Source organism: Cygnus olor, chromosome 4, assembly GCF_009769625.2.
Source record: "Cygnus olor isolate bCygOlo1 chromosome 4, bCygOlo1.pri.v2, whole genome shotgun sequence".
NCBI classification, from domain to species: Eukaryota; Metazoa; Chordata; class Aves; order Anseriformes; family Anatidae; genus Cygnus; species Cygnus olor.
The window spans coordinates 70,503,280-70,561,425 of NC_049172.1; the positions used below are offsets into that span (position 1 = coordinate 70,503,280).

A 58,146-nucleotide genomic window follows, 5' to 3' on the forward strand; every position below is an offset into this window, starting at 1 on the left:
CTATGCATTTCTGCAAAGCAGGGAGAAGTGAGGTTGCCATTCTTAAAAGTTCTCCTTGCCCTTCTCCTGCTATGATGCTGTGCAGAGTCAACCAAAGGAAAAATGGATGCTGCTCCATTTGGATTTCAGCGATGCTGCTCCCCGGGGCACATTTGAGTTGATGATGCTTCTGCTCTTGCATCAACAGGAAGGAAGAAATCAGTTAGTGCTTAACTGATAGCCAATTACTCCAGTTACTGATGCAAGCTCCCATCATCTGTCTCCATCTAAGAAGAAAAACAAAGCAGGAGTCACCTGTATCTGCCACTTCAGAAAATGAAGAGGGAAACAAGACACTTCCAGCAGCAAGCACAAGAAAATCTGCTCTCCGCCAAACTGACAGCTCTGCAGTGTTCCAGATCTACCAGTTCAGAAGCATCAATAATGTATGCTTATTGAAAAGGGGACCTTTGAAGACATACCTTATTGGAGGTATTTACAGATTCAGAGTAGCAGATACATACAATCTGTTTATATTTTTGTAATCTTTAAGTAAAATTGTGGTCTCTCCAGTATTTGTTGTAGCTTCCTTTAAAGCACTCAGTGATACATCAAAACCTCATATCTAGCATCTCCCACAAAATCATTTTAACAGAAGATCTCCAGGACATTAGGGAACCTTGTAGGAAGTGACAGAATTGACAGGAACGTAGACTTCGGTGTATGGTTCATGAAGGGTTTAAATCAAAAATAGATATTTGACTGAGGTGTTCTTATTTATAATTTATCTTGCAGAACAGTAAAAGACACATGGCAGTTGTATTCTTTTTGAGACCCTTATAAAGATTTTTTTTTTTATGTTTAAATACAAAGCAACTTTCTTATTTTATATAATCAAGGAATGGAAAACAATTTTTATTAACATGTTTTACATTTACAATCTTTTATTAGCTAATCAACATCAACATGCAAAAATAAGCGCTAAATACAAACCTCTACAATATGGTTTTGTTTAAACTACAATGGTTTAATTCTTTTCAAAAGTCATAAGGATGTGTTCCGTAGTCAGTAAAATTGAACTATTAGTTTCAGTAATGAATACTATTTAGACCCTAAAATTATGTAATCATCCTGCAAGGCATCTTCAGAAAACTTCGCCCAACACGTAAGAATACCAGCTCATTTTCATGTGAGTACATTCTCAAAGCAAGAAATAAGGCAGTAGCACTAATGATTTCATATTGAACCCTATGCACATAACTAATAACTTTAGAAGGACTTTAACACTATGGTAGACTGGAAAAAGAACATTTAAACAAGCATTGGATTTTGCCTGAAATGTTCTCGGTTCCTCTTGATACTTATGCAACCTCCTTAAAATATTTGGGTTTGGAAAAAGACTTCATACTCCTTCAAACCAGTCCCTAGTTGATCCTCCAGAGAAGCCAGTCTTGTGTCAATGACATCAATATCTTCCCATGGAAATAAGTTACATGATTCATGTTCATGATTATTCATGTTCATGATTACTTCACGAGAGGATCATAAAGAAGGCAAAGAGGAGCTTAAAGGAGAACATATTTGTGGTACTGAAATCTTTCATAACAAAAGGGTCTTGGACAATTGTGAAGAAGAGGGAAGAAAAATGGATTTAGTTTCAAATCTGTTGCAACTTTTCCCCCAGTGCAAGTGTCCATCTTTAAAGAAAGTTATCCTTTAGAAGATGAAAGTACTTTTGAGAAGAGTCCAATTTTTGACCTTATGTTACAAAACCTTAACAATCAAAATTTGTTTTTGTTTTTATTCAAGTACAAACTTAAGTCATAATTCCTCTCTCTTTTTTTTTTTAAACGAGTGTTTATTGTTGCTCATTGATCTTTGGTCGCAAGAAACAATTAATGCCACCGACAGGTCTGATCGCCAAGGTGGCAGGTTTTGCTTCTTTGCCACACATTAAGGCCCCCCCCTTTACAGGGTATGCCAATATACACTGTGTCAAAATTCCAGCGGCACTTCAACGTGTGTTTTACGGACCTACATGATGTAGACTTTCTCAGCTTGTGAGAAGTTGAAGACTTCTTTGGTTCTTGGGCAAATTACTTTGTCATCTTGACGAATAGAAAGCAGAGACTAGAAAAGAGTGAAATCAAAAGATAACATTCACAACAGAAAGCCAAAACATCAGTAATTCAAAACATTACTTAACTGTTTAGTAAGTAACATTTTTTAAAAAAAAAGTTATACCCTGAGGTCAAAATATTTGTCCACAAAAGTTACTTACTCTGTATTAACACACTCCAGAAGAGAAAATTTCCATTGCCATTTGATATCATGCTATCAACTCCTGCATTCAATCATACATTAGTTTCTTTAAAAAACAATTTTATCACATATAGTCCCTTAAAAATTACTGTTAAAAGTTACGTATCTTCTGCTAATAGAGATGATGCTTCTGTCTGCCAAACAAAGTTTAAAAGCTTATTTTTATTAGGAAGTTCCTGTGACCACTTCAGAAAGTCATGGATTTCAACACTTACATTGTATCCATAGACATATCCATTTGGTAACATCATAGGAGGATTATTTTCATTCATTACATCCCCCGAAATCTTGCAGACTAGTCGGGAGTTGGCACAATGTGCCATAGGCAGAGGCTGAGCCAGCTTGTTCAGGGATTTGCTACACACAGGGCAGTCTGGGTTTTTTGAACTCCCGTCCTCTTTATAACACTGTCTATTTAACGGCAAGTTAAGGCACAACCAAAGAATGCAACATGAATTAGTTTAATTAAATACATTAGAAAGGCAGTAAATTGTGCAATATAACACAGGTTATAGAATGTACTTAACTATTCAAGTTTCATATATACATATAAAAATCAAGTGCTTGGTTTCAAAAAAACAAGAGAGCAAAAAAGTACAGCCACACTCCACAGGTCGACCTTCCACTCTAAAGCATGTCAGTAGCATCAGTATTTCTCTAATACACCAGAGTGTGTAGGAAACCTCAGTTTCCAAGGATGCAGAATATATTTGAATATTCATATTGAAACCAAACAGGATAAATTTGTAAGTATTTTTAAAAAATCACAGTTCTGATCCAGCTCACCAACTTTTGCAAGTATATTATCTTAGGACAGATGGAAAGATGGCCTAGTATGAAAACAGCATAGATTGCACTTAATTTTTTTTCCACCTCCACTACCCCCTTTCTTTAACCTGTAATACCATTTATTACCATCTGCCCTTAATTTAATAGAGGCCAATTCATACTTCACTTAAACTCATGAATAAAAATATTTAAATGCCAGATTTCCCCTTTGAGTTCTCTGAAAAGCATTCGTAGAAGAAAAACCATTTCTGTGCTCGCCGGCAGTATGTGCATTAAAGGATACGGTGTTTTTATAGCTGAAAGGCCTGCCTGGAGTGTTATAGTAAAAACAGAATTGTTTCCCAGCTGATGTAGTCTGTAGTTATCATATCTAAACTGCTGGATCAGCATTCTCCATCGAGCAGGGTCCAAGAGATCCTGTTAAAAAAAACACCACAGCTGTAAGTTGTTTTTAATCTAGTTGTCCTGGAAGGGGTAAATTGTACAGAACTCACCAGACTGAATCCATTACGAACTAAAAGTATACACGTTAATGCACAGCATGAGGGTACTTGTTTAGAAAGGACCTTTTAACACTAACTTTTAGAAATTTAAATCGATTATTACATAAAATAGATGACTGATATTCTACCTCCAAACTTACTTTTCATATTTGTGCACATGAGCTTCTAATGCCATCAGATCTTAGCTCAAAGAAAATGCTTTAGCTTTTACAGCAAACACAACTATGTTTAAATTAAATGATTCTGCGATAAGCGTTCTGTACCTATGCTCTTTGCTCTATGAAAAGCGATCTAATTGCAGATTTAAGTGTTGTATCCACCCTCCCCCACTTCCCCATCTATCCAGTGCTCTAATTAAGGTACGTAAATCCCAGTAAGGCTTTTCTTTTTTCCTTTCTAGAATGCCAGTCTACTTATGAAGCAACATTAGCATGTGGATGTTTGTTCTACAGCCTCTGCACCAACATCATAGTGGGCAAACGTCTGTTGAATAATTAGAAGCTTTTTATTTTTTACCTCAACTTGGGCTAATTCTACTGATACCTCTTTGTGATGTACTATATATATATATATGTATGTATGTATTTACAGAACTTCATATCACTTCTGAGGGGAAGAAGGGTTTTAAATCGAAGAGCTGGCACAACTCCAGGTTAAAGGATGCTATGCATTTAAGGACAGAATTAATACATATTGTAATGCTGAGAATTACCCTAAAGAACGGGGAACAGTAGTTAATGTAGCTTATAAAAAAAAAAAAAAAAAAAAAAAAAAAAACTAAGCCCACAGAGTCATGTAGGAAGTGAAGACTGAAGATATACTTGTGATATTTCCTATATACAGGTAAAGACCTTTTCCTTTCCTCCTTCGTATCCATAACCTGCAGTTTTTGTTATGAGAAATGGCAGTGCTGACCACTCTTAGAAATAAGCTTAATATTATCAACTGCACATTCTACACTCGGAGACAGCTAGAAGAAACAGTATTTTTAGTGTATTAAGCATGTTTTTAAAGAAAGTTATTTAAAGACTTAATGTCAGACAACACACAGAGAGAGCAGCAGCGAATTCAAAACACATTATACCAAAAGTAACTAGGCAGTGACATCACTGTGATGCAGACATCAGTCTTCATGCTTCACTCTGTACCACCTCCGCCCTCTCTACCTCTCCTTACTTTGCTGCTCATGCAAGAAAATAGACTGAAGAAGGATGGACTCCAGCACCACCTTCTCTTGTAACCTGTACTCTTGAATTCCCCCACCCTAGAAAGATCAGACTGGCATGAGATTATACATATATATATATATAATACATATATATAAAGGTGTGTGTGTATATATATATATATATATATATATATATATATATATATAAGGGTATTTTATGAATAAGTCTTTCATCGTTATTTTAAAGTTACATGTTAAAAGAACTACATTTGAAAGAAACTTAGGAAATATGTTGCAGAACTGAAAAAGGCCAGCTTTTAGGGAAGTGCTAGAGTGGATTTGGAATGACCTAAGTGCAGAAATTTCTCCATCCCTTCTGTAACTAACAACAGAGCTACCTGAATAGTGTGGAGAACTGGTTTACATATAACTTTTAAGTGTTAATACAGAATGAAATTGTGTCTCCATGAACAGAGGCAAAATGACTATTGGACTGGAGACAGGATCTGCAAAGTTGACATTTTCGGGGTTTTATTTTTATCTAAAGATGTTCCCAGTTTAAAAAAAGGTAGAGAACAGATGCAGCTCAAACCAGTCCTGGTTTGTTTTTCTGACGAGCATTTGGAGAGTGGAACTACACCGAAGATGCAAAACCACCAGGAATACTAGATAAGAGATAAAAGGAAAATGTCTCAGAAACAGTTGGACCAACTGTGGGTCTACAGTGAAAAAAAGAAAAACAGCACAAAGGAAGAGGTGACATGACACGAGGAAGCAGCAGAAGAACATTTAGATGTAAATGCATGGGGAAGGAAAGAATCCTGTAGAATCTGTAAGGAAACACTTGCTTGGCTCTAAATGCTGCAAATCTACAAGGAAAACTGAGGCTGAGAACTCATACGGATGTAGGCAAGAGTTAAGGCAAGAAATGTGTATGCACTTACTAAAGCAAAAAGCATTATTTCTGCCACCAGACTGCATAACTGTTTGCTCTATCAAATGCCCCATCTAGGACCGGAATGTTCCCAGAGTTCTAGCTTTTGTTCTGACCTTAAGGCAATTTCTGAGAAGAGTCTAAATTAGATCCCTAATTACGAGCAAAAGTACCACAAATGATCAAGAAAATCCTATGACTGAGAGCCTAGGTGATCGGACACAAAAGCAGTCACTAAATGCCCAGATGGAATAATTCTAGCCAGAGCTACACAAGCGTGTTCACAAAATATCAAAAGAAACTAGCTTGTTTTTCCACAACACTAAAATGTCCATCTTTCTACAAGTTTTCCTCAAGTACTAAAAGACAGGACAACAAGCTGGAGAAAGTTCATTTAATTGGTTGTAAAGAACCTTCTTCCCCCGGGTTAACAAAAATCAATTCGTTAGAGATGTCTTTTCATTGATTTAAAAGTAATTCTACTTAAAGCTATTTTAAGGAGCCATTTACGCACACAACTCGCAGTCAACATGCTAAAAGTATCTCCAAACAAGCTTAGACTGATTCTGTTTTATCTAAGTAATTATTAGAGGACCAAAACCATAACTTGCATAAACTAGAATTTTTACATCAGATTCATAAAGAATAGTAGGAAATTTGTTCCAAAAGGATGGCTGTATGTGAAACAATACTAGCTTTTTTCCTTGCTCTCTCTCACTGAAACATTCCATCTAAAATCCTCTATTCTGCTTCAAGTGCTGGTTATTTCCTGCCTATTTCTTTAACTAGCAAAGCAATAAAAGCTGCCTTACATCCAGTCTTTTACATCATCTATGTTCTTTTATCAGGACGAAGGGGAATGGGCTAAAGTTGCGCCACAGGAGGTTTAGGTTGGATATTAGGAAAAACTTCTTTACCGAAAGGGTTGTTAGGCATTGGAATGGGCTGCCCAGGGAAGTGGTTGAGTCACCATCCCTGGAGGTCTTTAAAAGATGTTTAGATGTAGAGCTTGGTGATATGGTTTAGTGGAGGACTTGTTAGTGTTAGGTCAGAGGTTGGACTAAGTGATCGTGGAGGTCTCTTTCAACCTAGATGATTCTGTGATCATACGTAGAATACAAAATACCAGGATCCTTCTGGGACTCCAGGATTAGCAAAGAAATTGATATTAATTCTGTTTGGTTTTAAACCATTGATTTCAGCATCAATTGTTTAAAAAACATGTTTATATTGACATCGCCACATATTGGCATGGCATTTCACAGGATTCTTGTCTTGCTTTGCCAGCTCTACTCTTGCCTACCTTCTGCCTCCAATACAACATTAAAAGAAATTGAAGAGAATTAGCACATGATCACAGAATAAACTTGCTATCTGTAAGAACAGTAACTGCCTATGAATTTTATTTAATTCAAATTCAGATGTAGTTATTACCACTAATACCTATATTAATTTGTATAACTCAAATAAATGAACCCCTTTAAGCATTAGAAATACTCTTTTCAGATCATCCAAATGATCCTTCTTCATCACAACCACAAGAACATTAATTTGAGTTCAATAAAGAACTACTGCTAGTGTATTAAGGCTACAGCCTAATATCTTTTTTCTTTTTTCCTTTTACTTCCCCATCTTCTGTCTCTTGCTGTATATTTGCATGTCATGTTTCCGGTCCCCAATCTTCAGTGCTGAGATTGTGTTATTATTAAGATCCAACTGCAACTATACAAGTACTATCTGCATTAATATAAAGGCAAGCATTGGTATTAAAATTAAGGACTATAAAGACAGATTTTAAAAAGAAGAACTAAAAAACCTATTTTATCTACAGATTATCACTACATTCTCCTGTGAGGAAAGAATTACAAGTATGTTTTATTATTCCACTCTATCAGTGAATTTCAAGCATAATATTACCTTATAGGGGGAGATATGAGTGTCTGAAGGAAAGGCCAACATTCCCATCACTTGTCGAACCTCATCCAGCTGGCTTCCCTCAGCCTGACTGAAATGCTTCCTTGCATGTCTGAAATACAGAATTTAGACCTTTTAGATACGTTTGCTTCTAAATCAAGTAAATGAATATAGTTATGTTAGAGTTCAGAGAAAAACTCTAGATTCTACTCCCAATACACAAAATCAAAAACGTGGTGCACTTAAGGGCTTTAAAAGTGTCCTACAAATGGGAATGCAAGAATGACTTTAAACATTTGCAATTTTATACTGTAATTTTTTTAGAAACCAGAACTTTCTACTGTAGCACGAAGTCTAACCTCACCTACACCCAGAATGACATGTCCGTGACCATTAGAAGAAATGTCTCCATTTATGCAAGCTCAATGCATCACACTCCTTTTGCAAACACTTGCAAAAAGGAATGTGGTCTGATAACCAGGTATTACAAACCAGTAAAAATTTTAAACACTTCTGATTTTATCTTGTTTATACTGACATTTGGGAGAATGCTTGCTTTTGAGTAAGTGATTTTTTGGTACAGGCTAGAAGGCAGTGTCACTTTCTGTACAGACCACTAGAAATTGTAGGGTAATGCAACAAAATAAGCTTCTTAGTAGCAGCTTCTTACTTTTTGCCTGGGAAATACAAGCGTAACCTATAATCAGTGTGAACTTGTTCTTAAGAGATGCACGAGACTGAAAACTTGGATATTTGCGGGAAGTGACAGAATTACTATCAATATCTTTCAAGCAAAAAGAAATTCACATATTCCACAACACTAATACCAAGAAACTAGAGAATTATCAGATAAGGCTGACTACTTTAAAATGCTGTATGGTAACTTCCCTATGCAGTCTTTTTAACATCGTCAACTTTCAAGTTGGAGATTAAGTCTGCGGGAGAACCCTCCAGCCTTTAAACTGGATGATTAGTTCAGCTTTTCTGCCAAAAGCCTGTTTTCAGTGCTGCGCAGACGTTGCATAGTAGCCTGAGTACAGAATCAGCTCTGTATTGAATTTCTGGCATTGCCTAAGTGCAGAAAAGTCTTCCCTGTGCTGTATTTCTCCCTAGTTTGTATTACAGGGAAGCCACAAAGTCATCTCTGAAGCACTCTGGTGAGTGTTTGTTCTTTTTAAACTTGTTAAAAAATCTTTTAAGATCTTTTAGAAAAGTACAAATTGTTTTAGAAGCATATGGTGTTCCTTAATTGTCCAATTCATGGGCTGAATTCAAAAAAAGAAAGATCTAGATAGAACTTAAAGAGCTGTCTTCCACTCGCGGTGACTGGGTCACCAATACCACGAGAACAGGCTCTTTAGCAGTGTTTCAGAGCTCCTACTTCCTCTCCCACCCAAGGCAGGAAGCAGGGGAAGTTATGCAGGACAGACTGTTTCCACTCAGTTTCCTATTCTGGGTGAGCAATTCAGGAATGTAAATATTGCTCCCCAGGTGATTACTGGTATGAGAGCAGAAGTACAAAATCCGTGGCTTGAGAGCAGAGCCGAGGCAGGGTGAACACGCTGGAAGAGAGCTAAAGCGTTTGTGCAGCCCTGCAGATGAAAGCAAGAGCCATTTAAAGAAAGCTCAGGGAAAGCAAAAATTCAGACCTACCAGCTGAACTAAATGTCTGTGTGCACACTCATGAGGGAGAAGAAAAGTCATCTTAAAATGATCACTGTGCACTTGTGTTCCGTGATGTTAAACAGAAGCGGTACTTTGGCTTTGCACCATCCTTGCTAGCACTGCGGTCCTTCTCCCTGTCAGGCCTTGACAATTTGCTCTCACATCCCCCTTCCAGGAGGGCTCTGAGCTGCAACACGCAAATACTGGCCACACAACGCACGTGTTCAAGAAGGGCTAGAATAAATATTTTGCTGTGTGTATAAAAAACCCCACTACATGGGTGCTAGCCTTTCAAGTGAGAAGCGCTCAGCAACCCAATACTTCAATCGTTTGAAAAATCCTGAACAAATTGCGGTGTGGAGGCCTTCTGGGGTTCAGCCAGAAGGAATTAGGTTTTCTAAAGTGACCTTCTGTTAGTTTTCACCTCCTGACTTTCCCTGCTGTCTCCGCCCCTTAATAAAACAAGGAAGTCTTCCCATAAGGCTTGAGATGCTGATGTCTGGACTGACTTTATCCCCTGACTGCCAGCAAACAGAAGTAAAAGTGAAGTAAGATAGCCTTTAGGAAGAGAAGCAAGTTTGTTAATTCACAACACTTTTTTTTTTTTTTTAAACATTGGGAAGCAAGAAGCAGTACTATGAGTACTTGTGACTGCAGAATGTTTAAATAACGCCTTATTTGCTCTCGTGTCATTCTTTACCCCTTCCCTTTTCATTCTGCTGTTCTTCTTTTCTCTATCCTTATCCAAACGTTATGCTCTTGGAGGTGTATATGAACCTCAGAATACTTATTTACAATGATTTTAGCACCACTAGCACATATTAGTCAGTATAGCTACAGCAGTGGGCTACATTTTTTTTAATGATTATCAGTGGACCATCGTTGAAACCACTAACTGAATTCTTGTGACAGATCAAAGTAATAGGCAGGAAGTTTTTTCCTTTCCTCAAATCCCAGAGCGATTTCTGTAAACTCTACAGAGACTAAGTCATCTTCTGTTTGTTTGAAATTGCGACGCCTCCTTGGGCTGGAGGAACAGCTAGCAGTGTACTTGACAAACCCAAAAAGGAAAGGGTATTTATGAAGACTAAGACTTATAGTCTGTCTTGTAAGTGTACAGTGATTTTTAAAAAGCTTTTAAGCTATGGAATATGTGAGCATCTCTAGATGCCTGAATACTTGAAGTATTTATCAGGAAGAATCAATAACTGAACACAAACATAGGGTGTTTTCAAGGAAGGACTTGTTCTTTCTGCTCAGTCTTTTTGACCCATGCCTGAATGCCCGTATCTCAGAGACCACCGTGACTACTAGCAAAATTTATAATCAAAGCACTCAAAAGTATTTTTTAATTGGTAATTATTTTTATGCAACTGTTCAAACCCCATCCCCTCTCCCTTCAAGGAGATGGAGATGAAGGAACAAACTGTATATATACACTCTTGCATGAGGTAAGTACACTGAAATTTAATAGACTGTGGCCATTTTCTCCTTCTCTGTACAACACCAGCTTTTTTTTTCTTCTTCTTTTACTACTTTTCTCCTTTATGTCCTAAGAAAAAGTGTGCAGAATGTTTTGTTAAGCCTTGGCTAAGAATGTGCATCTCTAGCCTCCCATGAAAGCAAAGTAGCAGAATGCTCTCAGATTTTCCCGACTGAGGTTAGTGACAGCCCTGAAAGCGTGCAATTAGCACCATCGGCCATCCGCTGCTACCGCAATAGATATGAGCTTTCCAAAAACCTGGAGAGACTGTAGGAGTTAAAGGCTGATCATACGAGGCTACAAAAAACTTTGTGATGTACTTAAGCAGAAGTGATTTACTCTTTGTATTAAAGTAGTAGTTTTTGTACATTCTCAAAACAAACTCTCTCAAGACCACTCTGCTAAGCTACCTTAGAGCAAGGTCGGTTTGTACATATATTCTAAAAAGCTACAGCAATTCAAACACTTATTATATAAAACATATATTTTTAAGGCTCACATCCATTTTATCCTAAAAGCAGGATGCCACTTTAGAGGTTCTCAGCAGGCAGTAAGCAAAGCTTTCAAACTTATTTAAACACCAGCTGCGTTTCAACAAAATGTCAGCTCTCCCGAGTTCCACTCATACAGGAAACTACTTGGTAAACAGCCTCTTTCTCTGCTTTCTAATGGATGCCTGACCTATTTATTGCACCTCGGACACAATACTGAAAGAATCCCGCTGCAGGCACTTAACAGAAGCAGGCTAATAAAAACACCAGTTGCAACAGTTTGCTATAAGCAACAAGATTTATGCTACCCCTTTCTAAAATATATATTGCCTTACTCGTTAGACATTTATTTTGAAACAAAGTAGAATGTAATGGCAAAAGCTAACATTTTTTAGCCATATTCTTTAAAAGGACAGCATTGAGAAGCTGAACTCAAAGTACAAAATTATCAAAACTTATCCTGTTAAAGAGTGAACTGAGAAGGCCTTCAGCAGCTCCTTTTACATTTATGAGAAGTTAAAAAGTTAAAGCAGCATTATTACCACTGGTAAGTTATAACTGCCAAGTATAAAATATACGGTGACCCTGAATTTCAATAGACGTGTGGAATATATGTGCCTTATCCCTACTGACACAATATTTGGAAATTTATTTGCAATGTAGGTAGGACCTGTAGGTTTTAAATCTCAGAGGACCTAGATATGTTTTAATAGACATTCGGAAAGAAAGCCCCAAAGGTAAAAAGGAGGAGCCATAAAACAATAAAAGCCTATGTTAGTACAAATTATCCCATGTCAAGAGCACTGGGTCCTAAAATGCTGAGGGTGACAGCTAGCAAATTTTTACTATTTCTATAAGGAAAAAGAAACAGAAGGAAACAAATTTTGAGTAAAAATATAATACAGAATGACCTTAATTCTTTGTCCTAATTCTCAGCCCATCTCCTTATTTCAGCTCTGGTTTCCAAGCTACATAAGGAAGTTGCAGCTCAAAGAAAACAGTTTTTAGAGCATGGACTATTTATTGTTAAGATGCATGACTGCACATTTGGCAAAGAGGCAAAAAGAGAGTAAAGCTAAAGGCACAGAGGCACAGTATTCATTGGATAAAGAGCACAATGGGCTTCAGAAAACAGACCAAGCAGTTGAGTCTCTCACCCTTTTCATCTGTACCTGACTTAATTCCTTAGGATTGAGAGCTCTACCAAAGGGTATGCGCACACCTCTAAGTGACAGCACGTAGGTCCTCCCCTCCAAATTATTAACATGCTAAAATTAGCTGCAGTTTTATCAGATTGCACATTTGGGTGCGGCCAAAACAATGATCGTTTAGGTGCAAGTAGGGCAAAGTAGTAATGATGTGAGGTAGCTCAAAGCAAACACGAGGTATGAACAAAATTAGAAGTAACAATCCGTAATAACCCCTTAAAAACAAAAGGCAAGCCATTTTGGTGTAGGTGTTAGCATTAGACTGACCTCTCAAAGTTGTACTGCATTTTCCTGTTTTCATTTTTAAACTAAGACTCTCTCACCCATTTTATTAAAACGAAGTCATCTGGTTCACCGTGCAGAGGAATTTCTCCATCTACAGCAGACAACTGAGCTAGAACGCTTTTCAGTCTATGGTTATGTTATGATATTCGATATGTTTCCTATAGCTCTGCACTCCTCTGATCAAAAAGGAGCTTTTCCACAAAATACAAGCCTCCAGCCGGTTTCCATTTCTAGCACAGCTTTAAAGGCAGTATGACTTGCAAATCCCTTAACATCAAACTTCATGGAAATGTTCAGGTACAACAGTGTTATCATCCTGATGCATTAAAGAAGCATCAAGTCTGGCCATTAAAACTTGTCATCTCACCCTAGGTTTAAAAGTTCTTACAAACCAGAACCTGCTGTGACTTCCTTTCTCCCCTTTGTCCGTGTCTAAGCTCCAGTAGCTCTGCCACCTGCATCATATTTTATGGTGCTGCCAAGATCACTGCTTTTAAGAATTATCAACACATTTTATAGCCCCACTACCAAACTTTCACTCATTTCAGCAGAACTGGTTTCCTGCGTTATCCTGGGGTGTTAGTGGTCCTGATTTTTAGTGTTTAGCAATAACTTAAAAGCATAAATTGCCTTATGTGCTGAAATTGCCAGGAAGATCATCTTAATGGTTGAAGTCAGATTGTGATTACGTCTAACTAGTTCTCTGACTCATTCGCATCACCTTGGGCAGTGTTGTTGTCTTGTTCTCAAAGTCCTAACACTGAATAAGTTCAAAAGAGGTAAAAAAGGATATTGAGTTTGTTCCTTTATTCAGGACGAAGGGAAGGGAGTGGGAGAGGATAACATAGCTTGTTATCCTCACATAACAATAGAGTTGTATGAAACATTAAGTATGAGATAGGCATTTCATTAACCTTTTAGTATTTTTATGATAAAATTTTATGATAAAATTTTAGTATTTTTATGATAAAATTGCAATGAATTCCTATAAGGAGCTAGCTGTACCTCTTGAAAATGAGTTTGAGGTAAATATGTTCATTACACATCACCAGAATACACAGTTGTTTTATAAACAGATAGCTTCCTAGCCCTTGATTGAGGAGTAAAAAAGATGCAGAGTTTAAGTGACAACACTAAGTTGTTAAAAAGGTACGGTGTCGTTCCACCTTCAAAGAATTCAACCCCAGCTTAAATGCAAAACCTGATCACAACAGTGCTAGCAAGATCCTTTGCAGCAGTGGCGCTTCTGGGTATTGCAGTAATAATCACATGTTACTAATGAAATATTATACCATCTTATACCATCTTATTAAGAAATTTGTTTGGTAAGCATCCTAATTTCATACCTCACAGCATCCAGTCTCTTGTTCTGTCGAATGAGTTCAATGAACTCCTGAATCCTTAGGCTGAACTCCAGACAACTCTGAGATTAAAGACAAGACAGGGTCTTAGACGGTGCCACAACTGCACTGCACAGTATGTTAAATACTATGTGTGCACAACAAAAAGTGTTAATAACATGCAACCTTGTTTCCTTGCTTTTAGGCATTCATGAAATCGTTGAAATGCTGATTTGTGGACAAGACATCAGCACAGAATTCCCTAAAAGCAAACAAAACTCCTCCTGCCTCCTTCAAAATTTCAGTACTTAGCAGGGATAAACTTCTTCCTAATGATTGAAACCATCATTATGTGGGATGCAAGTGAGAATAATAGGCGGCTAGCTTCTTAGTACTATCTTACAGTTTAAAGTAGCAGATTGAGCAGAAGTCTGGGGCTATGTGATAATTTAAACAAGAGAGGTCTGCCCAGAAGACTGCAATGAAGAAACAAGTCTTTGAACCCCTTCTACTAATAAAAAGCAGCACGGAGTTTAGCTTACTGTGATCATCTCTCCCCCTCCCTTTCTTCAAACTTCTATCCTGCTGCTGCTGTCAAACATCTAAAAGCCATGCTGAAGACAAATTTCAAACAAGAAAACCAAGTGCCATTTACCTGTTTTGGGACAAGGGTAAAATTTGAAGCCTAATGAAGTTGACCGTGTCCCTTTAAATCAAATTCCATCACCAGTTCACAAAATCTATAAAAAACTTTGAATATATGGAATTAAACAGATTCTCCCCACCCGCCCCCCTTAAAAGAACAAGTCACTATGCTTCTTTATAGGGACACAGCCAACTGTTTTATTACCTTAAGAACACAACCAAAACCTAAAGTCCTTTGAATCTTGAAAAGTAACTTTATTCCTTGAGTTACCCTGCCCCATTTGCCAAGTGTATTTTCTCTTCCCCCATGCTTGTAATGAATAGTTGCCTTCTGTTTATTGTCCGTCAGCACAATAATATCAAAATTCCTCAGTGACTTCACGAGGAATTTGAGCAACTCCAAATTTGTATCAGCTAACTGCCTGGGGTGACTAATGCACATATTTCAGTGATTTGTTTTAAGATCAGAAATGTAGCCATTTGAATGTAAGTGATGCATTCTGTTACTCGTTAAAATATAGTTGAAGGAACAGAAGAATTATTTTCCATTTACACATTTTTCTCTACTTGTATGTACATTTAGCAAAGAATAAAAATTTCTTCTCTACTTTACTCGGAATTTTCAAACAGAATTACGTTAAAATTCCCTTTTGTTGAGATCCACACAAAAGCCTCATTTAGAATTTTAGTTAAGTTTGTTTCTATTAATAAAATTAATCAAACTTTCAAATGGTTTTAATACCAAATCCTAAGGCTTGGTATTTCCTTTGATTATCTCAGCAGCAAAAAACCCACAGCCCAAGAAACAATCTTCAGTCTTTTTTTGTTTTTAATAAATCTTCAAGTAAGCCACAAGTCAATGGCTCTATAAGTTCTGTAGACAAGTGTAACTGAAAGAAAAAAGTCCTGAACAGTCAGATAATGCACGTATTTCAGCTTTTCATACCTTCAAACAATTCCACAGAAGCTATTCACAAGAGTTTAGATGGCTCACATCTGTAAAGACTACAGAACTACATGCTTTCCCAGGCCAACATCGTTTGATTTTTTGATTTTGCTCACTTTTAGATGGTGGCTTGGGTTTTAGAACATTAACACTGATGAGTAGCTAAGCAACCAGAAACAGAAGAAATGTCTGTGTTTCAGAAAGAAGCATAGGGACTTCTTTTCTTCCAACTCTGATCTCTCACAGCCTTACATTTTTAAATAACTAAGAATAGGGCTTGCAGAAATATATATTATTTTTTTTTCCAAGAAGAGGGATGGGGAAGATTTTTCCTTCCTTGTTTGTTGAAGATTGGTGATGAAAAAATAGGACATTCAGATTTTTATTTCTTATATTGCTTAGCATATTAAGATTATAATTTATTTTTTTTTCCCCAGCAGCATAATTATGCAATTATTCTGGTTTTCCTTTAATGGTTTCCATAAGGAGATCATCACTTTCTTTAGAGTAATCACTGGCCGTTTTCATTTCGTGTCCCATCTTCAGTTCATTCTCATTTTGGCAACCCTGAGTGACACAGAACGTCACTCTTTGCTTACCTTTAACTGCACTTAAACATTTTTGGTTAAAGAAAGTGCTTAGTTTTAAAAAAAGACATCTCTGAAGGAGGCAGGGGTTTTGGTTAGTATAGTTATAAAACAGATTTCTGCAAGCCCCATAAACGATTACAGGATATTGTAAAATGCAGAATTTAAGGGATAAGGAAATTTAAACCTACTGCAGGGATGAATATACAGCATGTTCAGGTTACAGTATTCAACGGCAGACAACATAGTGCACTTATTCCTTGATTAGACTTCTATTTTTCAAGAAACTTCAATTTCTTACAGGTTATTTCTTTACTCAAGGTGTTGCGTGTGTGTTTTTTTTTTTTTTTTAATGTATACACTTCAAAAATATTAAGACAAATCTGTATTAGATTTCTTTCAGTGATAAGCTTCAGGACATATGTTTACTGATTCATCTCACTCTTAAAATACCTTCATATGTAAACTAGGAACTGTATTCTCAGCAGGATGCAAAAAGAGCTATACACACACAGGCTCACATGCATCAAGACACTAAGCACATTTGCTTTCAGGTTTGGCATTCAAGTGAGCTAGTTTAGCGCCAGTAAACCTACACCTTAAAAGGTGGATTTTGTACTTACTGTCCTTACTTTTATACAAGGCCTCATTCAAGACCTATAATTTAAACCGAATTGACCGCATCAAATACCCAAGTAGTTTAGAAAACCACTACTTAAGCAAAACATTAACAACACTACATTTTCATACCTTCATTTTCCTGAGCCTGGATTTGTTATCGTGACACCAAGCCAAGCAAGTCATAGTCTCTTGTCTTTCCAATGACTCTTCCACTTCTTTAGCAGTCAAAAACATCTCAATATTTACTAAGTCCTTCAAAAGCAAAGCAAAAGGAAAGTAGGGCTTGTTAAATTGTACTGATACTTTACACAGCAGTCCATGCAACAGAACCCAAAGACAGAGATACAAAAGACATTGTTCTAGAGACCTCTTTTTTAGGACAATACTTTCCTAAAAAAGTACAGATCTCCCAGGTTATCAAATATTTTTTTCCCATGTATTTTTTCTTAAAAAAAACTTAGATGTTTCCAAATGATGTGAACGAGGCTCATTCTGAATTGGCACCGCCAGAAGTTATTTCCGAGCTGCACAAACACATCATGCTGTGACAGTTCATACTTTGCTGCAGAAAATACACTGTGGGATACCATAATTCAATACACAAACAGTAATCCAGTACTAAAATATTTGATTAGCACACACTTCAGTTTTGAATAAGTTCATTTTTATGTAGACTTCACAGCAAAGTGCTGAAAATTATACAACTGAAATGCTAAGTGACAAACATTGTAGGAGCTGCAGTGAACTAAACCACTCAGAAATAGGTGGCATTTTCAGCTGTTAGGACAGCTGAAAATACTTAGTCTAAGACCTTCCCATGACAAAGATAAAGAAACAGAAGCAGCAAACTTACCACATTCACATTTTGCTTTTAATTAGCCAATTTTTCCCTTTAAATAACCCTATTATTAGGAAAACACACCACATTGCACTAGGTTTGTCAGAATGCTTATTTACAGAAGTGTAGGCATGCTTCATGTGTTTGTAAATCACAGCGTAAGTGGTTAAAAATAGACTTTTCCGAAGGTTTTTCTCTCATATGACTTTAAAAAACAAAATATTAAGGGTAGTTTACATGCAACTACATTTTACAAAATGTATGATGACAGCACTATATCATCAGAAGAATAAAGGGTATCACGCAGCTCTAGCGCTATCAGATCCAGATACGTCAGACCAAAGTCAGACCCCAACTAGCTGCGAGTTTACAGAATTAATATAATTTTGCTTTTTGATAGTTTGAAGCACTTCCAATTACATTCTCAGGTTAAAAAAGTGCATTGTTCCCCTGTGCCTGATAATATGACCACCTAAAAACCTCTTGCCCATGTAACTCATCTGTGTACGTAATTTGATATATGATGCCACCACATTCATTATCTTGTCTACATATTTTTCCATACAGCTCTGAATGGAAAGACGATTCAAGTTAAAAATAACATCTTCATACACCTCCCCACACTTATTTGTGCTATATGCATCCCCTTAAGGAGCAGCATTGGATTTTACACTAAATTAAAACAAAAACATTTTCATCTATTTTTTAAAAAAAAAAAAAAAATCTGGATATGCTATGCAGACGATAAATCACTGGTTTGTTAATAAATCACTGATCTGTTAGCCTTTCATAGCTTAAGCTTCATCAAAAAAACAGTTTTATTTATTTTTTTAAGAAGCATATGGGCAGCATTTTAGGCCAATGAGCTAGTGAGAGAATCCCAACTGAATGCATTTATGAATGAGGTGTTAGTATGGCAATCCTCAGCTATGAGACGAAAAGACTGTAGTTGCTGCTGAGGCAGAAAAAAAAATCCCTTGTAAGCAAGAAGAATTCCTACGTTCCTTTTGCAAATTCAAAATAAATAGGTTCTATTTGGTACAGAAATGCTAATTAGACTTGTGTTTGCCAAAAGAAGTCAAAGCTTGGCAGTCGTCTCCATTAAATAGACAGTATGTATCCAGAAAACAGAGGAGAACATTTTTAATTAAAAGATTTCCTTTCAGAACTACAATCACATTTGAATTGCACCAATAAACAGATTTTTCTTCTCTGCTGACTAAATAGAAAGTTAGGGAACAATCTCAAAAAGGCATTAAGAAGTCCATCTGTAGGGAAAGAAACAGCTCATGCAGTTGATAACAAGTAGTTAACCCTTAATCATGCAGATTGATAGAAGGAAATACTAAGATACAATCGTGTAATAAACCTTCGAAAAAACCCGCACATGCTCTTGTGACTTGTGTTTTTGGGTTTTGCTTTCTTTCGTTATTTTTAATCTGATCACAATTCCCTGTTTTGGTTGTGTCTACTCTTCATGCTTCCCCACAGTGTATTTCATTAGCTAGGACTAAGGAAATGGAAGAAATGAGTATCAAGAGCATTTGACTTCATTAGAAACAGCACAGCTCTTCCACGCCGGTCAGTACCACACTCTTTGGAGAACTCCTTGCGTCCCACATCATGTACAGATGAGTACATCTACCCATCATCCTGTGCTCTGCTCCATTTACATACATATAGCTTTTGAAACATCACTGCTTTTTTAAGTTGCAAGTGCCTACAGGGAGGGAGGCTACCAGCCCTATGATGCTGCACAGAACTCCAATAATTAAGGTATAAAACACTCTGAAGAATGAGGAGTCCTTTACTCTGATTATTACTACCTATACCCCTGGCCAACATAAAAGCTACAGCCCTACATTGCATTTCTATTTTCTTTTCCTTTGTAAGAACATCCCAAGCATGTATGTGCACGTCCCCTCCTTGGAGCACATCTTGGGCTCCGATCACTGCAAGCAGGAGATGATCGGGGTTCAGCTCGGAGCTTCTCACTCCTCGTTTCTCTGCTGAGCAGTGCCCTATTTTCAGGAGACTCCAACACCTGCCCTGTCCGGAGGGACAGGCTGCAGCAAACACTTGTTAGTTACTGGATATCAAACGGCCACCACCGGAAGCATCTACTGAAGCTTTTTCTCCACGGAGGGGCTGTTTAGAATTAAGCTCACATCAGCTGGAGGACAAACCTGCAGGAAGCCAGGCTCCACAAGTTCAAGAAGTCATTGAGTAACTGCCTTGGGATGGAAAATAATCACCAATTTCAACACCAGTTTCAGGCATCAAAACTGAGTGGAACATGAAAGCGGGCTCAGTTTCATGAATTCACATGGCTGTACTAGAAAAAAGTGATTCACAAAAATACAGTGAACAGTATATGAAGAATAACAGCTGTGAAGTGAAACGGTGCATACAAAAGGTAGTACGATAATTTGTTTTTAACCGGTGGCTATTTTCACTTCACATAAATTTGAAATTAAAACCAGCTATATGCCTATAACAAAGTTGTGAACCAAGTAAGAAACTAGTAACCACATATTGAAGCGTGGACTACTTTTAATTTAAACCTAAATAAGGTTTCTAACGTTAAAAGTCCTATAGTGAATTAGAATTCAGTAATAAATTGGAAATAAAACAGTAGTTACACATACTTAGAGGAATTAAGTACATACAAAAAAGCAGTCGTGCTAAGAATAATGAAAGCCTATCAAACCTGTTCCTCTTCTGCAGGACTTGTGCAACTGCTAACAACATGCTCTAGTATTTGAGCAAAATTCCTTTACTCCAGAAGACCTTAAGCAAACTTTATTCACCTTACGGTGAACTAACTGCATCTCAGTAGTCAAAGTAAGACAAAGTTCAACAGCAATCACTCCATCCAGGAGTCTTCTTTTACTGACACAAAAGTGACCTCTTCAAACATGGCAATGCAGGAGCTCCCCTGGGATGTCTTTAGAAAGCTCTGACTTTCTATTCAAAGATCAGCCCAGATGCAGAAACCTTCATCTGTTTTTTAGAATGGGAACTTGTTTATCCTCATAAAAGTGAGCCATCTTTACATTGTAACCGCACACTGAGCACATTAAAGCTTTATAATTAAATTACAAGTTATACATTAGCTCCACAGTCCTAACTAAAAGATAGCAACGTTTGTTTCATAGCAAGTAAAATTCTGAACTTCCCTACAATTTTTTGAGAAGCCAGCAATGATTTTCTCTCCAATAAGTAAGACTGTTTTGATAAACTCATTCCCAAGTATAAAAACCAAACTCTTCAATAGTTTCAGATCTAGATGCACGGCTTCAAGTTTGCCAAGAAAACTACTCATACATTTCAGCACCAAATATCTCAAAACATCAACTTTGCAGCTGTTCTTATGCCAAAAACAGATTTAAAAAAGAACAACATTTTTCTGGTAGCAAGACAGCTTTTGCTCAAAGGTTCTGTAGTGTTTATATAAGGGTTTTAGTTTATTTAACACATTTTAAGATTTGGAGCACTCAGGTCAACAGTTATTTATCTCCACTGGTCTCCGCTCCATGCATGAGATGAAGTCATTTATTTTATTTAATCTCCAGCCACAAGTCCAGAAAACTGTCAGGAAAAATGTGTGATAAAGTCTCTTATAATTCACATGAACATTTATAGGTTTTGGAAAAAAAAAGAGAAAAAAACATATGAACTATGGTCATTTCACAAGGCTCAAAACCAAACAAAGTACTAATTTATAATAAACAATACTTTATGTTCTCAAATCGCCCTACAAACTGTCCCTCAAAATAAGATAATTCACCTAAAGAGTTAGGCTTATGACAAGATTGAAAAAAAAAAAAAAAGACTTGATTCAGGTAGAAAAAGGTAGCATTTTGTAGAAAGGAAGTTTAACTTAGTGTAAAAAAGCCAACAACAGTTATTAAATAGGCTATTTGTATAAGACAGGCGAATCATAATATCATATGATAATGTTTTTACATTTTTTGAACATGCAAATTGTTTTTTTAATTGCTTGCTAGCATCAATGCAAAGTTGAAAACAGGCCAGGATGCCTCAAGCTATCAGGGGCTTGATGCCAAGCGTTAATAAGATTGACTACAGATACTACATGCATAAGAGCACCATTCTCATATTAATTTTTTGCTGTTGCACTTAAGCATCCAGTAGTACAGTAAACATTCATTTAAACTATTTGTGTATGAAGTACATTAAACACTTGGATCACTCTAAAACAACGGCTTTAAAAAAGCTGCGTTAATCTTTCAGCGACTGCTCACACACTGAACTACAAAGCCCCAACTTGCAACCTAACCTCCCTTAGAATTGAGGATGCAGTTAGCTATGAAACAGATACAAGTCAAATAATGAACAGTTACAAACAAAATGGTTGCATTAGTCTTCCATATTTGTACACTAATTTGTTAAATTTTCCTCTGTGATGAGTACAGAGCAAATCCAGGGATTACCTAGGTGCCATGATTACTGTTGCACAACTTGGGAAGAAGGCAAACAGCTACAAAGGCAGATAACAAGGACCACCTGGGGAAGAAGGAGGTTAGTGTATTTCTGCAACAGGGTATCAGTGAAAACCACGTCAGCCATCAGAAGTAGGGAGACTAGAACAGCCCACAGTGGTGCTGCCTACTTGGAAACGCGTGTGGAAAGAAAAAGTGAATTTCAGGGATAAAATGGGACAGCACAAGAGGCTTTGATGGCAGTAAGATGAATTGATTATGGTCTCCATTCCTTTGTCCCTGGTCTCTCGTCCCCAGTATGTCTGCTAGTTACAAGAACCAATCCTTCAAAGTAAATGTCATTTTTACATAGTCTGAATTGAGATAGAAGGGAGAAAAATAATAAACAATGCTATAGGTGGTAACAAAACAGCAACATCACAGTTAATGAGGTTCATTTAAAAACGAGGCAAATTAACATTAAGAGGCCTCCTTACTCTCTGCTCATAAAATAATGCTGTCTGAAGTTCATTAAGCTACTATTAAGTGTTATAATGCTACACATTAACATCACTACAGAAAAAATAAACACAGTAATTGATGGAATGTCCCACTCAAAAGCCAGCTGCAGAACTAGTTGTTTGAAAGAAGCAAGGCGACGGCCAAACCACAGATTCAACAGACAAGCCAGAAAAGTTTGTCTGCAAAGTAAACACAGTACTCCTTGCTGTACATAGTCAAACCTTCACATGAGAGCATCTTCTGTGACCTCTGTATAGCACAGAGCTTTGAATCTTACCTGGTTATTTTTGACAGGCCCCAGTAACTTACCCCGACTGATTATCGGTTTTTGGCACGAAGAGATGGTGCTACTTCTTCTGGCAAGTGGTTCTAAGAATTAAATCCTGTTCTAACCTTTTGTCTTATTTCAGTTTTTTTTTTTTTTTTACGACTTCTGATTCCAAGTACTGTTTTTTCCCTAGATTCACTAGATTAAGCCCTGTGCATTATGACTTTTGCTCCTGTACCCAGCAATTCTCTCAACAAGCCAGTCCCACACCCACATGTCGCATTTTTCAATCATCATCTCCCTCCAATTTTTTCCAACAGCTTTACTACGATGTAGTCACCAAAATGCACACATTCTGGTACTGACTGCTGCAGGGCCAAATAAAGAGAAGTGTTTTATCTGCCTACTTTTTGCATCCTGTACTCCTGTCTCAGCAACTTCTGCAGCTCAGCAAATAGCTGCACTTTACCCAGCAGTACACAATAACAAGTGTCTACACCAGGGTACTGCAACAAAGCCTCCAGAGCTTTTAAGATGCATCAGTGGGCAGAAAAAAGCCTCCGGTCACAGCTTTACTTTGTCTGTTTTCTGTAGTAGGCTCTTGTGGTAGAGGAAAGAAGACTAATCCTTTGCCAGGTGAGCATGAGCCCTGCAGCTCTTGTCCAAGCAGGATCAGTCTGTACCAGCAGCTATGAATTTTCTGACAAATAATGAACTCCTGTCACTGGAACAGTAATAGGAGAAAGCGTGACACGTAGAGTAACATCTACATTTTTAAGGAAATGTCTGACAGGAAGAATGTACAATGAGAGAAGTCTAACACACCTAGACAATCTCCATTTGATAACTTGACAAAATTTCAATTCAAGATCTTGAATGACAGTACATTGTGCTAGCCTTTCAGACTAAGTATTTTGTACTAAAATAGCTGCTAGATATACTTACAATTAACTAACCCATCTTTTGTCTAAAAGATGACTAAAAAAACAGACACTCAGCATCACCGCATACTGCACATTGCTGGCTTTGAAGTGTCAAATGATTTGTAATGAGAAAGTTTGTTATTTTGAATCGATCTCGCCTATTTCACATTTACATAATTCTAATTCCTACAGATGCTTGAGACAAACAGCAGATGTAAGGCTGTGCAGGAATTACAGCACTTTGAAATTCAGATGAACACACCCAAACACTCATTATATCAATCTACTGAAAGTTGCTATGCCTACACTAAAAACATTTAAAGGAGCTTCTGAGTTGCTCATAGCCTAGTACTTTAAGGTAACATCCTGGCCAGTTCAGCGACCCTTTTACAGGTAGCAGTCCCAAATCTCCCTAGTGTGGAGTTGTAGGACAGGGACACAATAACTGGCTTCAGACAAAGCCATTTAATGGCTTTTGCCATTCTGCATTTAGAAATTCAGGTTGTCTATGTCCTGCATGACAGTGAAACAAATAATATGTGCAAGTATTATGCTGACTTTTATTTACCTATTTAAAATGAAAGCGTTATGAATATAAACTTGTTTTGATGAATTAATACATACTCATGAGTTTGCCTACAAGCCATTCCTGAACTACGTACCTTAAGGATTTCTAAGGGTGCAGCTGTATTAACTTTTAACTTTAACATCATACAGCCTCCTCCATTCAAACTTTGGTATTCCTAAACACTGCTACAGTGAGAAATACATATACTGATATCCATCCTACTCCAGCAGAAAGTTTACTGATCCAATGTTTTTGAACTGTATTATGTCTCTTATTTGTTGTGACTATTTCTGACTTGAATTTCACTCTTACTTTACCTAACCATATAAATTAAATGGGAACAGGCATTTCAGGCTTTTGGGGAGAAGACTGGTAGAAAAGCAACTGTACCAAACAGCATTTACTTCTTACCTGCATATATACTATCAGTCTATGGCAATACTCCGTTCTCCTCATTCAGAAAGTGGAAGGCAGCTTTAGCAGTGCAAGGAGGCCCAAGGGAGCAGAGATCAGCCTCCAGAAGAACAGACAGGTTACCTGCACATTGCTCCTGGTGTGTACATCTGCCTGCAGTTCGCTGCCCACAGCATGATGCCTTTATCCTGCTCGTGAGCAAGAACACCAGCTATTCATGGTCAAATATGCAACTGTCAGACCAGAGGTGCAGACAATTGGTTTCTTAAATACGAAACGCCCTTTAAAAATTCAGATAGCTCTAAATTCAACACCATCTGCTCTTTGTCAACAACCAGGAGGTGAGCTTCAAAGCCCTAAACAAACCGAAGCACCTATCACATTCTGACCAGAAAAGTATTGTTGGAGAGCATTCACTTTTGAGTGAATATTATACTTTCTTATTAAAAGAAGTGCACGCCATTTTAAGTGGTGTTTTTTTTTTTTTTTTTTTTTTTTAAAAAAAAAAAGTCACCAGTAGGAAGATCAAGTTACTCAGTGAAAGGTTGATTTCACAAGTTGGAGCAAAACCTGACGCTGAAGCTGCGTAACACACACAAATCATTTAACAGATCTTCAACTGAGACTTCAGAAGACAATTTCACAGTTTTGAGGACCTTTTTTAAAAATAAAGTGAGGAGAGAGTCTTTAGCTTTAGGGTGGGGGAAAGGAACAGTGGGATACTTCATGAAGAGATCAGGTACTTGGTCAAGAGCCATGCAACTTGACTGGAAAAATACAAGTTTCTCTTATTCCAAAGGACATCAAAATAAGCTTTCATGACTTGCCTTAACCAAATTAGATGATGGAACACCTGAGTTTGCTGCAGGCATCTTTCCAAATATTCGGAATTGGTTAATCCATTCAAAGTTGTTTCTAAATAATTAAAACCAAAGCTGTATCTATGCACAGAAAGGAGGAAAAACTGGACTAAAATGGAGAGAAGAAAGAACAGAGGATAATCAGCTTTTTGATACAGCAAGTGCTGTCATTTATGCTTATCAAAATCTAATTTAAAAAAAATATTTGCTAAACCAATTTGAAAGATAAAGTGTTTTAAGAACGGCTTTCACAATGTCTACTCTGCTTTGATATTCTACAGGAGATAACAGTGACCAAAAATTAGTAAGTTCTGCAGGAGAAGGAACACATTGAAAAAGAGAGACAGTGAAGAGCTGAATCTCCACTTCAAGAAAATTGGCATCTCCTGTTGTTAATTAGTTTAACACTACTTTAAACATCAAGAAGCGTTTCTAATACAGGCCAACATTTACAACAGTCACAAAACTTTTGAAGTCAGTGACATACTCAGCTTTTTTTCCAATAATTCTCAAAAGCAAAAAGCACACTGGTATTAATGCAAATGGGTAGTCAAGTGTCTTTGAAGGATCACGCACCTACTTAATCACTGATTTAAGACCACCAATTTACAAAACTGATTGGCATGTATAATCTATAAAGCAAGGTCATGTTAAATAGTTTTAAGCCATTAAAAAGTTATTTCAAATTAAGTGCTCTCTTATACCTCCAACTTTACAGTGCCACTGCTCCACCAAGACATACACTCTGAGGTGCAGTAGCTCTTCTGTCCATCAGTTTAAAAATTTTTGAATTGTTTGCTCCCTGACCTAACACAGATACTTGGTTTAAATTTATATAATTTCACCAAAAAAATGTGATTGTACAACTTGCACAATATGTGCATTAAGGCAAGGACATTTATTCTAGTATAATAAACTAAGCAAAGACAGAAAGAGGATTTACAGCACATGATAAGAGACTGGTAGCTTCAGAATCTAGATTTGTTTTCAGTGGTATTGGCACAATCACTACTGTTATTACATTATCAGCGAACATCACGATCATTTTTTCCCCTACCCTATTGAAAAAGCATCCAATTTAAAAGACAACCACCCCAAAGAACACAAACCAAAAGGTTACATACCTAACTTAACCATAAAGCTTACCCTACAAACAGCAACCAACTTCCTACTGGGACACCACGTTTCTAAAACTAGATTTGCCTACCAAATAATGGCACAGAAATACAATAGCATTTAATGTAGCAGAACATGGAATAGCAAAGTAAGTTAATAGACAACCAGCTAGCTGAACATATGAATCTGCAAATGAAAATATGCATTTTTATATTGGTGTTGCACTGCAAGGTCACAATAGAGTCAAAATAAGATCATTATAAAGTGTAACAAGCTGATACTGATGAGCTTCATTTATATGCAATAAAAAACCACCCTTAACATCTAGTTTGTATCTTCAAACCAAACCATTTTTCACATCATTAGTGAGCCAGAAGACATCAAGAAAAAACCTGCACTAGAATCCCTTCCCCCCCGTATTTATTTTGGCACAAGCGTGACATTTCTGTCCTTGACTGTCAGCTCTCTTATTTTGATTCTCAGATTTTGGTTTACTTTCCCAAGCAGCGTTACTGTTCCTTAAAGACGTAACTCACACTGCGCATGTCAGTAGTTTATTTCTGTAGTAACATATAACATTATACTTTATATATGCTGCACGCCAAAACTTATTTCTACCTGGAACTAGTTAATGGTGGTATTTACACCTCCTTATGATTTTCACAGAGCACTCCTTTCCATAGCTGTTTGCTTCCTAGCTTATAACCATAACTCTTAAGTGCTTATCTTCCATGACAAGAACTCAAGAATATCATTCTTATTAGGATACTTAATTTGGAAAGCGGACTAGAATTTGCCTTAGCTCATCAATAATTATTAATATTGGACACCATGGTGCATAGTGAATCTCCACACAAACTGTCTGTTGCTATTTATTAGTAAATATATGACTGATTGTATAGTTTGCTACTGGCCACTGAGGCAGAATAACTTCTGAACTGTTTCCACCCATGAAGTACCTTGGCAGCTCTGCAGGTCTCTTAGCATTCAGAAGCCACGCAAGGAACTTAAAACACGCAGGCTGAAACTTGTTCCCAAGACTGGTCTAACAGCTACTGAGAGATGCTGCTTAATGTAGGATCCACCAGCTGCAACTGAAAGGGGGAAAGTTCTTTCCTTCAGCCTTTCAAAACTGTGGCAGTGTTTTCAGCCATTTGGCCTGCAATCATAGAAACAATCCCAGAATGGTCAAGGTTGGAATTTCTGGAAGTTTTGTCCAATTCCCTTGCTCAAAGTAGGGTTGACAGAAGCGATTACTCAGGACTGTGCCCAGGCCAGTCTGGTCTTGAACATCTCCAAGGACAGAGAGACTCCACACCCCAGCATGTCTGCTGGGGAGCCCAGAACTAGATGCAGGACACCAGATGGGTCTAACCAGTGTTAGAGAGGACGGAGCACCACTCTTGCACACCTGCTGACATGCTCATCCCAATGCAGCCCCGAGTGCTCTTGACTCTTCTTTGCCACAAGGGTGCATTGCTTGGTTACGTTCATTTGTCCACCAGCCTCACCTCTCGTTCCCTTCCTTTTCTTCAAAGCTGTCTTCCAGTCAGTCAGCCCTCAGCATGTTCTGGTGTCTGGAGTTATTCTTCCCTAGGTGCAGGGCTCTTGCTTCCCTTTGCTGAACTTCATGAGGTTCCCATTTGCTCGTTTCTCCAGCCATTTGAGGTGCCTCTGAGGGCACCACAACCCTCTGCTGTATCAGTCACACACCCTGGTTTTTATCACCTGCAGACTTCCTGAAGACGCCCTGTTCCACCAGCTAGGTCATTAACAATGATGTTGAACAGGTCTGGATCAAGTAGTGACTGGGCTACAACACTCATGACTGGCCTCCAGCTGGACTTTTTTCCCCCTTCCACAAAAACAAAAGGTTTGTTTCTCCCCCAACTCCTCCACAATCCTTTGATCCTAAGTATTGTGCTAAAAGGACCTACCCTTCATCGACTTCTAACAGTTCAGGATTTGAGGAAACTCAAGTGCTGCCTCTCAGAAAGTGCAAAAAAAAAAAGTCAAGCACAAAGCTGAACTTTCAGAAAAGAAGAAACGTTGCTCTTAATTATGCAGATTTTGTGGTCCCTTTTCCAAGTTCCTGCTTAGGGTACAGAACCTACTCAGTGGAAACAAGATTGTCTTGATATATCAAAAAAATCAGGTAATAGATGTAACCAGATTCACTACACAGAAATGCAATCCTGAAGCCTGCAGTGGTAGAGACATTTATCAAAATTACAGTTAAGACTACAGTAAACAGAAAGATATTACTTCGGATGAAGGAAAAATACCATGGTATTTTGTAATCTCCACAGCAGAGCTGCATTATTAAGCATTAGAGAGCGATTCAATGCTCATATCCTTCAGCAACGGAGGAACAAAGAACAGGGAAGTTGTCTGTTACTAAACCCATAACACCACAAATTCTGTGCGACTATCAGGTCTCATTATCCTACTGCTGTACATCACTGCTGTACATCACCGTACAGTAAGAGAGACAGAGCAGTGTTGAGACTGAGGGAAGCCTATCCTCAGTTAGCCAAAAAGTAAACTCAAATGTTGCCTAAAACGCCTGGTTTTAGCAAGCTGGAAGAAATACGGTCTCGCTGCATTCAACATGCGCAACTAAACTGTTTTATGCTTTGATGTTATGCAAATACAAATACTTCAGCTTGGAGGCAGAAGTTAAATAAGCTTATTTAATACATTCAAAACAAAAACAAAAGCTCCTATTCAAGAGTGAGAAGTTACAAGGCTCCACAAGTGCACTGCTTTGTACCACAGCCTTGCAGTGTATCACAATAGACTTCCACGTGCGTATCTAAACCAGAGCTAAGCATTACTTAGTCAAGCATAATAGAACTTACAATAAAAGTGAAAAAATATTTCCATAGTGCTTTTTCAGCACAACTAGTAAGTATGACAGCATGGTGATTCAGCAGGAGAGGAGCTCCTGCCAAAACAGAGGGAGACATCTACCAAAAGTGGAAGAGCTGCTGACCGTTCATCTGCAATTACAGGATCCCTGAATAACTGTCTCGCCCTGTTGTATTGATTCACATGCATGGTTTATCTTCAGTGAGGCATAGCAAACTCTTCAGTGAGTATAAGCAAGATTATTTCCTACCAACAGTCTGTAATTCATTTTTTTCCCTTCTCCCTTGCATTCCATGTCTATCTGATGCTTCCTCATTGGAATTTACCAACATCACTGCAGCTTGAACAGAATCAGAGTGGTAAGGCAGCCAGGGAACAAGAGGGACATGCAACAGATAATGGTCTTTGTGTAAGACAAAGAACAGATCCTTACACTGTGATTTGACACCAGGAACTACAATTCCTTCAAGTTTCTCTGAGCTAGTTGAGGTGTTCAGCTATGTCACCTGAGAAAGGCAAAGTACGTAACTCAGAATACCACTACTGCAACTCTATCACCACAAAAGCTGGATTTTAACCAGATGAGGTGGACGTCTTCTGAAATCAGGAACATCAAAAGAACTTAAGATTCAAGAATCACTAAGGATCTAATAGCAAATGCTACCTAAAAATTAACAAAACGTCTCTAAATAAACAGCAAGTTGTTAAAAGCATAAGTTTTAATGTCATTGTGACTGTCAGAACACAACAGCATGGATTCATCACTGCATAAAGAAGCTACGTCAAGGCATGTGAACTCCAAACTATTATTGAACAACATAGTTCAAATACTGCATAGGCATTTATGGGATAAAAGCAGCACCAACTAGATACCAAATGAAAAGGAAAATGATAACCATGGAATTCTGGATGTTGAAATAAACTAAACAGCATAAATGTAAGACATACTGGTACTAATAAATCCAAGTTATATCAAGATTTATTTTCCAAAGTGTAAGTCAGCTTTCCTCTCAATGTATTAAATAGTAGGATGATACAATAAAACAGTTGTTCCTGCAACCAGCATATGTCATCCTACTTAATCTGCTCACCTACACAAGTCATCTGAATGTAGCTAGACAGATGGGAAGCTCCACCAACTGCTTAGTCAGCAGCCTAAAGGACTTTAACAAGAAATTCACCGTGACATTTGAGAAGAATTTTAAATTTTTAAAGGGCAAGGAGTTTGTCCAGAAGCATTTCATTTGTGACTAAAAGTTATGCCTTCAATTTTGGCTTATTAAACACAAAAGTACAATTTATGTGAAAGAGAACACACGCAGGCCTAAACAGACCAACATTAATGATAAAGGCATTCTTATATATAAAAAAGCTGCTATAGAGCTAAAGTAGCTAGTTTCTATTAGCTAGTTTCACCTTTACTACCATTTTGTTTTTCCTAAGTTAGTGCACATTGCTACCAACCTCAATACCACTTTGTCTTGCTAGCTTTACAGCCGTGTTGTAGTAGCCACAGCGTAAAAGATGTTCCACCATCATACGATCCATACGTTTCTTCTTCCACATGTTTGCAGCCGCTGGCTGGTCACTACTATGTTCTTTCAGATGCTCAATCCTACGTTTGCAAAGTTTTGCACTCTCATCTTCAGCCTGGATTGACTCAACTGCCTAAAAAGAAATAATTAAACAGGAACAAATCAGAGATACATTTTTTTCATTTGCTTTTAAATAAAAAAATAAATAGGGATTATTTGTAAGCATTCTTTACGTACTGCACAGTTACTACCAACAGTGTTTGTCATTTAGAAAGACATTTCCCATGCTAACAGGGAGGTTTCAGCATGACTGGCCCAGTTTTGAGACACTCTTGCATATTAATAACCAGCAGTTTTTGCATAACACAATTACTTATGAGCATATGCACTTCTAACCAACGTTTTTTTCTGATTTACATTCAGTTGGTCTGAAAAAGGCAAGATACCAACTACAGCAGAAACTGCTGGAATGCCTTGCAAAGACATCCATGGAGGTTCACAGTTGTCTTGTCTAAACAACTAGAACTCATGAATTTCCACCTCTAACCTATGCATGGCTTCTTCCTCAAGCAGCTGTCCTACTGAATTAGTTCTGCTGGGGAGTGACGCAGAGTAAACCACATTACTTCTAATACACTGGAGCCATTTTAATCAGTCCCTGTAATAATGAAAATTATATAAACATTTGGCCTTTTAGCACCTTTAATTCAAAGGTCTTAGAGTAATTTTTCTAATCAGCTTTGTTAAACCTGTACTGTTTTACTTACCTCTGCCACTCTGGAACATGGATCTACTGTTACTTACTTCGGAAAAATAAATTTATCCAGCGGAAAAACAGTTGGACTCAATCTATTGAGAATAGTTTCAGTTGGAAGGCACCTCTTCTTCTAACTTTTTTTTATTTAAAAATCTACATATTGGCATGCCTAGTGCAAAACACGTACAACAATATTCCCATAACTTTTTTTTGGTTAAGAAAACAAATACTGTGGTCATACTTGTTCTCCTTTAACCTAAAAGTTACATGGTTGATTAGTTATGCTGCAAATTTTACCAGGCAATTTTATTACAGCTGTATTTGTAGTTTAAAGCTAGCTGACTCCATACATAGCACGTGAGAGCTGTGAGCCACATCTGACAACACAACGCAAGAATGCTTGCAGTACTTCTGTGCCTCTAAGGTAAAAGCAAACCAGAAGACGGAGCCTTACTGCCTTTCCCATCTGTGATATATCACCAGCAGTGCAGCTTCACGTTGGGTTACCTGACTCGTGGCGACTCTAAACTTGTGTTTGAATACCTGCATGGCTCTGACAATGGAAAAAAAAGTAGGTTTGTCAATCAGGCACAGACTAAAAAAAGTAGATAGCTTTTGGCAGCCCACACTGCACTCCATACTGACATGGCTCCCTTCTCAGTACTGCAGCTATTCAGGCTGCAGCATCATCCTTGGATAACACCTGCAGCCCCAGAAGTACAGGCTGATTCTAATTGCTTTTACCACATATGTTCATTTACAGACTTCCTATGGAAGAGTTAATATATGAAAAGCAAGCTGAAATAAAAACCTGTGCAAGAAAATCCTGCCAAGCATTTGCCCCCATTAAGCCTGCCTCTGATCTGGCCCTTCATATAAAATTCAACATCTAACCCCCTAATCACTGTACAAGATGTTGTACTGTAATTCATATACATTTCTGTAGACTGAGTTATTTTTATTACTAAATTTAGCTTTATTTTGTAACATATGGTTTGGAGATCAGTATTTTGTTTAAGTTATAAACTGAGTCTTTTCCTACTCAGCAAGCAAACACTAACTCGGGCCAAAACACACTCTCACTTTTATCTCTGCGGTGTTATCAGATGTGAAGACAACCACAAGAATTATTCTCAACACAAATAGGAGAATTCAAGGCATCCTTCTCATTCCAAAGGGTTTTCTTTATATGGTTTTGTACCTGTATTTATATTCCTCCCCCCTTTGTCCCTTTAATGCATTCAGAAAGGACAAAGATCCTCTTCAAAATTCTCTGCAGCAAGTCTATGTGGAATTGCGCTGCTGGACGTTAATAGAACTTGAGGGAACAAGCCTATTAAAAAGGATACAGAAGGGAAAACACAAAGGCCTAGGTTTCCTCAGGATCATTTTCAGAACCCAGGAAACCTGCTGTGCTGAAAAGCTCTAAGGGAGAGTAAGGTGTTAAATAAAGGGCTCATCTACGTCTACTGCAGTCATCTCAGCAGTTCCTCAGATCCTTGCCTAAACACAGGAGGAAACAGAGATCCCACTTGGGTCCAGACACTAAAGAAAACAATCATTTTGCTCTGGACAGATTACAGAGAAGACAGAGTAAAGAATCTGGAGCAGCGGCAAGACCTTTGTATTTCAGAAATTTTTACTGTTAAACAGATTTACTTATTTTTTGCCCATTCTCCTTTCTGAGAAGATACAAGATTCCCCACAGTCTTTCAGACAGCTGAAAACAAGTGAGCAATTACACTAAAATGAAGCCTTACACCCAAAACATCCAACAATGTCTTCAGACACACCCTTGCAGTCAGCAAAGATTTAACAAGTAAATAACTTACTCCTCCACATCATTACTGTACACCTACAAGTAAAATCTAACACCTCAGAAACAGCAGTAATTTCTTTTTGTAAGTAACAGACAAGTGGAAAAAAAAACCTCTGAGTCTCACAACCCAAAGACGAAAACAGCGATTAGATTTATGAAGTCTTTTGCAGACCAGGTTTTCAGTGTCTAAGTAACCTGTTCAAGCAGAAAACCCCAAAATCAACATACACGACAGTGTTTTTATGTCACAAACCTCCAAGGTATTTTGACGCTTCACTTAATAGTCTCAAGATTTATATCTGTTGGTTATTTCATTTAAGTTTTAATGAAATGCCTCTGCTACCACTTGCTTTGTCTATTTATTTTTGGAGAAGCACTACTCGAATGCCTGGCAAGAGAGCTATTTTCATTCTTCTGCAAGATTTATTTCAAGTAAGTTTTCTGATGAATTTCAGCATGAATAATATTCCCATCAAAAATAGATATGCCCTATACTATATTTTGTTTTTAACTCATTCTTAGAAAGACGCTTTAAAGGCATGGAAGTTCAGATGCATTTCAGACAAGTGTTCCAAGTTTAACCGCTCACAGTTACCTTGCTAAAAATTAAAATGCTTTTAATATTACCTAGGAACCTTCCAACCTGCAAGTTAACTGTCTACGAAAAGTGTTCAAGTAACAAATCCAGAACAACTTGCACTTTTTTCTGCAAAGAACCCTCAGCATCACAAGCAATTATCTCCACTGGGGTTTACATGTTTTCTAGAGTTATCTCCTACCTTGTTCTCCTCAAGCAAGGAACCAAAGCAACCACACAAACATTCCCATTAAATGAGCAGGAATTGATATATATCTATTTATTTTGCTGCCATTTCTTTTCTGAGGGTAGAGAAATTCATTTTCAGGACTGCAAACACATCAATTTTACCTCTCAGGGTTGTTTTTCTTCTTCCTCCTATTCAGTCATGAACACTAAGACATTTCATAAGCACAGTGAAGCAAGATTCAGCACGTTCTGATGTTCTGCCATGCATTTTAAGGCCTTTGTTTACAGTGCCATTAATACCTATACCTTGAAAACCAAATTTAAGCAAACAGCATTGCAGAAAAACACTTCTGTTAACTCTGTAAAGACAAAACAAGAACGAGGTACAACACCACTTACCTTTCGTTTCAGAACACTGAGTTTTTCAACTACTCCATCCAGGAGACTAACAACTGAGTCCACGGCAGGACAACTGCTCAGCGTCTTCTCCAGCTCTGCCACAACCATCGTAACGTGACTTGTCTCTCGATCGATGTTTTTCTGTGCGGCTCGAAACCGTTTGTTCAGCGTTTCATATGGCACCTGAAGGAGCAAAACCACGTCATTAGAATTTCTGTATTAAAGGAAAGGTCTTCTAGAGTTTAGAGAAGCGGATGATTTTATTTGATGCATTTAGAAAAACACCTAGGTTCCAGGACACTGGAGGTCACGAGCTGAACTTGAGTTCCCATATCAAAGCCCTTATTTAAGCTCTCTCAGCAAGGAGACTTCAAAGATTCAAAGGCACTTCAAAGATTATGAAGAACAGTGACAGGAAATAAAAGCTTGTAGATTCTTTTCTGATACCAATTTCACCTATCCTGCCTTGACTTTAGCAAGCACTGATAAAAACAGATCAGGGAGAACAAAAAGCAAAGGCAAACCTGTATTTAAAGGAAAGCTACAACTAAACTACAAGAGATCACCCTTCAAAACATGATTTTGAAGTGCAACTTTCTTTACTGCAGGAGTTGAGAAAACAAATAAAAATTATGTATAAAGGAAAGCATGCGTTATGCATGTTGACTTCTGACAAACTTCTGACATAGTATACCAATAGTAACTTGGGAAATTTAATAGGTATCCTACTTGCTTCTTTCCACAAAGTACTACTTTTATTATTAGCTCTTGTATTACCATAACCGTAAGAGGAATTTCAGGCAAGTTTCCTCTCGGTGAAAAAGCCCACGCTGTATGATGAAGTTTGATAAATCCCCTTAAAATTCCATCCTTGGCTTAGAGACAAACTGCTCTTGGAGGTCCCCCGTCCTTTATTTGTCCTACGCCTTTACGAAGCAGCCACGCTGAAGCTGCTACTGATGGCCATTACAGACACATACGAGAGTAGCCTACAGCCTGGTCAAATTTTAGGCTATTAAAGATTTGGACAAAGCTTACAAAGTTAAGCTGCTCCCAGCACATTGCTTCCACGACAGCACCAGGACTGGAGACATGAAGCTGTTACTTCAGAGCTCCAACGGCAACAGGAGTTTCAAAACTAAACATTCTAGCACCCCATGCATAATTCATCTCTATCTTTTCTTGAAAAAAAAAAAAAGTCCAGGAGAAGTTCTTTCAGGTAGTTACTATAGCCTTGATTGCTTTTCCATTGATCAAAGGCATAATTTAGCGAAGAACCAGATTAGATAGTGAGGGGAAAGCAGGAAATGCAAATCAGCGTTGTGGTTGGTACATACCATGTATATGTTTGATTATAAATCTTTCAAGTTCATCCTTGCTAATCACTTGTATCAAGTTTGCCTCCATTTTCTTCCTTCTAACTAGCTGCATGCAAGAAGTGTCCCCAGGGTCCACCCTCTTTCCAGGCTCTATTAGAGAGGATCCTACATAACCGTCGCAATTCACCATTAGAAACGTGCCGATAAAGGCTTTAGGTTCAGCATGATGAAGATGAGCCATGATACTTGCTTGCTAACACTCCACCTGTCCTACAACGGGTTGTTCGGATTTGCAGAAGTACTAACAACATCCTGGTGAGATACGAAAGGGCTCCTCTTTCTCTAAAAAGACAGAAGTGATCTATTTACTGGTTTTTGCCATCTCACACTAAGACCTGAACAAAAGATAGAACAAACCCTTACCACAGGAAGCATCAAGATAAAACAGTAATTTGCCTTGTGTAAGCTCCTCTGAAACCCCAGCACCACAATCCCTCCCCTCCCCAAACCGAAGCCACAAAATAAAACATCATGATGGGCTTGTTAATGCCTGCTCGCCTATATAACCACCTTTTATTCCACCTTTAGCCCTTGCTTTCCTTCTCCCTTTCCACACACACACAGATGTTAGAAGTTTCAGAGCTCCTCTACAGACAGCAGGTGGGGCATAGGGGCACATTATTTTGAATATATTTCATGTTTTGGAGAATGAAATCTTGTTTTAAACTCCACAACTTGATGCCAGACAGACAACTTGGCCTTTTTTTTTTTTTTTTGGCTCGTTCTTACTATTCAATGAAAAATACATTTTCTTCAGTTACCTGCATTTACTGGGCTTAATTTCTGCAAGTACTTTGCTAATCAGCTTTCTGCATCACACCAAAAAGGTGCTTCAGTCAGCAACCACAGAAGTTACTACTGATTTGAGGCACCTTTCCTTGACTACCAAAGTGGTTTTGTTAAATTCTCAACGAGCAATCGAACTGGACACAGACCTAGCCAGTTTGAAAGTCTTACCCTTAATCTCCCTTTTCCTTGGTTTCTTATTGGCGCGCAAGAGCAGTAACACTTCCTGTTTCCCATGCCCTGTCTCTGTTGCATGTAAGTTTCTGGCACAGTCCCTGGTCCTATGACATTTAGGACAACTGAACTTTCAATTTCAGCTGGCATCCTCATACACCGTTCATATTGTGTCTTGGTACAAAAGGTTTTTGCATCTTGTTTTAGCCACTTCCCCTCTAACCAAGATTTTTTAATATCTTACGTGGAAGAGACTAGGAGTTGAAGTGTTTTATTATATCCTCTACAAGTAAAATCAAATATATTGCCAAATAATTTAATGTAACATATCAAGGGGAATGACTTTAAGAGTAAAAGGGAATTTGCACAACTGATAAACTGGTAGTAAATGCTCTTTACCAAAGTCTTTCATAGCTTGCTTGGGCAGTTGTTTCTTACTATAGAGCTTGCAGTTTTTAGACAGTATTTGTAAACTGCAGACTTTACGGACCTAGATTCTAAAAATGCCAAAATGTAGAAGTTGCAGGCGCTCAGCTCCTTACAGAGGACTTGTCTAGGCTCTGCATCTTGACCCATCGGTTCTGTTTCCTGATCAGCTCCTGCAGCCTGGTAGGGATCCCTCCACCCAGCACCAGTGTGCTCTACCACGGGATTCTTCAAAACGTTACAGGCTCTGTAACCATAACTGCACTTTTTATTCAAATAATCGAAGTAAGCAGAAGGAAAAAGTAATGAGACGTTCTCGGAAAAAATGTAATTCTGAGAAGATTATTCTTTATTATGGTTCATGTTTATTTTCACACTCAGTTATAAAAAAAAAAAGTGGACACCAACCTTTCTGGAACATGACAACTGCAAATTTTGCTTATCAGCTGCCACAAGCCCGGTAGAGACTTCACATTTTTACTGCAAGTACCACGCTCTTACCAAGCCTGGATTAAACAGCTATCCTCTCACCAAGAAGACCAGTTTACAGAACTCAACTTACTTTAAAGAAAAAATTAAAAAAAGAAAAACTCTACTGAACTTTAAACGCATTGAAATAAAGCTGCAAGAACTGACCAGAAAGTATTTTGGAGAAGCTCAATGCCAGTTTGTCCTAGTCATTAAAGCTTGAAAAAACCACACCACAGCTGCCTTGCACCACGAGTGCACAGGAGGATACGAGGGACAGATGCAAAGTATTAGCAGGCAGCACATCTGAACTCAGTGTCACTAAATCAATTCTGCATCTTTTCTTCAACTTCCACAGCTGCAAACACACCAACTGAAGCATGCACTGAACTGGGTACAACTTCAGGCAGATTGCTCTGAAGATTTAAGTCAGAACAGCCTACACAAGGGTAAAAATACAGCAGGGAAAGTTTTTTCCAAGATCAGAATTTTTCTACTCAAGTTTTAAGGACAGTCTGCTTGGCTGGAGACTTCCACAAGTGGCGTGCATGACTGTTTCTAGGTGCTAACCACTAACAGAGAGATAGCCACAACTGAATAATCTGATCCAAGTGTTGTCTTCATTTCATTTCTTCACTGCAGTTTTAGTAAGCCAGAAGACTTTGGTGGAGCATGTTCTGGGACAACACAACCGCCTCTAAATTGAGATAAGAATTAGGAGATGATCCTTCTGGCTCTACAAGCAGCCTTGAGACTTATACCTGGGTTGTTGAGTTGAGTGGAAGGAAGGGAAAACAGCAGAGCTAAGAATGACAGTAGCAGTTTTTAAGCTCAGACTTAGGAACTCAGCTGTGACGTTAACTGCCTGGCCTTCAGCCCAAACGTGGTCCCCTTCCAGCCTGCGAATGCCAGTAAGACTGACTAGTTCCAAAATCATGAAGGACCCGTGGATAAAACTGTTCAAGTTGTGCAACTGTAGATAATATTTTTATAAGTCACTTCAAATTTAACTTTATGATATTTAAAGGTATTTTGAGTTATCTTCAGAATACATTTCCATCAAAATACATCCTGCAGTAAGCCATTCATTTACTAAATGAGACTATTTCCTTGACTTTTTCTAAATACATACTAAAGTTGGAAAGAAACAGTAAGTATTAAATCCTTGCATATATTCTATCTTGATGGTTAGCAAACAGTATAAGTTTCCCAAGTAGTTATTATCACACTATAAAAAGAATCAGTACAGAAATATAAAGTTGAAACAGGCAATTCTCTACATAGCATCACACAATGCATATCCACCTTAGATTTTGCATTAACTGTGCAACATTTTAATGAGATTTTCCACTTTTCTCAAGATTTTCTATGTACATCTACACACACACCTTCAGTACCCCACTCATAAATCGAAAATATAGAAATGGGCTGCCCATAAATATTCTTACCTCACCCCAAACTTCTCTATAGGGTCAGGGAAAATTGGCTTCAAAAACCATGCCATGAGGAGGTACCATCTTTAGCCATTAACGCTACAGAAAGGGAGAGTAAAATGCAAATCCCCCTCCCCAAGTTCCTTAATTATATCGATCGAGAAAATTCCAGTGCCTCAAAAACACTGAACACCGGTGGGAGTCAGAGCACCAGACTGGACTTCTGCTGCTTTTAGCACCTTGACTTCCACAAAGTAGATTAAGGACGTCTTGAGACCACTGTAATGTTTTAGCCCTAATACAAACCGTCACCTTCCATGACCTACACAGTCATTCTTCGTTCCTTAAGCACTGGGGTTTCCCAACGTGCTTTCTCCAAGCACAGAACCCTTCAAGCAGGTGTGAGAAAGAGCAAGATGAATCGTGGCCAGACCTTTGCCAAGGTGTTAACTCATCCTGCCACAACAGACAAAGCGTGCTGAGTCACAGCTGGAAATCCAGCACTCATCGCCGGCACGGCCAACACATACACCCATTTTATTCAACCAGAGCTCTAACTAATAAGCAGTTATAAGGACAAAAGCTTTATAGACACATCAGCAGCATAAGGAAGATGAAGTCTACAGAACTGGATGTGTGACCTAGCAACAAAGGACAACAGAAAGCCTCAGCACTAAATGCCTTCTTTGTCTTGACTTGTAAGGGCTTTTCCCAAGCTTTCCAGTTCCTGCACCAAGCAGCTGAGTCTGGGGACGAGGGTACTATTCCCAGCAGTCTTAAAGACAGCAGAAGATGACACTGCAAAGCTGCTGTCATCTCTGAAAGGTCATGATGAACACGTAGAGTCATCAATGACCAGAAGGGGCAGGCTTATTGCCTCACTTATCGCCAGAAGTGAAAGCTGAAAGATATAGGAAACTACAAGCTGGTGTTCCTCAACTCAGTTCCTGGGAAATTTATGCAAAAAATCCAATGGAAGCCATTTCCAAGCTCACAAATGTGACTAGGAACAGCCAGCCTGGATTTGCCATGAGGAAATCATGCTTGGCACTGTCTGCTTTCAGTGATGAAACCGCTACTTTTGAATGAAAGACAGCCCTGACAGTCTTCATGCCAAGTTTAGTAAGGTTTTTGACGTGGTCTTCCCACAGTACCCTCATAGCCAGACTGGGGAGATGCAAACCAACTGGGTGGAATACCGCATGGTTTAGGGACCGACTGGGCAGCCAGGCTCCAAAGAACAATGGTCAGAGATTCAAAATCCACCCGACGAGTAGCCAAGACTGCCTGACTCCCAGGCAGTGTGATCAGCTCTCATATAAATGCCTTCATCAGTGCTCTGCAGAATGGGGCTTGGTCAGCAAGCTCAGAGGACAGCAAACTCAAAGTGCTTGATAACGCTGGATGGTACAGCCGCCATCGAGAATAAGCCTTACAAGCTGGAGAAGTGCACTAAGGACTTCATGAAATTCAATCAAGGCAGAAACCAGAGCCCTGCACCTGACACAACGCAACTCCAGACACTACCTCTGCAGAAATAGATGGAGAGGTCCTGATGGACCCCAGGTTGGACAGGAGTGAGCAACAGGCTTGTGGCAAGGAACACTAACCACATACTGGGCTGCATTAGCAAGGCTGGAGGCAGTAGCTTGAGAGAAGTGATTATTTCCTATGCTCAGCACTCAGGCAGACTCGCTGGGAACATTATGTCTGGTTTTCAGACCCTTCACTCCACACAGAGGAGACAAGTCTGGAAGAAGGCCACCAAAATGGTGGACACAACATCCAAAGAGGCTGAGAGGGGCAGCCGTGTTTCACCTGCAGAAGACAAGGCCACAGGGAGCTGGGAGAGGCCCAACCTGATAGCAGCCCTCTGCTACCTAAAGGTGAAGGGCACAGATAAGGGCTGGCCAGACTTTTCTCAGAGTTACAGAGCAAGGAGGAAGGAGCCATAGCTGACAACTGGCACATAAAGATATGAGCGGCTGTAACAGGTAAGACCAGAAGTCCCTCTGCCACTATCCTTTCCCCTGACAGCATCCGGAAAGGGCATGGCACTTGAAGAGGCAAGAACATGAAGTTACTAATCCCAAATAGTTTCTTAGGACTACCTGAGCAGAAGGTAGAGGTTTTATAGTGAGAACATTTCTCATCCACAAGCCCTGCTGGTTGTTGTTGACCTGCAGAACTTGAGCAATCCAACGTCCTGTGGTGAGGCGTTTCACAGCCTCTTGCATTGTGTGAAGAAACACTTCTGGGTTTTGACTTATCATCTGCTAGCCTCATTTGAAACCCTTTTATTCTTGTTTTGGAAGAAAAAAGGAGCATTCACTGTCTCTTCACCTCACATATTGTCGTTTGAGATTGAAGAGGCCCTTCATTCTTTGAATACAGCCATTCCGTATCTCTAATCACTCTTGCCCTTCTGTGGATGTTTTCCAGTCCTTTTTCAAGATGAGACAAGGGTGAAAACCAGGCTAACTCATACTACTCTGGAGAAGATGAAACTCTGGATTTTTACTGCTGTGTAATGAGGGTCTCCATTCTTCCCTTCCCCAACACGTGTCTTAACTTTATCAGTATTACCCTGAGTATTCCCAGAAAGCATTCACTATAACCCCAAGATCTCCCTAAGGGAAAACAATCACTTCACAGTCAGGTATTTCACACATAAGATCAGGACTCTTTCCTTCCACAAACACGAACAACTGTATTGCGCTACACTTACCTACACTGAATTTCATCTAAGATTTTAATACCCCTTAGATCTCTCGTTGTTCTTGTACAGTGCTTCACACTTGAGTTATGTCTGTAATACATTAATTACTTTAGTATCATCAAGGAAACAGGATCGCCTCAGTGCTCATTCTCTCCTCCAAGCTGGTCAAAAAGCTGAGTGTCAGCAGTACTGGCAGAGACCCTAGCAGACCGCTCACGTTAACCTTCTGCCATATAGCAGCTGGCTAGGAAACCTTGAATTTTAGCTCCCGTCTTTCCCTCAGTTACCTCCCCACATAAGAACTTCCCTCTTCTTTCCTTCAAGAGTTCCTGGTAAGGGATAATTCCAAAAAGCAATCAGTAATACTCACAGATTAACAAAGTGTCACTGCCTCCCCCCTTTTAAAAAAAATAAATAAATCACTGAAGTCCAGTGTCTCCGGATGACCTGACTCTCCTTTTGAAGCCCTATTAAATAATGTACTTCATTACATATTTGATTAGGCAGGATAGTGTATGTGCATCAATAAACCATTGGTTGTAAAGGGAAATCAATTACATGTACTGAGCACCTCACCAGAATTTTACTTAAGGAAGCAGAAGCACTGAAACAAATGCTTCTACTTCTTCCTGCATAACTATCCTAAAAAAAAAATCCTCAGACTACTTCAGGAGAAAGTGTATTGACCAGCCTTTATCACAATTTCCAGAAAAAAATCCAGAAGAAAATATACCAGAATTTCCAGAAAACTATGGACACATGAAGAATGGATTCTCCCCAGGGGAAATAAGCTTATTTACAGAAACTGTTACATCCTGCATTCCTGTTCCTTTAGGATGTAGGATGTTGAACCAGAGCATAATGTTACTGCATGAAATGTCAAATACCAGCCTGATGTTGCCCACAAGTTTTCCCAGCTGGCCTACATTAATACTGAAAGATTAAATTGCACACATTTCTTTCACAGCTGATGTTTTGTGAAAAACCTAAGTTAGAGCAAAACCAAGCTTTTATCCATCTACAAGTCTTGAGCCTCACACCAGCCCTTTGGCACACTACTTCTCAAACTGATCTGGTCCCACCCCAGAATACAGACCAGATCCCTTCACTTATGCACATTCAAGCCTGAAGAGTTCCAAATAAAAGCAGAAAGCCCAACCAATCTCTATCTGACCAGAACATTAAAAAACACCTCTATTCCACAGTGATTGCATATAGGAAACTACTTCAATCGCAGCAGAAAAACCACTTTGTATAGGTACCATTCAGCTACTGGAGATTACAGAGCAAGAGCGATACTTCAAAAAAAGTCATCATCACAATGGAAGAAGAATTATGTGATGGTACTTCCAAATGACAGCAGGACCCATTAATCATTTCCCAGCCTCTGGCCAACTGGAGTTCTCAAAGATTTATTTTCTAAAAGCCATTTTTCACCAAAAAAAAAAGATCATAGACAAACATAATTTACATAGGTCTAAAGTTCTGTAAAAGAACATCCAATTTTCCCCTGGATTTGGTTGAAAAAAGTTAATCAGGTGCAACTCGACCACAGTACCCACTCACAGGCAGGGGACTGATAACGATAAATCTTGACTTCGTGGATGTCTGTATGAATCATCCTTCCTTGCCATTACAGTCTCAGAGCTGAATGTAGATATACTTCTTGCCGTGAAGTGTCCAACTGTTTAAAGACATAAATATCTATATTGTCTATCCTTTCAAGTGAACCCAGTCTTGGGCACAAGGGAATTCAAAATGGATTATTAATTCTTATCAGGTACATGAAGTCAGTTAATTAGTGGGAGGGGGAGAAAAAAGATTTGAGAAAAATAAAGTAAGAAAGAGTCCTACCAGATTAGGTGGGGGAAACCATTACAGAACTATGCTCTCCTTCCAAGGGAGAGGAAAAATGATGTGCTTCCTCTCACTTGTCTTAGCTTATGAGACCCGCAAAGCACCAGAGAGTTGTACGAATCTACACATTTCCAAGTTAATTCAATAGAAGCCTTTCTGAGATATAAAAAAGCTTTTTCCAGTACTATGTACTCTACCCTTATATGACATTAAGCCTAGCCATAGATACGTAGGGAAAAGAAAGGAAGAGTAATGAAGCTCTCAAACCACAAAAACAAACAAACAAACCACAGAAGCAAAGAAAACTTAGTTCTACTTTATGCAAGGGGAAGAGGAAGTATGAGAATGTAGAAAAAACCAAACATCTCCTAAACAGTTTGAAAATAGGCGGCATTGTAAGAAAAGGTAAACTGAGCAAGAAAACACCTTTGAACAGTAGGCTGCATCTTTGAGACCCAATTAGGTCACCATGCTTACCTTCAACAAAACAGAAAAAGTCCAGGACAACTATCACAAATGATGCCAGGTGAAAAATGACAGTACTGTTGCAATTTACCCCTCAAGCCAATAACAAATCAGTATTTCTATGCAGAATTACTGAAATCCTGAACGTTTATATTTCTTCCTCTAACTCTGGGATTATTTTAGAGCTGAGATGGCATCACTATTTCTCACTGAACTCATCCAAAATGTAAATTACATCATCACTTATTCACAGAATGAATTCTTCTGATTCCTAGCTCTTATCAGTCCCGTGTAGTAATATTTTTCCTTGTTCTAGGTAAAATTGGAAAAGGAAGAGAAAATTAAAAGAAAGGAGAAGTAGTGTATATCCGAAAGGAGAGGCTTAGAATAATAGTTAGATTTGGGTTTAATTAGATACAAGCATGAATACGAATCCTTGAAGAGACAGATCAAAACAGAAAATAATTGCATAAGCCTAAATGCAGTTGTAGATCACTTGGATTTTTTTAAAAAGTATTAATTTTTTAAAGCAGTTTAAGTTTCCAACAACTTAGCCAAGTGTTTTACAAAGCCACCATGTCGGTATACAGAAGTGGCTCACATCTTCGCGTGAGCAGGTTGACGGCCATTTCAGAGTCCTGCCTAGAGCCACGCTAAGGGCATCACAGACTGGTCACTCTCATGACATGTGCTGACAGCTGCCACCTTGGCCTCACACCTTCTTTAGATCCTTTATTCTCCAAACATTTCTTCGTTTCAATCACAATATCACCTCTTTAAATGAAAGCACTTGTCACTGTCCTCGTATGTGTATGCACCACCATGCTACTGGCTGGAGCCTTGAGGCTAGGGATCCTATTTCTGCTCCGATTGCTCCCAAAACACCTGGTTCCAGCTCAAGTGACAGCATTGCACCTAACCCATAATTAAGGATTATTGGTTCAGTAGATCTGTATCAGGAAATATGAATGACCAAAGTTCTTCTCCCTAGATTATCTGTATTACCTTAGTTCTCGTTGCAGCTTACAACTCAAAGCAATCCACAGAAGGCTCGAAACCAAAACCGAAGTAAATCAAGAGCAGACTATGAATCGGTTAAATTATTGGGCACCATAATAAAGATAACCTGACAATCTAACCCTGCTTTATTTAAATGAGCAATAACGTAAATCAGATTGGATTAGGTAAGCATCACTACAGCATATTTCACATCCTGTGTCAGCGAATACAGCCTGAAGATGTGCTACGTGGAAGTAAACTATGGGAGGCCAAGCACATCATGATGGTAGCTTCTTAAGTTCACAAAGACTGATGGCACTGGGTGGTCTGTAACATCTTGTAAGAGCTCCACTCCTACCACTGTACATTTTCCTCTTGCTACAATAGCTTCAAACATTTGCTAGCTCATCTTTACTACTGTTTTCCAGCTTCTGAAAGCATTCACTGCTCAAAGACCCACGGATTTCACAGATATTCTTGCTTTACATCAACATTTGAAGACCCCAACATGTTAGCTACCATACAAACATTATTTCTGCATCTAAAACTTACACAAACAAAACTTGTAAGATCACAGGGCACTGTCCTGTGAAAACACTACAAATCAAGTATGCGGCAACTGTGAACTGCAGCATCAGATTAGAATTCACATTGACGATACTAACAGGAGGTCTTCTGCAAAATGTTTGCGAGGATTTTCCTTGAAGTATTATCAGTACACTATTGTGCCTCCAGGAAAAAAAAAAAATCAAGCAACATGCCTAGCTCATGGCCTAGACTGCTACTTACTGCCTTTTACTGTTTTCTTCCTTCATTAGTCACTCGCAAATGTAGTTTAAAAGCTGAGGGCAGGGGTGGAAAAGAGACCAATTCCCACAGGAGCCAACTCCTACTTCAGCTGCCTTCCAATGTTAAACTTCCCCCGAAGTCCCAGAGTTTCGGATTTCCCATCGACCAGAGGCACGTGGAGCCAAGTGCAGGAGAACAGCGCACAGAAGATGTCACGCTTGTTTGCTGGCATGCTCCTGGTGTGTTGAAACAGGAAGTGCATTATTCAGCAACATGCCAATGCTTGGTATGGACGTTTAATGCACGCTACGTGAGTCAGAGCACCCAGCCTGAAGACTGATTCAGTGCAAGATACGAGCGTTCATGCTGAGTTAGTACAGAGGTGACTTACTGCTACAGTCAGCTTCAGCCTCCCACCTGAGAAGTGTTCACTTTTTTATGCACCACTACATTGAAAGGGCACTCGGTGTTGGAGTTGTATTACTTCTGTCCTCTTGTTCCACCCATACCACTCTCATTGAACAGCTTCTGCTGTTGTACGTTCAAAGCCTCGATATTACGAGCCGTTGAATACTTCTGTCAAAGTACAAAGCCACGTTTAAAAACAACAAATTCCAGTGAAGCTTATGAAGGCAGGAAAAAACGTAGCGCAACTGATTATGCAAAAATGAATCTTGCACCTTCTCTGCTCCAGCAGGAAAAGAGGTTGACCTGACAGCTTGCCAGTCTTCACTACCGACCTAGACGATGGTTCATAGCACACCTTCAAAATACCAAACTTGAAGAAGTTAATAGGTTAGATGGTCATGCTGCCATTCAGAGGGACCTCAACAGGCTGGAGAAGTGAGCAAACAAGAACATCATGAGTTTGAGGGAAATGCCAAATCCTGCACTTTGGGAAGGAGCAACCACACGTTGGTTAAACATGTTGGAAAGCAGCTTGGCAGAACAGAACCTGGGGATCCTGGTGGACAAGCCGACCACGAGACAGCAGTAAGCCCTTGCTGCAAGAGCAGCCAGGTTGTGTTAGGAAGACCGTGGCCAGCGGGCCGTTGAGGAAGGTAAGCCTTCCCCTCCGCTCAGCACAAGTGCAACTCCTCCCGAGTGCCGTGCCCGGTTCTGGGCCTCCAGTACGGACATGGACACGCTGCAGGGAGTGCAGCAACAGGCCACCGAGATCGCTCTGAAGTCGGAGATTCTGGCATACAAAGAGAGGATGAGAGAGCTGGGATTGTTTAGCCTTGAGAAGAAAAGGCTCAGAGGGGAATCTTATCTGTATGTATAAATACCTGATGGGGAAAGAAGGCAGAGCCTGACTACTCTCAGTAGTGGCCAGTGAAGGGACAACAGGTAAAGGGCACAAACTGAAATACAGAAAAATTCCATGTGAACAAAGGTTTTCGTTCCAACGTTTGACCCTGTTACGGATTAAAAACAGGTTTGCCCAGAGAAGCTGCAGTCTCCACCTTGGAGATATTCAAGGCCACACCAGACACGCTCCCAAGTGACCCGTTCCAGCCGAGGCTGCCACATGCAGAGGATGCTGGAGTCACCTCGCCAAAGACCCTTTCCAACCACAGTTACCTGTAAGTCTGTGAACTCAGGACAGAAACAGCATGTGCTTCGTAATCCTGTTCTGCTATCTGTCCCCCTATTTAGCGATCAGGTAAACACGGCATTTCCATGAGAAATTCACATCTTATTAAGTCTGCTGCCAGAATTCCCCTGCCACAGCTGCCAACAAAAGAACCCAATCAGCTGCACTGAGATGATGCTCAAGTATTCTGCGCTTCTACAGCTCTCATTTTGATCTGTCTTTTTCCTGAAGCAGTTACAGCACAGCTAACCCTAACCTGCTGCCAACGAACAGCCCAGACAAAAAAAAAAAACAAAACTGACACGCGATCATCCCTTCCTTTCAGGTCTTCCATCGTGCAGTTTTGGGGTCTTATTGCACTCCATTTGCTGGTTCGGTTTAACAATTATTCACACTTCTAAGGATACGGACGCATTATCTCGTTTCCTGTCATCACTTGTTTATTAGCGTTTCAGCAAAGAACTACGGTAACAGTGTTCGCATTCATTCCTTTTTTAAATCGCCAGCTTTCACGTTATATCCTCTCAGAGGAGGCCAGCACAGGTCTCTAGGAGCAGGCTCCCCCTCCCACCCCCCTCCCAATGCCACAGCACGCTGAAGGAAGAATAGCTGGCAACCTGCTTGTCCTTGACAAGGGAAGAGAGATGTGGGGGAAATATTCAAACATTATTTTGTACACTTAAATAGCTTGCCTAGATTCATCTGAAGAAGTCCATTTACTTCTCCTGAGCCGAACCGCTGAAGAACAGCTGAAGCATTTCCACTTCTGCAGCAACCACAATCTAGCTATGGCAAAGGGATTTCCCTTTGCAGTTTTAAGCACTCTTTCACATGAAAGGCACTCTGGAGAACGTACTGTAAATGCAGAGCTATTACACAACCATCATCTAGTGATGCTGGCATGAGGAAGCTAGAGGGAGGAAACAGGAAAGACATAAATACAAGTCTACAATCTTTCATATTTCACTTACATCAGGGAAAATCACCAGCGTCCAAAGCTCCAAGAAAAATATCTGAGCTACTGTGTTGGTGACCGTAATTAAAAAAAATAAGATACGTATTCATTTCACGTAACTGGAAATAAAAATTCACAGAGGCTCGGTCCTACAGAAACTTTTAGGCACCTACCTCCTACTAAACAAAATGGAATTTGGGATCAACGTACTTCAGTAGACTTTAGCCTTTAACGCTCATTTCTCCCTGCTGCTTTTTCACCTCCACCACTAAAATGCTCTGATACATGACTCAGAGCTAACAACACTTAAGAGGACATATTCAAAGGATTTCAGCAGACACTGTTCTCACAGGTTTTTTTAAAAACAATGAAAAATGCTACTAAAGATTACAGAAACAACCCAGAAGTTGAATGGGTGCTGGGAAGAATCAGCAAACATCAGCTTTCCTAGGAAATAAAGGAGTTTCAGTGCAAGGGTGTCTCACCCTTCTACTATTTAGCCTCCCAACATTACAAACAACATTCCATTCTCTGATGTATATTTTTGTTAAGATTTTTTTCGGGGGGAAAGCATGCTTGGGGAAACGTAAGAATTAGTCCAAAATATTAGCCAGCTTTTAAATGGCTGGCACCTTGACAACTCATCTTAAGTCATAACCAAGAAAACAAGAACTTGCTGATCCTCACTGGCAGTAATTTTTCAGGAATGCAACAAGAAAAGCTGTGATAACAACTGGAATACATCTCAAACGCGGCCATAAAACAATCATCTTAACTTTAAAGGCCTTCACATTGTTCTGGCCATGGAAGGTGCTAGAGTGGTCTCTAAACCTAATTTAAATTTTAAGTCTGGCAGCGTCAGCTTTAAAGAACGTCGTGATGACAGAAAGAAGCCTTCATATGTGAAAATGGGAATCGAGATTTTGTCGTTGTCCTGCTTCTTGGAACTAAGTAGAAAGCCAGGAGGGTGGAGAATGAGGACATGCACAGGAAGAACATGGCTAAAAAGCCTGCAAAACAAACACTGCAGAAAGCACACAGCACTTACTGTGTGAAAGTGCAGCATGAGCTCAGCATAACAAAGTTTAGTCTGCAAAGCACCTTCTATGCATGGGGGGAAAAAAAATACAACACGTTGATACGCCAACCTGGGAGATGCTTAAATAAGCATTTTGCAGTACAGAGCCTTCTCCTAGCTCCCTCCCACAGTCATAGCTATTAATTTGGTGGACCTCCAGACAGCAGACTTCAAACAAAGGTTTCCATTGATTCCTACGAGCATCTTCCTTCCAGTTCAACAGTTCTCGGAGACGATGACCTTAGCGCTCAGCACCGAGTCCTTCACTCGCCTCACAATACCTAGGGAGAGCCGGGGAGCAGGCAGGGGAACCTACCGGCCCTCGGATGTTGCTCAGCACCTCGAGGAAGCCTCTGAGCTCTCAGATCCTCGCTCCCAGGGCTCAGCCGCCTCTCCAGGCCTGCAGCACGTCCGTCCCTTTTTGTCTTTCAGCTCATCCCCACCTTCGGGGAGCCGAGGAGCCAAGGATCCATCTCCCCCCCCCCCCCCCCCCCCCCCCCAACCCCACAGCAGCACGCCCCCTCCCGCCGCCCTCCCACCCCCCCCCATCCCCAGCAGCCTCCCCAGCCCAACCGCACCCTCTTAGACCCCCCCCAAAAAAAAACCCACAGCGCCCAAATTTCCCCCCACAGACCCCAACCGGCTCCCGGGGGGCTCCCGGCGCCCATCTTGTCTCCGCCGTCACTCGGGGGGACGGGGACGGGACACGGGGAGGGGGGCACGGGGGAGGATGGGGACAAGGGGGGGGGATACCGCGGGAGGATGGGGACAAGGTGGGGGACACGGGGAGACCTCCCCCGTCCCCTGGGAGCTCTCGGGGAGGGCTGAATATTCCGGGCACGTCCCTCAGCCCCGCCGCAGGGGGAGGGGACGGGGAAAAGCGACGGTGGCAGCGAGCTGAAGGCCGAAGGAGGAGGCTGGAGCCTCCCTGCCTCCCCCCCTGGGGCTCTGTGAGGAGATGTGGGGGGGGTTGGGGGGCACTGCCGTTCGCCTGAAGCCTTCCTCTGCCTCCTCATCGCCGCTCAGCGGGGCAGCTTCACCCTCCCGTGTTAACTAAGGGAAGGAGGAGGAAGAAAGGGGGGGGGAAGGCCGGCCACCCACCTTGAGAGTGGGGTACTCCTGCACCTTCAAAGTCATTGAGAGCTGAGCAGCTGATTCCTGCACCGCCATCTTGGAGCAGGCACCAGCCGCCCCCCTCCGCCTCCTCCTCCTCCTCCTCCTCCCTCCCGCCTCCCCCCAGCGCGCGGGGCATGCCGGGTAACAGCGGCCGCCCGCCCCCCCTCCCGCGCGGGAGGGACGAACCAACGCCGCTCCCCCCCCTCCTCCTCCTCCTGTCCCCCCCCCCCCCACCGCCGCGGTGAGGTGGTACGCTCTGCTGGGAGGGGAGGGAGAGAGGAGGCGGGGTGGGGAGAGCCAATGAGGGAGGGTCTTTCGGACGCGCGTTGGCGCCGCCTTCCGGGATGAGAAAGCGCGGCTGGTTGGGTGGTGCCGTGGAAGAGGGCGGGGCTGCGCGGAAACGCGGACAAATCAAACGTCTGAGATGAGGGTTACGGCACTAGGATGGGCGGGGTTTTGGGGGGTGACGGACAGCGAGCTGCCCAATCGCAATAAGCGATGCGCACTCCCCACCCAATCAGAATAAGCCGTGGAGCGGAGAGGGCGGGGCCTAAAAGTAAATTTTCCTGGTGACTTGAAACGGCCGTTTGAACACCCCCATGAGGTGTCCGGGAAGGGGAGGGGCGGGGCGAAGCGGGGCGGAGCCCTTGACGGACGGGCCATCCGACCAATGAAGTGGCGCCGTCCCTCCGACGGGCAGGCGTCTGAGCGAATGGGGCGGCGCGGCTGAGGGGAGAGGGCGGGGCGGCGGGCGGCGGCGTGTATATGGGAGGGGATGGAGAGAGGGGGCCGCCCCTGGTCCCGCGGGGAGGAGGGAGCGGGTGAGAGGCGGTGAGGCGGCGGGAGGAGGAGGTTTAAATAGCGTGAGTCCCCTTCCCCTCGGCTCCCTCTCCCCGGAGGGCTTCTCCCCTTCCCCGAGCTGCCCGAGACCCCACAGACCCCCCCCCAAGCGTGCCCGCAGGCAGAAAGGGGCCCGATCCTGCGGGGCGTCCGGGGAGTAAAGCACCCTTGGAGTGCTGGGGATTGGTGTAAAGGGGGAGTAAAGCATCCGATGAGTGCCGTTGTTTGGTGTAAAGGGGGAGTTAAGGACCCCATGAGTGCCGGTGGTTAGTGTAAAGGGGGAGTAAAGCACCCCTGGAGTGCCGGGGCTTGGTGTAAAGGGGGGAGTAAAGCACCCCTGGAGTGCCGGGGCTTGGTGTAAAGGGGGAGTAAAGCACCTCTGGAGTGCCGGGGCTTGGTGTAAAGGGGGAGTAAAGCACCCCTGGAGTGCCGGGGCTTGGTGTAAAGGGGGAGTAAAGCACCCCTGGAGTGCCGGGGCTTGGTGTAAAGGGGGAGTAAAGCACCCCTGGAGTGCCGGGGCTTGGTGTAAAGGGGGAGTAAAGCACCCCTGGAGTGCCGGGGCTTGGTGTAAAGGGGGAGTAAAGCACCCCTGGAGTGCCGGGGCTTGGTGTAAAGGGGGAGTAAAGCACCTCTGGAGTGCCGGGGCTTGGTGTAAAGGGGGAGTAAAGCACCCCTGGAGTGCCGGGGCTTGGTGTAAAGGGGGAGTAAAGCACCCCTGGAGTGCCGGGGCTTGGTGTAAAGGCTGCTCGCGTGGTGTTGTAGGGGAAACGCGTGGCGGTGAGCCCTCCTCGGCGTCCCACGGGGAGCTGCTCGTACGAGGAAAAATAGTAATGAAAAAAAAAGTGTGAAGTTGTTGGTGGCAAACTGCATGGGAAGCACCAGGCACTCACTTGGTTCTTGAATGCGGCGGTGAAATTTGGGGTTCTTGAAGTAGGCTCTTTGCTGCGCCCGGCGGCGATGTTTCAAGTTGTGTGCTTTTGGGGTTTGGGGCCCTAAAGAGCCCCAAAGCTGTATGCAGGTGCAGTCACCGTGGTTCTGCCGTCTTTCCTGAGCTTCTGGTGATGCAATTTCCAGGCTGCAGGAAGCTAGAAGAATGAACACAAGTGTATCTAGGAAGATGAAGCACATTTAACTTTTATGGTTTGAAAAAGTAAGTTGTTTTTAGCAAAGGTGCGGCTTTTTCAGGGTATTTGGTAATGTTACCTGTTACCATAGGCCTGATAGCACTGAGCACATCTATCCCCCACAAAGGGTTGGTGGTAAATAAAAGAAAATGTATGCGGTCGTAGAGCTGGGTGTTAGATCTCTTCAGTTTTTGCCTGCAAACTATTTGTGTTTACTCTCAGCTGGCCTTGAGGCTCACACTGCCCATAATCAGCAAGCTTGTGCCTAAACATAATTTGCCAAGCCCGCACCAGGTGCGAAGTCTTGGTTTAAAAGGTGTACTAGTAAAAACGTTTGCCTTAGTTACACCTGGGATTAACATTCATGTCTAGGCACGATCTGGGGGCCGGATTCTGCAGGAGGATTTGTGTAAGGAGGATTTTGCCTCCACGAAGGCTCTGTGCAGGGAATAGTTCACCTGGGCTCGTCAAGGGGAGGACGGGAAAGCTCCGTTGTTACTGTATTTACAGACTTAATTATGGAGCACTGCGCATTCTTCCTGTTGTTCCTGTCTGCTTTACATATTCCGTAGGCTAATATTTACAGGGGAATCTGCTGTCTAGTATTCCTTGCCATTGATGTTACTGAACAGCTTGAACTAGCATCGAACTCTTTTAGGGCTGTGTATGGCGCGTGCAGGGACTGAAGGAGTGTGACTTGAGTGTGACTTCAGTGTAGTTCACTGATTTCTATATATATTTGTCCAAAAATCTTATGTATACAGGTTTTTGAGAGTTAAAATGTCAGTGGTCCTTTTTGATAATACAGTAGCTACTGTGGCATAACACAGATATTCTATGGATGTAGGTTATGTGCTCGGACTGTACCTGTCTCCACCAGAAAATTATTGGTGATGGTTTGTCAGATGTTAGTAGCCAAAGGTAAAGGGCTTGCTTAATGGAACAGATGGCCAAGCAACCATCATGTCAGAGAAAACAGCATGTATGCAATGTATTCTTAGTTTAACACAAGAGGGAGCATGTCTAATCTTTAACCTTTAAATATTGCAACTTCAGAGAGGAAGCTTTAATTGTTGAGTGTCAGCTAATTTATGTTCTAGGCTCCATGTGCAAATATTGATACAACCTATTCATATTTCTGGCATGTTTTCAACTTCAGGTTGTAGCTGTCGATTTGTAATAGACATGCTGGCCTGGTAAATGTGGAGATGAAAACTACACTGATGATCTTTTGAACTTGTTAAAATCTGTAGATTCCTGCTGATTTTCACAAAATATTTATGGTTATTGTTATTTAAGGGTATGATTATTCATATATGGAGGTTGTACTTTGTTCTTTCGTATTAGGTTAATAAATGTCTTCTGCTTAACCTACCTTAAAAAGTTATAAAGCCCAGGTTTAATTTAATTAAATTTAGTTTAATTACCAATGCAACTTCGCTTTTACAGTTCTTGTAAATTCTACTGGTCCACTATTAAATAGGAAAGAAATTTGGATTTACTGCAGGCTTGTGTAAGATAACGTTATTTTTCCATTGTCCCCTAGTGGTGTAAACAGAATCAAAATCAGCTTCCATTTTGTATTTATCGGCATTGTCCAGGTGAATCATGACTTATTAATGTTTGTCCTCGTTTAGTATTTAATTAATTAATTAGTGATTTGTTACAATTAAGCAGCATGTACATATTCCTCCAAACCTTCAGGAGAGCCTTACTTGTGTGAAGGTATTTTCAGTGTTTCCGGTTGTTTTTTTCCACTTTGTTCCAGGTTAATGGTGAGAGATAGATGTCTACTGTTAAGCATTTTTTGCAAATTATGTGTTTTTCAAAACTTTAATTACTCTGTATGTTATTTGATAGAGCAAAGTGGAAACCTGAGTGCTGTGAATACTCCTGTGGATCGAGGTTTATTACACTTGTCTGTCTTTCCTTGTGGATGTCATAGCCTCTATAGCAGGGTGGCAGAAAGGAATGCGTGCCTCCATCACTTCTCATTGTAGCACATGAGTAGGAAGCTGTGTTGTGCTGGGCTGGGCAGGAGCCTGTGTTTGTTTGCCCCATGAGCAAGGAAGAGCTATCTTCCCCTGGGTGGATGGGTGGTGATGGGACTATCCATGTTATAATGTAGAAATAGATGCCTTTGCTGTATTCTTTTGGTGAGTTATGATACATATTGAAGACCTTGCTTTTCATGTCTGTTATTTTTTTTCTTTTGAAGGTGGAAGAATTTTTTTTTGCGCATATGCATATGTATATGCATATGTGCCTATACTAATCTCAGATACCTTAGATATTTGGGAAGTGTTACAATTTTTAGAAGATGTATGAGGATTTGGGAAATGTTTGCCTCGAGTGTTTTGAGACAAACCCTACTGGGAAAATTGTTGCTTTACTGAGTTATTCACAGCAACAAAACGTTTTAAAGGGATTGCTCCATGTAAATGGATATTGTTTGATTTCATATAATAGATGTGAAACAGAACTGCAGAGTCAGAAATTCATAGAGAGCAGAGAAACTCCTTTCGATGAACAAGTGTTGATGCGCTGGGTTTCGTCAGGATCAAATGAGCTGTCTGTTGCCTTAGATATTTTTCAGTCACAAGGGGCAAAACTTGGGCTTTGCTTCCTTGCCTAGCACACTTTGCCTGTTGAACACTTTTTACATTGAACGCACATCTTTACTTTAAAAGAAATTAATAATATGGCTGTAGAGTTCTTGTTTTGGTATTGTACCTGTTGAGCTTATAACTGAGAAATGTGTATTGGTTGTGTAAACAGGCAGGAGAGAGTGGTTTTATTTCTGTACCTGACAGGAGATTTTACGCCCCTTTGGTGTAAAACCTCAGCAGACCCCAAAAAAACCATGACCAGCAGACCCCCAAAATCTCATGGCCAGCAGACCCCACTCCAGTTGCACCAGTGGGTGATCACTGGGAGAGGTGGTGCTGCTGTGGCACTGCTTGAACACCAACATCAAGCCCTAACTGAGGGCAACTGCGTGTAGTTTTCTTGAGTCAGGACGATTATAAGGACACTTCTGAGAGCTACCTGGCTATGGGCTCAGCAGTGTGGGGTCCCAGGACGGGACCTCATTGCCCTCATGAGCCGGGGCCGGGTGCTCAGCACAGGCTCTGGCCTGGGCCGAGTCAGCGGTGTGAGCAGGCCCTGGGCCGCCCCGGGCCGCGCGGTGCCTGCTGCTCTGTGGTATCACTCAAACAAGCCTCATTGTTAGTTTGCTTCCACAAATTAATAAAAAAAAAAAAGGGGGGGAGTCAAAATACACAGTACAAATCAATTTCTCAAGAAATTTTATTTTAAATAGGGCTCTGTTTACATTACACCCCCCTACCCCCCCCCCGAACCATGTGGGACATGCTGTGCTGCCAGAGTGCAGCAGCTTTTGGAGTGGTCTAAATGGGTGGTTTAAAATGAAATCCAGAGGGGAGGGGGGGCACCTGTGAGTGTTGTTTTTTTTTAAGCCAGGAGGGATTTCTTTTCACTTTGAGTTGCAGCCTGCTGAAAAATGGGGGGGCTTAGAAAGAAAGCGCTGACCCAGCCCCAACTCCAGAGCGGTGCCCTCGGTGCTGCTGCAGCAACTGCCCGGACAGCGCTGCCTGCTCCCCTGGCCTTGTGCTTCGCCTTCCTTCAGCTGGGTGCATTTTTAACTTTGTGAAAGTTTGCTATTATTTAAAGCCCGGAGCGGGTGGGCAGCGCCGAGGAGTGGGGCTGGAGGAGCATGGACTTGTTCATCTCAGCCTGATCTTGTCAGTAGCAGCAGAGCAGAGAGGGAGAGGAACTCCGGCTGGGGCAGCGCTCCAAAGGTTTGTCTGTTATTTTTATACCGAAATTACGCCTTAGTCGCGAAGTATTCGGCGTGCGGAGCGTTGCTGGCGATCTGTGGCTTCGATACGTGTGTGTTTAGCGGCGGGGGTGGTTTGCCAGAGAGAAGATTTTGCCTCTGTGTGTGTGTGTGTGTGCCGGCGAGAGCGAGTGTGTGTTGCGAGCGGGGAAACGCTGAAGAAGAAGAAACCCTGTTGGTTCTCCATGCAAATGACCGCTTTGGTTGTAACAAAAGCCTTGATGTTGGGCTTGGAAAAATGATCTGACAGTGTAACAACCCCAGGCCACTTTCGCCATGTTTTTGTTTATTCATGTTTCATTCCCTTTGCTGTAGCTAGCGCACAGATGTTTCCCATTTCCCCGTTTTTACACCGTTGAGCCTTTTTGGAGTTAGCGAGAAAATGTGTGAAAGAATGTTAACAAAACAGCGAGGTGGTGCAGATGTTTATACTTTAGTTCTTGCGCTCGCTGATATTGGCAGAGGGATACCGTGCATATGAAGGAACGTAAGAAAGCATCCGCTTAAACTAGCGAGCTGGTAATTTTGAAATGTGCCCATTGTAACTTGAATTTTCGTATAAACAGATGAAGTGAGCATGTTCCCGGTGCAGTGTGGCTGGTCCAGGTCTCATTTGTTTGCTACTGTTTTTTTTTTTTTGGGGGGGGGGCTGAGGGGAAGGCGAGTAAGAACAAGGAAAGGAATATCTGTGACACAACATGTATGCTCCTAGATAAACTCCTGCCATCGCGGAGTGCCTTTAAATATTTGAACAGCTTCTGTTAAGTCAAATAAAATTGGTTACCATGAGAAACAAAAAAGTCTAATAGAATAGTTCAACACACTAATGAAAATCTGAATGTAAAATTGTTTCAGAATCATTGCAAGAATTGAATTAGACAGCAAATCTTTTTAATAACAGTCATAGTAACACGTTTAAACATTTTAGCTTCTGAGATCGTGGAAAACAACACAGGGCACAGAAATAGCAGGGGTGGATGGTTTCTTCTCTTACTGTTGCATAAATTGAAACGTAATTGTCTAGTAATGATATTAAAATCAGTCTGTTTTTAGGATTTTATGCTTGTTGAACATATCAAGGCATACACAAATAAAATCTTT

At 40.5% G+C, this 58,146-nt stretch overlaps 1 protein-coding gene across 7 annotated transcripts; it reads right to left on the reverse strand.

The window, feature by feature from the left end:
• Positions 1–905: 905 nt before the first annotated feature.
• On the reverse strand, positions 906–51,355 carry MAEA (macrophage erythroblast attacher, E3 ubiquitin ligase). Of its 7 annotated transcripts, none has more exons than XM_040554457.1 (9): positions 51,208–51,355; positions 34,982–35,164; positions 31,170–31,373; positions 17,010–17,132; positions 14,088–14,164; positions 7,613–7,721; positions 3,374–3,507; positions 2,517–2,712; positions 906–2,109 (listed from the first exon to the last, which is right to left on the reverse strand). In XM_040554457.1, exons 1-9 carry the CDS (start codon positions 51,274–51,276, stop codon positions 2,014–2,016), a joined length of 1,191 nt encoding a protein of 396 aa, XP_040410391.1. In that variant the 5' UTR covers positions 51,277–51,355; the 3' UTR covers positions 906–2,013. The 7 variants fall into 7 exon arrangements, with proteins under 7 accessions (XP_040410391.1, XP_040410398.1, XP_040410396.1 ...); XM_040554464.1 differs by lacking the exon at positions 51,208–51,355 and adding an exon at positions 50,741–50,907; XM_040554462.1 differs by lacking the exon at positions 51,208–51,355 and adding an exon at positions 50,423–50,440.
• Positions 51,356–58,146: the final 6,791 nt, after the last annotated feature.

Bases quoted from the DNA above. Each gene is read 5' to 3' on its own strand.
- MAEA (XM_040554457.1), bottom strand. From the start codon at position 51,276: ATGGCGGTGCAGGAATCAGCTGCTCAGCTCTCAATGACTTTGAAGGTG. The intron at 35,165-51,207 runs GTGGGTGGCCGG...TTGCTCCTTCAG, and splicing joins AGGAGTACCCCACTCTCAAG to GTGCCATATGAAACGCTGAA. The intron at 3,508-7,612 runs GTAATATTATGC...TTTTTTTAACAG, and splicing joins CTCATATCTCCCCCTATAAG to GATCTCTTGGACCCTGCTCG.